The 72,089-nt window shown below is 39.3% G+C and overlaps 1 protein-coding gene across 3 annotated transcripts; it reads right to left on the bottom strand.

Annotated features, from left to right (window-relative positions):
- Nucleotides 1–17,474: 17,474 nt before the first annotated feature.
- CUL2 (cullin 2) lies at nt 17,475–69,265 on the bottom strand. 3 transcript variants are annotated; one of them, XM_069859343.1, is made up of 22 exons: nt 69,243–69,265; nt 65,923–66,061; nt 61,243–61,345; nt 59,395–59,489; nt 55,147–55,252; nt 50,456–50,538; nt 47,643–47,729; nt 44,559–44,655; nt 44,361–44,471; nt 42,958–43,120; nt 41,695–41,819; nt 40,007–40,114; nt 37,795–37,854; nt 37,257–37,385; nt 37,066–37,152; nt 36,415–36,567; nt 33,460–33,537; nt 30,016–30,082; nt 28,585–28,787; nt 25,930–26,031; nt 25,100–25,216; nt 17,475–18,079 (listed from the first exon to the last, which is right to left on the bottom strand). In XM_069859343.1, the coding sequence occupies exons 2-22, from the start codon at nt 66,039–66,041 to the stop codon at nt 17,948–17,950; spliced, it is 2,325 nt and encodes a 774-aa protein (XP_069715444.1). In that variant the 5' UTR covers nt 66,042–66,061; nt 69,243–69,265; the 3' UTR covers nt 17,475–17,947. The 3 variants fall into 3 exon arrangements, with proteins under 3 accessions (XP_069715444.1, XP_069715443.1, XP_069715445.1); XM_069859342.1 differs by lacking the exon at nt 69,243–69,265 and adding an exon at nt 69,030–69,149; XM_069859344.1 differs by lacking the exons at nt 47,643–47,729; nt 69,243–69,265 and adding an exon at nt 69,030–69,149.
- Nucleotides 69,266–72,089: the final 2,824 nt, after the last annotated feature.

Genomic DNA, 72,089 nt, shown 5'->3' with positions numbered 1-72,089 from the left:
TGATAGGATGAGAGGGAATGGCTATAAACAGGAGAGGGGAAGATTTAGACTAGACATAGGAAAGAATTTCTTCACCATAAGAGTGGTGAAGCAGTGAAACAGGTTGCCGAGGGAAGTTGTGGATGCCCCATCCCTGGAGGTGTTCAAGGCCAGGTTGGATGGGCCTTGTGCAGCCTGATCTAGTGGGAAGTGTCCCTGCCCATGGCAGGGGGGTTGGAACTGGATGACTTTTAGGGTCCCTTTCAACCCAAACCATTCTATTATTCTAAGATTCTATATTCAGCCTTCAAATACATTTAAATCTTGAAACCAGCACACACTCAAAGAGTTCACCTGCAGTCCTACAGCTCTTCTATCAAGTTGCTTTGGGCTCTTACATTATTGCAGCTGACAGTCACCACAGCAGAGCCAGGTTGTACCTCGGGAGAGGAGCAATTGCCAAACATGCCACACAACTGGGAGGAAATCCTACCACAGCTAAGCCAGGGAAAGAGCTCTGGCTCGCATTAGTGTTATGTTACCAGTAATTCCAAAAACAGGATGGGTTCAGCTACCACCATAGATTCTTCATCTGCAGCAAGAACTAACATACTTGTTTCCTGGGCTTTTTTTGCATGCTGGCAAGTGATACTTAGAGGCCAAGTCTGACTCACTGTCACCATCACAGCTTTTTTTCTGCAAATGGAAACACCTTGAGGAGTAAAGACACTCGGGAACTGCTCCAAGCCACCAGCAGGTACCCAGCAGAACAAGGTCATTCCTATTGCAGGATCTGGTAGATTTTCCTTATTAAATCTTTGTGATTTGCCTAATAAGTATTTGCATTGAAGCCTGTAGGCTAAATTCTCTCATCTACTTATGTGCTTCCTTTTGTGAAAGAGAATGCATATGGGCCTGGCCTGGAAAGTCTGATGGAATTCATTCTGCTATTCAGCTTCATTCTCTCTATTTTCCCTTTAGCTCCTCTCACATAAGTTTTCATTTTCTCATGCAATTTTATGTATGTTTATTTCATTATGTCTTCTGAGAATAATCACTGGCCTCAGCTCCATGAACTAGATGCAATTTACTCATAATTAAAGTAATTTCTTACCTGCAAGGGTCCTTACACAGCAGTGGAAAGGAGATGAGCATTCATTGGATCAGCCCGAAACGTAAGTTATGCTGCCCCACCACATGTTCTCAGACAGCTTCCTATCACTTCAACGATCTAGTCTCTTACTGGGGAACCTACTGTTATTGATGTTATCATTAATAATTATGATGGGCATTCTTCAAGAAGGAAGCGTTAAAGCACAGGAGGAAGCCGTCCCCATGTGCTGAAAGAGAAGCTGGCAGGGGAGAAGTCCAGCCTGGCTGAACAGGGAGCTTTGTCTGGAACTGAGGAAAAAAAGAATTTATGACTTTTGGAAGAAGGGACAGGCAACTCGGGAGGACTACAAAGATGTTGTGAGGTTATGCAGGGAGAAAGTTAGAAGGCCTAAAGCCCAGCTAGAACTTAATGCGGCTCCTGGAGTAAAGGACAACTAAAAAAATGTTTCTATAAATTATATATACAGCAAAAGGAGGGCTGGGGAGAATCTCTAGCCTTTACTGGATGTGAGGGAAATTGTAGTGGCAAAGGGTGAGGAAAAATGCTGAGGAACTTAATGCCTGCTTCACCTTAGTCCTTAATAGTAAGTCTAGTTTTACTCTGGGTACCCAGCCCCCTGAGCTGGAAGACAGGGAGCAGAACGGAGCCCCCATAACCCAAGAGAAAATGGTTAGCAACCTGTTACTCCACCTAGAGACACCCACATTTATGGGGCTGGATGAGATCCACCCAAAACCAATGAAGGAACTGGTGGAAGTGCTCACTGAGCCACTTTCCATCATTTATTAGCAGTCCTGGCTAACCGAGGAGCTTCCAGTTGCCTGGAGATTAGAAAATGCGATGCCCATGTACAAGAAGGGCTTGAAGGAGGATCTGGGAACTACAGGCCTGTCAGCCTGACCTAGGTGCCAGGGAAGGTTATGGAGCAGATCACCTTGAGCTCCATCACCCAGCACTTACAGGACAACCAGGTGATCAGGCCCAGCCAGCACAGACTTATGAAAGGCAGGTCCTGCTTAACTAACCTGATCTACTTTATGACAAGGTGACCTGCTTAGTGGATGAGGGAAAAGCTGTGGATATTGTCTACCTAGACTTTAGTAAAACCTTTGACACAGTTTCCTACAGCATTCTCCTGGAAAAACTGTCTGCTGGGACAGGCATACACTTCACTGAGTAAAAAACTGCCTGGATGGTTAGGCCTAAAGAGCTGTAGTGAAAAGACTTAAATCCAGTTGGTGGTCAGTCACAAGCAATGTTACCCAGGGCTCAGTGTTGGGGGTGGTTCTGTTTAATATCTTTATCAATGATCTGGACGAGGGGATTGAGCGCTCCCTCATAGAGTTTGGAAAAACATCATGTATGAGGGCAGGGGAGAGTGTTGATCTGCTCAAGGGTAGGAAGGCTTTGCACAGAGATCTGGACAGGCTGGATCAACGGGCAGAGGCCAATTGTAGTGTCCAAAGGCAGGTGTCAGGTCCTGTGCTTGGGCCACAACAACCCCAGGCAGTGCTAAAGGCTTCTAGAAGCGTGGCTGGAAACCCAGCTGGTAGAGAGGGATCTAGGGGTGCTGGTTGACAGCCATCTGAATACGAGCCAGCAGTGTGCCCAGGTAGCCAAGAAGGCCAGTGCACTTTGGCCTTTATCAGGAACACAGTGGCCAGCAGGACCAGGGAAGTCACCCTTCCCCCATCCTCAGCACCAGTGAGGCTGCACCTCGAACATTGTTTTTAGTTTTGGGCCCCTTGCTACAAGAAAGCCATTGAGCTGCTGGAGCGTGTCCTGAGAAGGGCAACGAAGCTGATGAAGGGGCTGGAGCACAATTCTCATGAGAAGCAGCTGAGTGAACTAGGGCTGTTTAGTCTGGAGAAAAGTAGTCTGAGCGGAGACCTTGTCACTGTCTACAACTGCTTGAAAGGGTGTTATAGCGAGGTGTGTGGGGGGGTCTCTTCCAAGTTACAGGACAAGAGGAAATGGCCTGAAGTGACACCAGGGGCAGTTAAAATTGGATATTAGGAAAAACTATTTCACAAAGAGGTTGCCAAGCACTGGAACAGGCTGTCCAGGGAAGTGGTTGAGTCACCATCCCTGGAGATATTTAGAAGACATGTAGACGTGGTGCCTCAGGACAGGGTTTAGTGGTGGACTTGGCAGTTTTACATTAAGGCTTGAACTCAATGATCTTGAAGGTCTTTTCCAAACAAAATGGTTCTATTCTTGCTGGAAAGGGATGCAGGTACCACTGAATAACTACCGAAGACAAGTCAGAAAGTCAGGTTACACTCCTTAATTTTCTTTTTTTTGTATTTCTATTAATAAAGTTTGTGTTAATGCTAGCACAGACTAGACTGCAGTGAAGATGAACATACAATTGCCTCTTGGTAATGCTAAGTGCATGCACACACAGGCCAGTGCAAGCAAACAAGATGCATGAGAATAAGCTAATGCAAGGAAACGTGTAGCACAGACATTTGTGCAATTGCAGATGAAAAGGTGCATTTGGGTGAAAAAACCTGAGAAGTACAGGGGAAGAGGGTTGGGAAGAAGAGACAAGCATGAAGTTTAAGAACCTGAAGAGAGGAAAGTGAGAATATGTGACTAGAGAGGGGCAGTGCAAGGAGTTGCCAAGTAGCTGGGATCAGTGGGGCTATGGGAAGGAGGAAGCAGTCAAAGCACCCGTGGTCAGCTCACACACACAGACCAACAAAGACTCTTGAAATATTTGCTTTGTTACAGCTTCCAACTAATATCAAAGCATCCAGCTAGAACAGGCTGTTCTCTTGCTAGTTCCCTGTGCCACACCAGTCTAAGACACTGCTGGTTTCAAATGTGTGTGTTTTTGTTTCAATAATCATATAAGAGGATTTCAGATATTTTTCCACTGGTGCTTTCCATCTATTTAGCACTGTCAAAATCTCCTCCGCTTTGTAGTTTAGCTCTGCCTAGAGTTGGTATTTTGCACACTCTGATTGAATGAGGGCACTAATCCAACCGTGGTGTTGCCTAAGAAAATTTGTTCAACGCTTTTGCTGCATGTTATGAAGAAAAAAAATCCAAACAACCCAACTCTGCTTCACGCAGAGATAGGGATTGACTTTATTAAAGTTTATTCAAAATTAAAATACTGTGCCAAATCATCAAGCTATATTCAACAGTGACAAAAATTGTGATCCTGAATGTTCACACACAGCGGCACCTCACTGTTTTTTTATTTTCAGGTGTTCCAGCCAGGTGCTGTCTCACCTCTGTGCGTGCCCAGAACTGCCTCGGTCTCAACAGGGCTGAACAGCTCAGTGCTGCAGCCTGAGCAAACTCCAGAATCTGCTCAAGTCCCCTAAGGGGCTCAATCTGAAGGGCGTTTTTGGAGCACACAACAAAATCAGGCACCCTACGATGTGCACTAATGGCAGATACTTCCTTTTAAAACAGAGCCAAAGGAAGCCAGCAACCTTCTCACCTACCCCCTTTACTTACTAGCCTGGTGGTTAGAACATACACCCAGAGAGGAGAAGACCCAGGCTCAGCTCTCTACACTGACCCAAGGCAATTCAGACCAGCATCATAGAGGCACACTCCAATCACCTAAAGGTTAATCTGGGAATGAGTCCTCTCATGCTACTGGAGCCGTGCTTCCAAGCACAGAGGGATTCAGGACCCCAAAAGGCCAAACAGAAACCACACTTCCATTTCTTGCTGACCATTTCTTCTTCCATTTCTGCATGACCAGCAGGTCCAGGGAGGTTATTCTCCCTCTGTACTCGGCACTGGTGAGACCGCTCCTCGAATACTGTGTTCAGTTCTGGGCCCCTCACCACAACAAGGATGTTGAGGCTCTGGAACGACTCCAGAGAAGAGCAACAAAGCTGGTGAGGGGGCTGGAGAACAGGTCTTATGAGGAGCGGTTGAGAGAGCTGGGGTTGTTTAGCCTGGAGAAGAGGAGGCTGAGGGGAGACCTCATTGCTCTCTACAACTACCTGAAAGGAGGTTGTAGAGAGGAGGGTGCTGGCCTCTTCTCCCAAGTGACAGGGGACAGGACAAGAGGGAATGGCCTCAAGCTCCTCCAGGGGAGATTTAGGCTGGACATTAGGAAAAAATTCTTCACAGAAAGGGTCATTGGGCACTGGCACAGGCTGCCCAGGGAGGTGGTTGATTCACCTTCCCTGGAGGTGTTTAAGGCATGGGTGGATGAGGTGCTGAGGGGCATGGTTTAGTGTTTGATAGGAATGGTTGGACTCGATGATCCGGTGGGTCTCTTCCAACCTGGTTATTCTATGATTCTATGATTCTTGACAACCACATTTCTCCAGACCCACAGCACTACCCACTATGGGGTGTACCCAGAACTGCTTTGTTCCACAACACATTCCTGGATTTCTTCAAGAATTGTTTCAAGTGGACGAAAAGACAACACCTTGGAGGCAAAGCTCGCATACACGCCTCTGCACTTCTAAATGACCAACCAGCCCACCACACCATTGTCCGTTCTTCGTTCTCCTCTACTCACGTATCTTAAATTCTCATCAGCACAGTACACTAGCTCCCACAGGATGGATATAAAGTATTTCCTATTAAGTTTACCACATCATGCTGACAGCACTTTACTGGGAAGTACTGAGCACCCATATAAATATTCTTTTCAAAAACTACTTTTCAGGAAAAACAAATTAACATCTGTGGTTTTGACCTCACTCAATCAGAACACGGACCCCAGACTTTACATCTCATTCATGCACAATAATGGTAAATACAGCACAAAATCCATATACAAGTAAGTAAAGTTTAAATAGAAGGGCAATCCCAGTCAAAAACTATAACTAATAATTGTTCTGACACATTAATCATTGCTACAAAAGAAAAAAAAAAGGATAATTAACTGGCCACAGGCAACTCCAGAGCTTCTCAGCAATATCTGAACTTTACTGTAGCTGGACTACGCTCTTCAATGTTTTGAAGAAACAGAGATAGGGATTTTTATTAAGTTTGAAAAACAAGCATCTTGACTAAATGGATTTTATATTTAATTAATTTCAAAAGTTGTAACTTTTATTTTCTACTTCAGATCTCAAAGATTAATGTTCTATGAAGTCAGATAATATTAGACAGAATTAAAGTCCTATTTCCTCTCCTTAGGAAAAGCAAAACAAAAGAGATTTGCAAAATATATAGCTGATATTCTACCTGCATGTTGAATTATTTGCCCTTGAGTTTACAAACAAAAGGCTCACGATGCCACTGAAGAGGTGCATTGCCTAAGCAGTCTCCTTCACACAAGCAGAAACCTTGTAGCTAAGTTGATTTTGTGTAGATATTGGCAAAAACGCACTACCAGATGAAAGCTGTGTCAGAGTGTGCTGAAAATGCACATGAACCTAGGAAAGCAAGTATTCTGTAACATAAATGGTTAAAATCTTTATCTTCTCTCACCACAAATTCATCCTGTGTATTCCAACCAGATCACAAGATCCAGGCATCTAAAAATTATTTATTAATATTTGCTTCTGCTGCAAAAATGGGGGAAAAAAGAAAGAAACAAGCCCATAAGGAAACAAAAGAAAAAGCAAATAAATTTCAGACAGAAAACCTCAAAGCAAAAAGGAGGCATTAAGCAGTGCAGCACTAGCCTTCTAACGACAGGATTAATTGTATCTATTTTCTACTGTCACATCTTCCTCCTCCCATGACAATTCATTATAGCCTGTTTCCAATGGTAAGACAGGTACAGATTCCCTGGCTCCATTCCTGGTCTGTTCCTCCGCTTCAGGGCTTCTCCTGTTCTCTCCTGCACTGCTAACCCATTTCAAGAAGCTTGGAAAGGAAGTTTGGTATTTGCACCTGGAGCTCTTGTTTCTTTCACTATTCCTAGCTTCATCTCCAAATCTGGTTTAGAGCCCACATTTCACTCGCTCACACCATCCTCAACCGAGAAGTCTGTTACTTTCAACAAGGCTTTAAAATCTCATACCATCTCCACTCAGTATTCAAAAGGAGGTTTGGGAGGAAGTTATGGGGGCATCAAACATGAAGTTCCTCATCCCTTGCTTGTACTGGTGTGTGCAAACTGCCTGACTGAAGAACGGGAGGTTAGGGTTTTCTCCAACCCTTGGAAAGGTGGATGCACCACACATCAAAACACAGCAATTATTTCTGTACTGCCAGCTCCACATCTGTCTATGTTTCTATTTTATATACCCTTAAATCCCTAAACTGTACCTTTTCCCACCTCTCTAGAGCTCTTCTCCTGTAACAGTGATTTGGTTTCAGTGAACAGCTTCACATCCACCTTGTTTCCCAGCACTTCTCTCTCTCCTCGTCTTCAAGAGGGCAATCAACACATTTTAGAAGCTGCAGTGCTCCTCAAGCCTCCTGTTCCCCAGAGAAGAAAGGCTGCCTTCAACCAGAAGAATTCTAGTAGAGAAACAGGGTACATTTTTCTGCAATCTGTGCTACCCTTGCTTAGAGAAGGCATTTGATTGGGATGCAAAGCACCTTCCCCTTCTTACCTTCCACCCAAAATTGCTGAAAGGCTGCAGCTGTCTCAGCAGACAAACGTATGCCAGCAGGGTCCTAACTTTCAATCCCACCCCCAAAATCATAACAGCATGGCACCAATTGGAAGCTCTCTTCCCAGCTCCCAGGTGTGTGTTCACAAGTTTCATTCTATTTTTTATGATTCCTGCCTTCTAGGCTCTCTTGTTCTCCTTGCCAGATCCCATAGGCAGCCCACCTCGATAACGCATCTCCTAAATCTGACTCCACAGTGGAGAGTATTTTCTCCTTTAGAACATATTGTTAAGAAGAAGAGATCGCTGCTGCTGTAGAAAACTGGCTTTGGGACCAGCTCAACCCCAGCAGCCAGGAGCAAGGAACAGAGGAGCTGGTGAGGGCAGGAGGAAGGCTCCCTGCCCACACCAGCTGCGGCAGCTACCTCTGCTGTTAAGAGCAGGCTCCTGCACCCTAAATACCTTCATACTAACCAAGGAGAAACTATGCATTTTAATTTGTCTTCACACTATTTGACTTCTCCAATGGAATGTATTGTCACAATGCTCTCGCCACAGACAGTTGGGATGGAAAGTCTCGAGTAAAAACAGATTTAACAATACATTTTAAGGAAAGTGCCCATGTTTCCACACAGCTGCAATTAAATCAGAGAGCAAAGCTGCTGCAAACCTAGCAGGGGAATCACACTACATCAGTGGCTTCAGAAAGCATAAGAACAGGTGGCCAACAGTCCAGAGCAGGTTTGACAGCTTTCTGCCACCTTCACGCATTTTCCCAATCAACCAACAATTCCAGTGAGTGAAAAAATTAATAATCCCATTATCTGAAACCAACATCATGGAAGGACCTCTCCTAGAAATGGTGATTTCAGACCAGTTGTTATTGAACATTAATACTGTAATTCTTTGTAGCCTCAGCAGAGGATATAGAATTACAGAATCACTAGGTTGGACAAGACCCACAGGATCATCGAGTCCAACCATTTCTATCAAGCACTAAACCATGCCCCTCAGCACCTCATCCACCCGTCTTTTAAACACCTCCAGGGAAGGTGACTCAACCACCTCCCTGGGCAGCCTGTGCCAGTGCCCAATGACCCTTTCTGTGAAGAATTTTTTCCTAATGTCCAGCCTAAACCTCCCCTGGCGGAGCTTGAGGCCATTCCCTCTTGTCCTGTCCCCTGTCACTTGGGAGAAGAGGCCAGCACCCTCCTCTCTACAACCTCCTTTCCGGTAGTTATAGAGAGCAATAAGGTCTCCCCTCAGTATCAAGACATGCCGTCAGGGCTGCTTCTTCCATCTCCAGAGGTGATGGTTTGATAAGGAGTTTAATGCAAGCTACATTGTCCACACTTTAGCTAGTATGCAGCTAAGTGCCAGCTTTCACACGCATTTTAATGGATCACATTTTACAGACACAAAAATGAACAAAATCACCCCCAAAGGATTTCCACGAGCAACAAAAAGTTTCAAAATATTACCCTAGCATGTGAAGCACTACTTGGTGGTTAGCAGCGCTCTGTAGGAGTCGTACTAGAAACTCTGGTTTGCATAGGCAGGATTTGATGTTATTGTTTTCAGTTTTATAATTGACATTCAAAACAGCCACTGATCACAAATGGCAAATGCCTGAAGAAAACCTCGTTTCAGTATCCCAGAACTCTTGTGAGCATGCTAATAATGAAAACACGTTGTAAGGAAGGCTAGGCCTAACTGCTTGTTACAGAGGCAGACACAGGAGTAGAAACTTGAGAAACATCTTCATAAGCAGGGATTTAACAAAACAAAGCAAAAGAAAAAAAAAAAAAGGTGGAGGTGAGTTAAGGCACAAGGTGTAATTGCTACATACAAACTGAGAACTAAACAAAGCCTAAAAGGGTATGGCAAGAAAGAAGAGCTGCATGCCGTGAGAAGGGCAAGAACAGCCCCAGCAAAGAGAAACAACAAGAGTCTGGAGCTCAGCCACCCAACCACTGCTACAGATGTGGAAAAGCACCACAGCCATGTTAGACATCATGGAAGAAAACTCTGGAAGATGCAAAGCCCAGAGTCTGTGTCAGCAGGATGTGTGAATTAAACATCCCACAACAACAACTTTCAAACTAAACTTCTTGAAGATATAGTTTTCCAAAGTCTGTATTCTATTTTATAACAGGACTTATAAATCAACCAAAAAGGGAAAAGCATACCTGTGAGTAAAGCCCCAATTCTACCTGCCATATTTTCACCTTTGTCATTGCTCATGACCCACACAACCTACAGCTTTCCAAGCCACCTCAGGTCATACGCTGGGAGGAGCTGAAACCCGTGCTTCTTGGCATTTTGATACATAGTTTATCATCTTTGTCCCTATATTAGAACGAAGTAAACACAGACCATGTCCTCCTTTGTCCCCCATGAACCCCAGTCACCCTGGATGCTGCCTCTAGCAGGGTGCCTGCCGCCCATCTCTCTCCCAGCACTTCCTCCCCTGTGAGCAGGGCGACAGCGCTACCTTTCCCTAGGAACCAGGTGGCAAAGCAAAGCTTGTCCGGACACGTAGCCCTTAACACTCACAGAAGCTGCACCAGGAAGGGAAGGAGCAGATATTCAAGCTCTGCCTGTCAGGTCTGCATTTCAAAGGTTGTGCCTGGGTGTGGGAAAGCATAAGGAGGGTCTGTCAGTTCACATGCAAAACCCCACACTCTTTTGCCCCAACCGCCAGACTGTCGATGAGGACCAGAACACGCGTCCCCACTCTCTCCTTACCATTAGGTTAATACCAGTCTTAGTCGGTGACACAAGACAAATTAACTACCCAGTGCTCTGGAAGAGGGAGGGCATCCCAAACAGGTAACGCTACTGCCTTGAGGAAAGAGGACTGATGAGCAGCTCCTCTACTTTCTCCGTTACTTTACTCAAAAATGGATGGCAGGTATTAATTTTTAGGGTCTTCTCAGCGGATAGGGAGCCTACTTGCACAGATAGGTTTCCTTGGCTCAAGGAAGAGCAACCAAGCTGGTGAGGGGGCTGGAGAGCAGGCCTTATGAGGAACAGCTGAGAGAGCTGGGGTTGTTTAGCCTGGAGAAGAGGAGGCTGAGGGGAGACCTCATTGCTCTCTACAACTACCTGAGGTTGTAGAGAGGAGGGTGCTGGCCTCTTCTCCCAAGTGACAGGGGACAGGACAAGAGGGAATGGCCTCAAGCTCCGCCAGGGGAGGTTTAGGCTGGACATTAGGAAAAAATTCTTCACAGAAAGGGTCATTGGGCACTGGCACAGGGAGGTGGTTGATTCACCTTCCCTGGAGGTGTTTAAGGCACGGGTGGATGAGGTGCTAAGGGGCATGGTTTAGTGTTTGATAGGAACGGTTGGACTCGATGATCGGGTGAGTCTCTTCCAACCTGGTTATTCTATGATTCTATGAAAACCAGACCACTGCTGTTCTCAATAGGAATGTTACATCTCTCCCAAATCTCTTTCACCAGCTGCAACAGGCACATCTCTGATTCACAGCCATGACTCAGATTTAAGCAGTGCATGTTTTGTGGGTGTACCTCTATTCCCTTCCATTTGTGGCTACAGCAAGGCTCAGATATCCTATTACCAGTACACTAAAACATGTGGCAGCAGACACTCGGGAGAAGGGAGAGAATTTTACCTGGAATCACTGCAAAGAGGGTACAGGTGAGATTCACGACTCATTTTCACAGCTTCGGATGAGTTAGGCAGAACAAACATGCAAATCCAAACAAAGTAGTTCTGAAAGCCTAATTTCCAAGTCTTTGAGTCCTCAGATGAGACGGCCCCTGAACTTCTACGTTCACATACTCATTCATTACTGGTAACTAGATTACTAGCTATAACTAGTAATCAGTAGAGGATGAAGTTTGCACACAGAATTCCGACCATTGCCGCTTCTCTTCTGTGCTGAGAAGCAGATGGCTCATCTTCAGTGTACCAACTCACTGACTGCAACCCATACCCACAGCCAAACCTTCACGACTAAGTTTACCAATCTCCTGTCCCAATTACTGGGTTTTAGTTCCTTGAATAGCGCAATGAAAAATACACAAAAATACTTGGGAATCAGGTAAAGGTTCATCCCTTTTGGCTGACCTACTGTCAAGCCAATTTTAAGTTTGTACACGTCCAAGAGAGATAACAGACCTTGCTTAACTTACTGGTTCAGAGTAGGGCATTCTCCTGGTAAAGCAAAGAATGAAAAAAGGCTCAAGAAGGCCAGGCAGTGCTTATGCCCTCTCTTTAAAACAGAACAAATCCTGAGGAAAACAGGTGATGTACTAGGTCCTGTGTACAGAGACATACTGGATCAGCTTCTGAAACCTAAGAATCAGTAACTGTTCATAGCCTTCCACTGACTGTTTCCTCTTGATTAGCTCTAGGCAGCACCTCACTCCATGTGGGTCTCCATTCTGAAAGAGCCAAATGCCTGGCTTTGCTCAAAACCAATTTCATAAAAAATTCTGAACTGGCTTTGTAGCCATACAGATAACTCAAATAATGAGTTTCAGATGTATTTTATTTTATTCTCTCAAACTCAAGTTTTGACAACGTTGAATTCTATGAGGCTGGTGGCTGGAAAGAAGAAAGGAAAAAGGACCCATGCACAGAGTTCATAAGAAAACAGTCTGCAAGTACAGCTTATGAAAATTAACCAAAACTGTTCCACATAGTGTGAAAAACCATCCAACTAGTATTACACTTTTTATCATATACACCTAGTAACTTACAGATCATATAATAGTTTGGGTTGGAAGAGACCTTAAAGATCATCCAGTTCCAGTCCCCCTACCATGGGCAGGGACACCACCCACTAGATCAGGCTGCTCAAAGTCCCATCCAACCTGGCCTTGAACACCTCCAGGGATGGAGCATCCACAACTCCCCTGGGCAACCTGTGCCGGTGCCTCACCTCTCATGGTGAAGAAATTCTTCCTAACGTCTAGTCTAAATCTACCCCTCTCCAGTCTATACCCGTTCCCACTCGCTCTATCACCACAAGACTTTGTGAACAGTCCCTCCCCAGCTTTCATGTGGGACCCTTTCAGGTACTGGAAGGTCGCTATAAGGTCTTCTCGAAGCCTTCTCTTCTCCAGGCTGAACCCCTCTCAGCCGGTCCTTTTATGGGAAGTGTTCCAGTCCTCTGATCATCTCTGATCATCCTCTCATCCCATTCCAACAGTTTCATATGCTTCTTATGCTGAGGATTCCAGAACTGGACACAATACTCCAGGTGGGGTCTCACAAGAGAAGAATAGAGGGGCAGAATCACCTCCCTTGTCCTGCTGGCCACACTCCCTTTGATGCAGCCCAGGATCCAGTTGGCTTTCTGAGCTGCCGGTGCACACTGCCTGCTCATGCTGAGCTTCTCAATGATAGATGATATAACTAACACTAAAACACAGGCAACAACAACCCACCAAGCTTCAAAACTATCCTCAAACCATCCCTCTTTAATAACTCTTGGCAGCTACACTGCTACTGTTGACAGCTTCTAGAAAAAAAAAAAAGTAGTCTGGCATATATCAGAACCAGCAGCTTCCACCAAGAAGATGACAATTTGTGTTTACCATACAATGATTATGCTAAGAACAAGGCCTCTTCAGATGAAAACACACCAAACAGTCTTATTGATCCATTATCCCTGTAAACATGAATAAATTAAACATTTGGTTGGGTAAGTAAGAATTGATGCCTTGGCTACACAGACATTGGGAAATGCTACATCCCACTTTACATTCTGTAGTCCCAGAATACGTGACTTTCTGTTCCTAGTACATAACACTAAATTAGAGAAGATTAGGGGAGCAATATTTATAGAAGCATCAGTGTATGATTTTATTTATCAGTGGAAGGAAGGACAAATAAAGTTAGTATAGCCCTCACTGTGAAATACCAAAGACTTCTGGCTAGTCCAAAATCTCTAGAAAGGATTCATACACAGCAAGTTTACCAGTGATTTAAGTGTGAAGTTTTTACTTGATAATGTCATAGGCTGGTAATGCACACACTCATTACTTTTCCCAGCTCTGCAGGAAGAATTTATTATGGTGTTAATGCAAGCTGTTTGTTACTCCAATTGAAGCAATCAAACAGGTAAGGATTTCAGTTTTGCTTAAATCACCATCGATAGCTTTTAGTCACAAGGGTCATAAAGAGGGTGTAAAAATGAACAGTGGCAAAATTCCCTAAACTACTAACACTGTTTTAGAAGAGACATACAGTACCTTTTGACTTGCTTCATACTGCTTCTCAGGCTTAAAGCAGTCCTTTCCTTCTCTGATGCACATGCAAGGCTGGACTTACTGGGGAGACTACTTAAGCTTTCAAGCCTTGTGCTGCATGCTCCTGGGCCAGTTGATGGCACCAGCATCAACACACAGCTATGCCAAATGCATTGCTTCTTTGACTACTCTAGCACACTCTTTCCTCAAACATGTGACAAGTAATCATCAATACAGAACTAAACAGAAATCTTGTTAATTAACACATGCACGGTTAAACTATTCAAAGATAAAGAACACAAAACAAACTCCAGTACTTCTAAAAGGGAGGTCAACTAGTCTGCCTCCACATCTACCTCCTTCCTTCTGTTGGCTGTTATTTTATTCCCTTATTTATGCAATTGTAAATTCCACAGAATGGAGGCAATAAGAAATGCACACCCAAGCTACAGGTATTTGGTTACTTTTACTATCATTATTTGTCCACCCTCCTTCTTTAAAACTACACACACATATACTTGAGTTTAGCAAAGTCTTGCATTCTTTTTAAATTATTATACCCAGATGATGTTTTGATCCTTTCTCTCCTCTTGCCTGACATCTTGCAAAACACTGTTTTATTATCAGCTAGAAAGTACTGTACAACTTACCATAAGCAAAAAAATTCACATTTGTAATAAAAGAAAATACTCAGTGCAAGAACAATTGCTTCTGGAGAACATGTTTTCATAAATCATAACACCTTAATTAATTCTAGGTACTTACTTTATCTGTAAAGCATGGATGGTCCTAACATTCTGTCCTAGGGTACAAAGAATTTATTCTGCTCAAGAACCAAGACTATGTTCTAAGACTTGCTTTTAAAATTATCTTTTTTAAGGATAAGAAACAACGTTATAAGCATGGCTAAAAGATATCAGCTTACAAAATGCATTTCTACTTCAACCAATTTCCATACTCTGCTCCTTACTTAGAACGTACTTACTAAAAGGTTTCTTAAAAAGTAATTATACTCTCATTTTGAAAACTGTTTCTCATGTTATGGTGACTTAAGAACCCTTCATAGCTCCAACTTTAGTGTATGTCTGAACACACTGAAGGACAGACATGCATTTTTCTTTCCTGGAATAAGATAATCAATCTGAAGACAAATTAAAGCACCACAGAAATACATTTTCAGTCAGCAACAGAATTACCAACAACACTCAATAGTAGAGTTAAAATGCATTTTGATGTTAGAAATGTATGAGATGTATGAAATCATTATGGTTCCAAATAAACCAGCAGGCCATACACGTTACCAGGCTTAAGACAAAAAAAACCCAAATCTGTACAATCATATCAATTTCTTCTAGTGAAAAATGCATGGCATTTTTGTATGTCCTGTCTTCTCTTCTCATGATTTGCCTCTCCTGTTAACAGCCATTAGCACTTTGTATTTTGAAATGACACTTGCCAGCTGTGTTGAGTTGCCAGGTTATAGCACTACACTATAAGCAGCATCACTGTGTGCCAGCAATGACTTCAGTGCGCTCAGCCAGCTACAGAGGGCTGAATCCTTGCTGTATTTTTTTCCTTAGTTGAGTTAAAGTAGAACTCAAAAATGTTTCCCAGCTATAGCCATGTTTCCCAAGAGGCACTGAAAAGATTAAGTTTATGTATAATTATGAAAGACATTGTCTGGGGATGCCAACTGTGCTGAAATATATGTATGTTTTTAACACACTAAACATGTCTCAACTCAGCATCATGCTTATCTAAAAAACAAAATGTTACTTTTGATGTTATGGGTATGCAAAAATTCAGAGATAAGGTAATGCTAAAACCGTACACGTTTGGGCTAGAGGAGTAAAGGTTTTGTTTTGACTATGAAGTGATTCTGAAAATAAATTTGTTAAAAGTTTTTTCAAACTCAGTCTTAAAATTTTGCTACTCCAATCTATATTTAAATAAAGCTTTTATTAACCCTTTTATGAAGAAACAAGCTCAAAATCTGTTGATTCATACACAATTTACAAGATAAAACACATTTGTTACCAGAAGCTTTGGTGTCACTGTTAGTTTGTTTTCTGGAGAAAGGATCTGATCATTCAGTCAGGCAATCTTTTTTCTGTTGTATCACAGAATATTCCCTCTATTCTATTTTTTATTGTAAGAAGAAATTACTTACTTTTTATAAAGCACAGAAACGCTTCATATTGAAATAGATTAAAAGTTACTCCACACTAATGTATCTCCTATTTACTACACTTAGGGACTCCACGAGCATGCGTGCTGTCTCCCAACATACATATACAGCTTTGAACTACCACTTGAGACAAAGACTTACTGCACCGTATTACAATCAGTTAAAAAACCCACTTCTTTAAGACATAAATCCATTTTTAAAAATCTAGATCTTAGTGCAGTGGGATAAAATACCATAAATATATAAGTGTTTAGTGCCCTTCATTGTTTATTGCCCTTTATTCACCCTTAGTAAAATCCACATAAGGAAAACATATTACAGCTTCTTGATGCATTTCCTAGCTAGCTATACAATGTTTACTACACCCTCCAGATGACATCTGAATGCAATGTCACTTAAGAAAGAAGAAACAACAAAAATAAGTGTCAGAGAGAAGCCTTCCATACAGTGGAGAACTAGAAAAAGAAAAAAGGAAAAAGCTCTCCTCAAAAAGGTTTCTTTCCTTTAAAATCAATTCTCCATCTGCAGACTTTCAGTAGGTGATGAAACATCACACAACCTAAAAAAATACTGCAAATAATATATATCTACATAGATATTTTTATATGCACACAAATAAACTTTGGCAAAATAGAACTTTTAAAGTTAATTAATATTTAGCCTGTTGATAACTGCAGATGTAGCCGTGACAAAGCTCTTTTCTGCAGCAGGCATTCAGTGTGCTCATACGCTTAATGCTCTTAAAACTGCAAATTTCCAGTGGTGAAGTTAGTAGCTTTTAAAACTAGGCTTACGTGAGAGTGAATAGTCACCATGCCATCCCTGACGAACAAGGCAGGACATGAAATAGCCCATGGATTTCTTGTCCTGCCCAAATAGCTAGAAATCTAATTGTGGCAGAGGAAAACAAAATACTATAAATACAACCATATGAGTTAGGAGGGGAAACAAGAAAAATACCCACTCTAGATTTATGCAGAAACAAACATAGGCACACATCCAAGTAGTGCTTCTACCTAATGCATGAGAGAAAACATTTTTCAATTACCAGTCTGCTATATTCTTTCCCATTAATAGGGTGGTTTCACAAGTCACTCAATTATATCTTTGATGTTCATAATAATCATTACTAAGTATGAACTACACTGGTTAAATCCCCTCAAGTATCTGTTTATTTTCTCTTGTAAGATATTCCTACAGCGTGAGATGAAGAGAGACAGAGTAGGCCTTGAGGCACTAAGAATGTAAGTTAGCCTAATCTCAAAAAAACAAAATGCGCACCTCACCATAAATATTTTTTTGTAATCACATCAAACATAACATACCTGCTATTCAGCTTTATATAAATTAGTTCTTACGTCAGATCTGTTCCTGAGGTTATCCAAAACCCAAACACACAACATAATTTTTACTCTTCCAGGTCTGAATAATATTTGCAAACGTTAATGCTATATCCATTTGTACAATCATTCAAGACACATTATATAACTTTATTTTTTTATTTGACAAGCAGCAGTATCATGATCATTATTTTTTTTTTTACATTTCAATGTAGATACAATTATTAGGTTATCTGTCATATTACAATATTTAGGCTTTTTTTTTTACTTTGTCTTAAGATACATTAAAAAACATCAACTGCAAACGTGAAAGGGGAGGGAAAAATAAAAGCATGGTACCCAACCAATTTTCCACATTTCAGCAATACTTCACTCATTCTTTTAGTAAAGTTTTAAGAAATGTCATAATGACATGAGCTTGAAATATCTATAGGCATTTTCATTAACGCTCATGACATGGCACTGGTGATGTTGTAAACAGCAGAAAAACAGGGGCTGCCAAGTGACCAATTATGGAGGCACAGGCCTGCCTCTTCCCACAGGAACACACCAAACAGTGACAGCAATGATCTCCTTACAATCATACCTGCAGGATAGCAACATCATGCTACGTAACTGTATTCGTCTGCAGAGGCTTGGCTTCGCTCTATGTACTGTTTGTCTATCAGGACTTCAATACACTTCTTAATCATGCTGATACTTGGGTTAAACCTAGCTCTTGATTGGCTAATTACCTGCAAAAGACCAAAATGTTTTTTGTGTTATTTTTATTTACAACATTTATAAATGCTATAGAAACATTCACTAAAGCCTTTAAGACAAATTCAGTATATTTTTCTTTCCAAGACAGGACTAAATAAACCTGGAATGTATATAACTACCAACAGAGCATCTACACATTAGTGTCAGGACACTTAAACTGACTGCTCAGCTCATTGTTTAGTCTCCCTGCATACAAACCAGATGTCTCAGTCTTTTTGCTTGCTTTATTTGTCATAGTATAGATGAAGATTAATATTCAGGTTAAAAATTAATTTAATATTAACACATTTCTTCACTTGATTATCACCACAATTTAAGCAAACTGAAAATTTTGTAAAATTGCCTTTCTATGTGCCATGTGTAAAATGTGCCTTTCCATGCTGGCTCTGCCAATTGACTTCTCTTCCTGGACGAGGTTCCTTTTACTTCTGTTTATGTACTTTCATTGTTCTGGAATATTTATTTTATGGACTCCCAAAATTTGGTTGAGTTACTTCAGTCTTACTTGATAATTAAACACCTGAAAAATGTGTTAATCTTAATTTTCATAATAGTTTATACAATTATGAATGTTTAAATTTCACTTGACAGTATTTTTCAAAAGTACCTCTAAAGCTGAACGCAATTTCTTCTCACCCATCACCACTTTTGTTATCATAAAAAGACAGAGAAGACATTTTCATTGACAAGGGGATTAAGTGCATCCTCAGTAAATTTGCAGATTACACCAAGCTGCGTGGGAGTGGTGATCTGCTTGTAGAAAGTAAGGCTCTACAGAGGGATCTGGACAGACTGGACTGACAAGCCCAGGCCAACTGTATGAGCTTCAACAAGGCCAAGTGCTGGGTCCAGTGCTTGGGTCACAACATACCCAAGCAAAGCTATAGGCTTGAGGATGAATGGTTGCAAAGCCGCCTAGAAGAAAAGGCTGTTGATCGACAGCTGGGTGAACATGAGCCAGCAGCGTGCCCAAGCAGCCAAGAAGGCCAGCAGCATCCTGGTTTGCATCAAAAACAGTGTGGCTAGCACAGCTTAGAGAAGTGATCATCCCCTTCTACTCAGCACCGGTGAGGCCACACCTTGAATACTGTGTTGTTTTGGGCCCTTCACTACAAGAAAGACATTGAGCTGCTGGAGCCTGTTTAGACAAGGGCAACGACACTGTTCAAGGCTCTGGAGCACAAGTCTTATGAGGAGAAGCCTAGGGAAATGGGGCTGTTCTGCTGGGGACGAGGAGAAGGGGAGACTTTATCACCCTCTACAACTACCCCAAAGAAGGTTGTAGCAAAGTGGGTTTTGGTCTCTTTTCCCAGGCAACGTGCAATAGGAAAAGAGAAAATGGCCTCAGGAAGTGCCAGGGGAGCCTTAGACCGGATATTAGGAAAAATAACTTCACTGAAAGGGTTATCAAGCATTGGAACAGGCTGCCCAGGAAGTGGCTGAGTCCCTGGAGGTATGTAAAATACATGCAGATGTGATGCTTAGGGGCATGGTTTAGTGGTGGACTTGGCAGTGTTAAGTTAGGTTGGACTTTATAATCTTAAATGTCTTTTCCAAGCTAAACAATTCCGTGATTCTATGATTTAATAAAGATTTGTGTTTTCTTTATGACATTAAAAGGACATGTTTAGAAGACACGTGAACAGGCACATAGCAAATAAAAAAAAAACTAACTATAAAGACGACCTTATTAATTCTTTAATAGCCATTTAAATACATAAAAAACACAACCTATCCTTAGAGATGCTACTGCAATAAACACTCACATTCTCAACACCACTTTTTCAGGAAAATTGCTGAAAAGCCCTTGATGACACTTTTCATCACTAAAGACACAGCCCAATTAGTAATTCTTTAGTATAATTACGCTACTTGATTGCTGTTGCAGCCGCCAAGATATGAAATGTGAGCTGGATTTGTTTTGTTTTGTCTAAGTTCCAGCCCATGTAGTGCTATTTACCTGGTCCTGGCAGAAGCTCCAACTACTCAGCTGCCTGGAAGGTGTAAATGAGTCCACCTACAACTCACCACCTTTCCTATACAACTTGAGACAATCAGGACGAACCTCTCTTCAGTCACTGAAGACAGCCCTACGACACGGCAAGTTCCATCTGGCTATGCTTGAACTTTTTAATACACACAGTAAAAATTGTTTGTTGCAAAGACAAATCTATATATGCATTGTTGAAGAAGCTGCAGCTGCAGGCAAGACTTCAGAAGTCTCTTAATAGCTCTCAGTTTTGCCCATTCTCTTGTAAAGAGGAAATGGTACGTAGTAACAGAACATGCATATCTATTAACCTGGAAAATTTTTTCTATTTTACTCATGGCCAACCTGTAGCAAAGAAAATTACTATTACTTTCTCCTGTCTACTTTCTAGCAATGGTAAGTGAGGTCAACAATTTTTCCCATAGCTTCTCATTTGTTCTGTACAGAAACTGGTTTTTATTTCAGCTGGATTCCCATTTTCTTTACAGCTTTTCATGGCTGGCTTTGTCCCAGCTCTAGAGCTTGCTGGAGCCCTCTGTGAGCCAACAGAACTCACACCAGGTAGAACTCACTCAGCAAAGCAAACAAAAAGCTTCAAAGAGTGAGTTTTGTTAGGCTAGCAGCCAAGGGTCTGCTACATTGCACAACAGTACAAAAGAGAAGAAACTTGCTGCTAACAAGCTAACAAATCTGCTCAGATTTCAACTAAACTTCAGCCCTAGGCTCCAACTGATAGTCATCATCCTACTTCAAGTATTGGTAGGGTTTTTTGTTTTGTTTTACCAAAGGTAATACAAATAAGAGACATACCAGATGGTCAGAATAAAGCCTTTTCTAGGAAAAACTGCACTGACTTTTTCCCCTTGACTGCTCCCACTGACCTTATTCAGTTTAAGCATAAAGCTAACTCGTCCTGCAAGTGACTGCAACATGCAGCTAAAAGTAAAACTATCAGGGCACGTCTAACACAATTAACAATTGAGCAAAGACCACTTGCAGAAATACATGGGCCTTGAGTATTTTCTTGGACGCCTCTCCCTAAATGAAACATACAGTGCTGCAGTTAACCATTAGAATCAGAGCTAACTATATTAAGGCTAGGAGTCTTTCAATCATACGTATAATCCCTGCTCTTATAGCTCAGAAAAAAATATTAAAGAGGTGAGAAAATATTAACCATTCACAGTAAACAAATTTCCTTTCAAAAGATTCATTCTTACTCCTCAAGAAGTTAGGCTAGAAATATTATGAATAAGAACTAAGCATATATATCACCATAATTAGCAACAATATCACAAATTAATGTTTTGAGAAATAAAAAAAGCTCTTGACAGTATAATAAGTCTTAGTACAAGGTTAGCAGGGGAAAAAAGGAAGCTGGACAGTTAAGAATTTAGTTATGCATACCCCACAGGCCTAAAAGAAGGAATGGTTATTAATTTTTTAATACAGGTCAGTCTAGAGAGAAAGCTGTTCAACTTGGAACCCCTGGGCAGTTTGGTCTTAATCATAAAATGTGAAGGAAAACAAGTTACTGAGCTCAATGCAGACATAACTAGGTACAATTTCTACTTAACATCAGTTTTTCATCTTTACGTTTAAGCATTAAGTATACAATAATCTGTCTCCTCACAATTTGCTCTAAAACCTGGCAATAATTTCTGAAATGCTGAAAAGCACATCTATATCATAGATTGTAGAGAAGACACCTAAGATTATCAATCATCTGGCTCAGGTCCCAGCAAGAGTTTGGCTGAGACAGCATGGAGATCAGCACAAATTAATTCAGAGTGCAAAGAAGAAGAGAAAATTAACCCTAATGGATTTTTGTACTGCTTCACCTTATTGCTTAAGAAGGTCCCCACAATGTAAGGCAGCATAGATATTCACTATTTAGAAGCCTAACTTTCAGTTGTAATTGCTCTAATCCACCCAGGTCATAAGTAGTATTCAAAATGGACACCTACAGAATAAATGATAAAGGATATGATTTTCAAAAATGTCATAAATTTAGATAAAAACTAAGGTAAAAAAAAACATTACTGTGGCTGGTGATAGATAAATGGAGCACCAACTTTACTCTCTACTTAGTAGAGTAACAATCAAAATAGCCACCATACTTGCAAAATGTGAAAATGCCACTGATGTTAACACACTGTACTATAAGAGCAAAGCACAGCAGAGGCATGTCAGATGCCTCCTGAGTTAAACAAAGGAAGACATAACCAGAAAGGAAATTTGTTTCCAAAACATAAAAATTTTTCATCTATTCCATCCTTATAAACTAGTCTCAAGAAAAGTACATTTCAAAAATTTTTTTCTAAGAATTTGAGAGTAGGGAGCAAAAAGTATTTTCAGAGATGAAGTGGGGCTCACCTACCATTTTCTAGTTTCAAGTGTAAATTCTTACAGTATTTCATCATAATTGCATCGATGACTTAACAGGAAATAAAACAGCCAAAGATTTTGAGAACAATCACAACCTACACTACCTCATCTTTTAGACATTCAAAGCCAAATTTCTTAAATTAAGCTTGCTTTTAGAGTATTTGTGTACAAGCACTACTTCAGTATCCGAAACCTCTAAGACATCTCACATTGCAAGTTCTCGGTTTACACACTCTCTGTAGCTGCTTATTTTTTTAAGGATAAAAAAATTAAGTGGTTGAGTGTGGTAAACTGTATACTCCCATACACGGCACCAGGCACACAGCAGATCTCAAAATGACTGAATGGATCTCCACCCCCATGCTCAAAATGGTCAAATAAAGCAGGAATCTTTATTTCCTCTCCCACTAGTCTGCTGTGAGGCTATCCAGCAAGTCTCAGATAACAGACGAATGAATTAGCCTAATGAATGAATGCCTTGGAAGACTGAGAGAACTAAAACTGGGAACCGGTTGGTAGGAGAAAAGGTTAGGTCGGAGTAAGAAATACAGTTATAGGAAGGCAGCTAGTACAGATGTGAAAGTGGGAGAAAGAAATCGCACTTCCACCCAACCAGTCTTTGACAGTTCACAGATGATTAATCTAGAGACTAAAAAGCCTATACAGCTGTACTGCTTAATGGGGCAGGGAGCTTAAGAACTGCACGTCTGCATACTTGAACAACTTTTAAAATTCAAGCCATGAATTAGAATAAAATCATGCTTAGAGCTCAAAATTGGGTAGGTGCTTCTGTGGAAATTCCATACCTAGGAAATCCACACTCAGCTTTACAACTGAACCTATAGCTCTGACAATGAATCTTACAGGATACAACATCCGTCAGCCTAGAACCAGACAACAGGAAGGAGCAAGCACAAAGGCACTTAATGAATCATAGAATCATAGAATCACCAGGTTGGAAGAGACCCACCAGATCATCGAGTCCAACCATTCCTATCAAACACTAAACCATGCCCCTCGGCACCTCATCCACCCATGCCTTAAACACCTCCAGGGAAGGTGAATCAACCACCTCCCTGGGCAGCCTGTGCCAGTGCCCAATGACCCCTTCTGTGAAAAATTTTTTCCTAATGTCCAGCCTAAACCTCCCCTGGCGGAGCTTGAGGCCATTCCCTCTTGTCCTGTCCCCTGTCACTTGGGAGAAGAGGCCAGCACCCTCCTCTCTACAACCTCCTTTCGGGTAGTTACAGAGAGCAATGAGGTCTCCCCTCAGCCTCCTCTTCTCCAGGCTAAACAATCCCAGCTCTCTCAACCGCTCCTCATAAGACCTGTTCTCCAGCCCCTTCACCAGCTTTGTTGCTCTTCTCTGGACTCGCTCCAGAGCCTCAACATACTTCTTGTGGTGAGGGGCCCAGAACTGAACACAGGATTCGAGGAGCGGTCTCACCAGTGCCGAGTACAGAGGGAGAATAACCTCCCTGGACCTGCTGGTCACGCCGTTTCTGATACAAGCCAAGATGCCATTGGCCTTCTTGGCCACCTGGGCACACTGCTGGCTCATATTCAGTCGGCTGTCAACCAACACCCCCAGGTCCTTCTCCTCCAGGCAGCTTTCTAGACAGACTTCTCCTAGTCTGTAGCACTGCACAGGGTTGTTGTGCCCCAAGTGCAGGACCTGGCATTTGGCCTTGTTAAACCTCATGCCATTGGACTCAGCCCAGCGGTCCAGCCTGTTCAGATCCCTTTGCAGAGCCTCCCTACCCTCCAGCAGATCAACACTTCCACCCAGCTTAGGGTCGTCCGCAAACCTGCTAAGGGTGCACTCGATGCCTTCATCCAAGTCATTGATGAAGGCATTGAACCAGGCTGGACCCAGCACTGAGCCCTGGGGAACCCCACTTGTCACTGGCCTCCAGCTGGATTTCACACCATTTCCCACCACTCTCTGGGCCCGGCCAGCCAACCAGTTTTCCACCCAGGAGAGTGTGCGCCTGTCCAGGCCAGAGGCTGACAGTTTCTCAAGCAGAATGCTGTGAGAAACTGTGTCAAAGGCTTTACTGAAGTCCAGGAAGACCACATCCACAGCCTTTCCCTCATCCAGCAGCCGAGTCACTTTGTCATAGAAGGCAATCAGGTTAGTTTGGCAAGACCTGCCTTTTGTGAACCCCTGTTGACTGGGCCTGATCACCCAGTTCTCTTGCATGTGCTTCACGATAGCACTCAAGATCACCTGCTCCATGACTTTCCCTGGCACTGAGGTCAGACTGACAGGCTTGTAGTTCCCTGGATCCTCCCTGTGACCCTTCTTGTAGATGGGCACAACATCAGCCAGCCTCCAGTCCAGTGGGACTTCCCCAGTCTTCCAGGACTGTTGGAAGATGATGGAAAGGGGTTTGGCCAGCACATCCGCCAGCTGCTTTAATGCTTAGACACATGAACATGACTGAGGAACCAAGTGCTCCAAAACCACAGTTCAAAGTAGATTCCAATGAAATTGTCCCTAATTTCACTGAGGTATTAGTTTTGATACGGCAGAGTTTCACAGTAGGATGTTTTACCCAACTACGCTTAAGATCTTCATCAAATCATGCTTCAGGAGACAATTTTAACTTACCTCCTGAATAAGAGCATTATGTCGCAACACTTTACGTGCTTTCATGATACGGACTATAGCAGCTTGAAGATACATTTTTCTGTCTTCATCTACAGCACTTCTGGTCTGTTCCATCTCCTGCGGAAGAACAGTAATGCTTAAAATACTGTAAGATCAATAATCACTTCATAAAAGTACCTTGAATCTGTACTTATATTTTATTAAATGTTATCAATTAATAACATAAATCTAGGTGAAGTTCAATTCCAGGCAAAGTACTTCCATAAATGAAGAATACCAGGTTTCAGGAAAGTCAGCAAGAAGGTAGAAGAGACACATCCAAACTCAGCACTTTTGCTAAAGAGACAGGCAGGCAGAATTTACTATACTGTATTGAGTTTGGCAGCACATGCGTACAGAACCCTGTGTCTTACGAGGTACAGAAGGAACACGGATTATCAATATTGGAGTTAATTTTAGTTGCCAAAAGACACAAAACTATAGGAAAACAGTTAATTGGTTTTGCTGTTCCTGGAATAAGTTGCTTTCATAAACACCACCAACAGAAGTCTCATTAGGTAAGAAAAGCTAAATGTCAATCCTATTTGGTACAAAAGGAATAGTTCTTCTTTTAGCTTTTTCTTCTACTTTCTTATTCCCTATTCGACTTTCTCCTGCCTATATGTTAAGAAACATACAGTTCTCAAGCTTTAAACTTAGACAATCCCTTTACAGTGATGTAAATCTTAAACAGGAACTCTAATATCCGCTTACACCAAAACACAATAAATTTGATATAGAAAAATAACCTTCTTAACCTGATAAATTTAGAAACATCAAAGAGTACTTGCCTGTGGTGTGTCTTTCTGCATTGATGTAGTAATTTTAAATTTTGTTCGTTTACTGCTGAAGCTCATATTTAATGAAAAAGTAGACTCTGCCTCTATATCTTCCTGCAATAAATAATTTTTAAAAAAAATCAGAAATGGAACCAAAAAATGATAGCAATTGATTTTGAAAAATCACAGTTAGGGGCTTGCATACATAGAAACATTTCAGATTTGTAGTTGGAAATTCTAAAATGTCACATGAACCGGGTCAATTTTTCAAGCCACAGTTAAACTAACCTAGAAATCGAGTCCCTTATAGAAAACACTATAAAGAACTCTGACAGGCATGAATTTTGTTAACTAGTCAATGCAATTAAAGCAATTTCTGTTTCAATAGTTCCAAAGTTTATTTTTGTTTTAAACACTCTCCATTTATATTTATTTTCACCCTGCAAAGAAAGTAGTATTTGCATTTATTTATGGCAGAATCTCAAGAGAGCGAGCCACTGCTTCCACAACCATTACTAACATTGCCTTCCAGAACCTAAAAGCAGGCATCTAATAATTTTCATGTTATAGCAGAAACAGCTGACAAATTGCAGCATCTACAGTTCCATGGCTCTCTGCACGTTTCTAATTTTTTCCTCTCAGCAGCTCAATTCTCTCCCACGTGTAAAAGATCGTTTCCTTCAATAAACGGTAACTACTCCCTGCAGTCCAAACACCTTTACGTTCAACTAATACGATAACCTGACTGATCTTTGCAGTTTCCAAGCAAGAGCCTGTAAAAGTATTATCAATTTCCAGCAGAATAAAGTTACTGGGCTTCTTAGACTTCGGAATCGTGCCAAACCATGGATGCCTCCAGCGCAAATAGTTCAGTAAACACAACCAATACTTACCTAAATATTTACTCAAAACAATATTAATTCTAGTTTTATATTCAGCAACAAATATTCTTTATTAGGATATATTTATTAGAATATGTATAAGGATATATTTTATAACATCCAGACATAGTATACAAAATTTAACGTGAAACGGCAAAGATCAACAGCTTTAGAAATATAAGCTGATGTTAAATGTTAGTATTATTCTGTTTACATGGTTGAGTATAAACCACAACAGTGAACTGAACTGAACCAATTAAAATTTTGCCAAGTTTCTTCATTATTTTTTTTCTCCTCTTTCAAAAAAGAACAAACACACAAGAGCAATCTACAACCTTGTGATCTCACTTTCATTTTCTAATATTTTCCTGGTTAAAAAAAACAGTTATCAAAGCAGCTTTCCAGTTCTTCTCATAAGTGAAATGAACAGCTTATCTCAGTTTCTTCTACCTGATACTGTCTGAATAACAGGCTCCCTCAGCTGGCTGGAAGTACATGCTGAAGTTGGTAGGATATGCACAGGTACTTCTGCACTGTTTCTGACATAGCAGACTTCTGCGTCCTTCACAGTATGGGATAAAAAACCAACTGGTTTCATATAGGTGATATAGACACATGACGAAGATTTGGAAGCAGAACCTATGCCAGCCATTGCTTTAACCAGAGAGAGAGCTCAGATATTACTGGAATTCCATAAAACTCATGGGACAATAAGAGTTTTGCAAATTGTAACAAAAATCCTCTAATACAAGTCCTGCTTGCTCCCTTTCCTCCTCTTGCAATCCATCAGCAAGGAAGAACATGATTGCTGTTACTTTCAGTCTCATAATCCCACAAATGTTTTGGGGAGATCTCTGTAAGAGAGTTTACCAGTCAGGCTCCTTTCCACGATTCAGTACATCTTTGAAAGTGGTGTTTTTATTTAAAGAATATTCCCCTCCAGCAGCATTGAGTCTAAAGCAGAAACAATAAAGAGTCTTAGCATTATTACCCATTCAGCATACCATGCTGTTACAAGCACAGGGAGTCTGACAGAGATAGCCTACTTCTTCCTGCCTCTTTCCTTATAAATCATAGAATCATATTATACTTTGGATTGGAAGACACCTTAAAGATCATCCAGTTCCAGCCCCCTGCCATGGGAAGGGACACGTCCCACTAGATCAGGCTGCTCAAGGTTCCATCCAACCTGGCCTTGAACACTTCCAAGGATGGAGCATCCACAACTTCCCTGGGCAACCTGTGCCAGTGCCTCACCACTTTCAGTACAAAGAAAGTCCTCCTTATGTCTAGTCTAAATCTGCCCCTCTCCAGTTTATACCCATTGCCCCTAATCCTATCAACACAAGCCTTTGTGAACAGTCCTTCCCCAGCTTTCTTGCAGGACCCTTTCAGGTACTGGAAGGTCGCTATAAGGTTTCCTCAGAGCCTTCTCTTCTCCAGGCTGAACAAACCCAACTCTCTCAACCGGTCCTTGTATGGGAAGTGTTCCAGTCCTCTGACCATCTTTGTAGCCCTCCTCTCGTCCCATTCCAACAGCTCCATATCCTTCTTATGCTGAGGATTCCAGAACTTGACACAATACTCCAGGTGGGGTCTCACAAGAGAGGAATAGAGGGGCAGAATCACCTCCCTTGACCTGCTGGCCACGCTTCTTTTGATGCAGCCCAGGATACGGTTGGCCTGCTGGGCTGTGAGCACAGTGGATTCCTTTATATTAAAAAAGCCATCAACTATTAGATTCACAAGGCTGAAGACGTGAAACATTGATATCGCGACAGCATACCTTGTCTGAGTCATGGTTGATCATTTTGACATCAAGTAAGGATTTGATGGTTTTGGTCAGTTCCTTCTCATTCATTTGTGTACTATCCTGAAGCTCCTTGTAACTGACAGTTTCACTGTTGTTGAAGGCAAGCAGCACTGCCATTTGGTACGTTGTGACCATGGCTACATAAGGTTTGCACAAATAATTCATTTTTACTTCACCTGTAATGACAGAAGTAGTATTTTATGAACTGATGGAATGTGCTGAAAAGTCATCTGATGCCTGACAACTAGGGCTCTTTGTACCTTTTCAGACATTCAAGTCACATCTAAGTATGCATTTAACACTAGAAATGGATAAGTGGAAGATGATAGCTCATGTTGTGAACTTAACGCATTCAGAATGTAGCTTGCAACAAAAATAACTCTGATAAAGTATGAACACTAAAACAGTAGTGTTTTAAAGAAAAAAGGAAACATGCAGTGCAGAATTTAAATAATACAATATAATTTACAGTAAAAAAAAAAGGAAATTCCAAATCTCCCCAAAACATAGCAATGCATAAACTTCAATTAACACGGAATCACAGAAGAGTGATTACAGAAAAGTTATTCCAAGGGAAGATTTTAAACCAAAATACTTCTCCTATAAAGTTTTTCTAAATATTCTTATATTCTTTAAATTCCCTGAAATTAAAAAAAAAAGGGGGGGGGGTGCAAAAAGAGGAAAAGCAGGGGCAAAAAAAAAGCACTGAAGAAATCTGCCTGAAAGCAGATTTGGATTTTCTGTGTGAAAGTGACTGTGAGTAAACAGCAGACTTCTACTACCAGAACTAAATTCTCGTTAAATTATATTTCATGCTACTCTGGTTTTCACTTCCATGTAATACGTTGTGATGCTCAGCTGTTAAAACCTGGTACTGAAAGCACTTGAAATAAAATACAATTGACTGATACCTACTAAACTAAGCAACAATTTTATATATTTCTTCTAAGACATATTTTAACAAATACTTCTATATATACAAACATAAGTGTGTGTGCATGTATATATATATGTATGGATGTATTTACTTAGATACCTACATACCTGACTAAAACAGTATAATATTTATTCTTAATATTTAATATTCAGCTAAGGAACATCTGATACTAGAGAAATAATTCCAGAGCAACTGTTAATAACTCATCAGTTCTACAGTGCCATTTTGTTGTTAAGAACATACAACTCTATTTTAATAAACCACAGGTAACATATGCAAGTTTACAAAACAAATTTTGGAGATACTAAACAGCAAATATTAAATTAATTTATAATGCAAAATAAGTTACTTGACTTCATATGCATCATAATGTTCCAATTCCAAAATCTGTTGTCATTTAAAAAGGACTTATAACAAGTAATTGCCAATAGTATAGAATGAAAGTTTAGCAAGGCATTTAGTTTTACCTGTACAAAGATAATGCAACCAAGTAAGCTTCCTCCCACTAAAATGCTGACTGTAAAATAATTCAAACTGCAAAACAAAATGAACTTCTATTAGCCACACATGTAACTACTTAAAATAGTTTATTATCACAATATCACCCCAGCAAAGAAATACTGGTTTTATGTTCACCATGTTGGATGCAAATATCACAGATCGATTCACGACAGCATTTTCCCTTGCAATATGGGTGACGGAGTGAACACCAGTCATTTACTAAACTACTTGAACATATTAACTTACCACTCAATGACTAAACCAAAAAGATTGTTGACACATTTATACTCTCAAAGCATAAAATACTGAAGTTAAACAGTGTTCCAAAGAAGTATCAACTCTACTGAATTTAAAAGAATTCCTAGGAGGTTTTAGCAATCAATCTTATTAGGTTTCATTTTTCTGGGGAATTCAAGAAGAGCAAGCCTGAAAGTGGGCACAGTTTTTGCCACCTTTCAACATGGGTTTCAGGTCAGACACAACTACACAGTTTGCAAACATCTCAGAATGAAGAAGGGACCACAGATCCTTGGATTTCTAGTGAGACCTTCTGAAACCGATTTTCACAAAGCAGCACACATTTATGAAGCAGTAATTAACACTTCAGTGTTGTGCTGACACCCAAAAATTTAAGCATCGTCTCAAAATTGGTGTTCAAAAATAATCAAAATTAGCATTAGTAGTAATACTAATTTCTTTCTTCTTTTTTTTTAAATTTTTAAACTGATTTCTTGTCACATGAAGTGCTACATCAGTTATTTTGGAAAATGTTTTTTCCTGATATTTAAATTACACATACACCAATATAAAGCAGAACAGGAATATGGGAAAAAAACCCAAAAAGGCCTTAAAAACAACTTTAAAATTCCTCTCTCCAAGAAATTAATTAATGTTGTGCAAGTGAAAATTAGCTATGCAGTTTGAAATCAGGCACTAACAGGCACAAATCCGGCTACTGAGAGACCATGTTCCATTAGACATTAGGAATGCAATTCCTAGAAGGTTCTTTCAAAGCTATGCTTATGAACATTTAAATGTCATTTTCATGAGAGAATAAGAGATGGAAGGGCACACAAGACCGGCAGACTGTGATAAGAAAAAAGACATTTACAGAGAAGCACCAAAATCATCTTTTTCTCATATTACATGCAATCCATCAATCCTGCCATTCCTGGAAACTACCAAGCAGTGGGGAGAGAATAAGAAAAGCCCTTGGCAATACAATGAAGCATTGGGTTTTGAAAAACAACTAAAGATACTCCAGAATGTTCTTAAAAAGAAAAATCTTTTGAGGACATCGTTTTCATCTTATTTATTCTCCAGGCTAAATTGATGGAGAAAAGTTACTCTGACATGAAGGAAAAGAAGAATTTCTTCAAAGACTAAAGTGGAAGTTCATAGCAAGACTTATAAAAATCAGATTTTATTTTACATTTTAACGTAATGGAAGAGTCTGATCACTTTGCTTCTAAGGAGAAATATAAAAAAGGGGCTTTTTTAGTGGCATTTTTAGTAGTTATGGCATTATCTTTTATGCCCTCTGAAAATTACTTATATTTGGCTGAAAATGCAACAGAAAAATTAAAATACTAATTTGACCATAATCCTACATATTATCCCTATAGCCACGAGGAAAAAAAATCAGACTGCATATATTGGCAAGCGCCTGATAAACCTCAGTTTTAAGACAACTTTTTTTTTTTTTTAAGAAAAAAAATCAGAAATTTTGCTCTCATACTTGCCATCTGAAAGAAACAAGAAAGTTTGGCTTGCAGACTAATCCTAATTTAAGGTCTGCCTAGGTATGGGCAATGAGAAAAACTTAAAAAAAAGAACCTTTCCTTAAAACTGGATCAAACCTCCCTGTGCCCCACATAGCCAGCACTGCGTACACATCAACTTAGGTTACTCTGATTTGATCTGGCAACTCTGACTGATGTCAAAGGAAAATACAAAAAGGGGAACTTTTGACCTCTCTAAGAACCAAGTGGTTTTCCACCCACCAGCTTACATAGGATGAAAACAGTATTTGTAAAACATTCAAATGCATACATATTTATAGGAAGCTCCAGCAGTCTCTGAGCCTGGAAAAGCTGCTAAACAGTTTGCCTAGTTACAGTTCCCATACTTTAGAGGGCAACTGCAAAATGTTTTTTTCTTTCTAAATCCCAACCAGAATCCTATCTTCATGGGTCAAATGATCAAATTTGACAGTGAAGACAGAAACCATCAATTTTTCAAAGACTCTCTGAGGTTATGTTCTGTTTCCTCAGAAAATTATCAATGTAATTCTGAGCATTCCTAGCTAGATGGCACATGAATAAGTTAGCCAGTAAACTGGCAAAACAGTGAAGTTAGGCAAGCAACCAAGGCTCTGAGCTGCTTCCGATACCCAAGTCAGTAACAACTTTCCAACTAAAAAACTCTTATTTTAAACCCACAAAATAAACAGCAAATTGTCATCAGTCACCTTCTCTGGAGACCACAGAATGGGTTTAAAACTATTACATTGCTAAATCAAAGCATGACTTGGCAGAAGTAAAAGCAGAATAAATAGTTCTAGTATGTAGCAGTAAAGCATTAAAAAGTTTCGTCACCAAAGAAATAGATATTTGCCATTATAATTTAGATCAGATAACAATTCAAGTTATACAAACTGCTTAAAAGATCTGTTATGTCCAATAATACAAAATTTGTATTGTCTAAAATGTACTTCACTATTAAACACATTTTAACAAAATCTATTTAGGCATATTTATTGCCTAGAAAATACTTAACCACTAAATACACTGCAGCAAAGATCAACACACATATTCTGCATTTTAACAGAACCATTGGACAGATAACAGTTAGAACACAATAATGTAATCAAAAGTAATAAAATATTCCACCTCTATGAAGCAGAAATAATCACATAAAAAGAGAATATTTACCAAATATTCTTTGAAAACTCACAAAATTAGCTTTAAAGAAGTTTCCATGAAGATTGATTTTGAATTGCTTCTACAAAATATGGAACAAGAAACCTGTACCTGCATTTTAATCTGCTATGAAATCTGTCCAGAATAATTCAGAAACAATAAATATCAGAAATAGGCTTTAAAGCTAAGAATCAATCCAGTTCTTCTGATTGTATTTATTAGTACCTCCCTCATCCACCAGGAAGTGTAGAAGAGAGATGTGAAAAATAAACAAAAGCTATGCATATATTCATATGTTAAACTAAACACACACAAATTCAGTATGCCATTTGGGCAACCTTCCAAATTTCCTATCAATTTGAAACAGGATAGCCATAATAAACAAACAAAATGAAGCAGCTCAGGTTTTTCTCTGTTAGAGTAATCATCTTTTATTTGGAGTTACTGTACGTTTTCCATATGTTTATAAGGAGCCTCCTACTAACCTACCATCTGTACACTTTTTTCCAGTTCCTGAGGAATTGCAAATGTAGAAGAAGGAGCCTGAGTCAGAGGCCATGCACCAGCCTAAAAGTATCAGGAAAAACATAAGCTTTATCATTTTCATACACATAAAAAAAAATAACAGTATTAAACAGATATATAGTGTATAGTATGCCATAAGACATTCAATTTAGATCAGGAGTTTTACCGCTCATTTTTCACTACTTATTATGCATGCCCCACTGAAGTATTAATTCAAGACAAGAGCACAAGGCATTTTATATCACCATTGTTTATGTGCTGGCAGGTTAATTTTAAAAATAAAAGCTATAAAAAGAAATTATTCCACAATCACAGAATCCTAGAATAGTTTGGGTTGGGAGGGACCTTAGAGATCATCTAGTTCCAATTAATCACCTCCCCAACCTCCATGCATATGACTTCTGGGAGGATCTGTTCCATGATCTTCCCAGGCACAGAGGTGAGGCTGACCAGGGTAGTTCCCAGGGTCGTCTTTTCTACCTTTTTGTAAAATGGGCACAACGTTAACCTTCTTCCAGTCACCAGAGACTTCTGATGGCCATGACTTTTCAGATAACATGGAGAGTGGCTTGGCAACCACATTGACCAACTCCCTTAGGACTCTGGGATGCATCCCATCAGGTCCCACAGACTTATAAATGTTCAGGTTTCCCAGGTGGTCATGAAACTGATCCTCCTCTATTGTGGGAGGGGGGTTACACCCCTGGTCACCATCTTGCTGTCCCATGACCCAGGAGAGGTTGTCAGTGAAGACTGAGGCAAAAAAAGTTAAGTACCTCAGCCTTCTCCTCATCTGTTAATACGAGGTCACCATTTTCAACCATCAGTGGAGGTACATTCTCTTTAACCTTCCTCTTCTGATTGATGTACCTGTAGAAGCCCTTCTTGTTTACTTCCCTTGCCAAGTTCAGTTCCAGCTGCACCTTGGCCTTCTTGACCTCATTCCTACACAACCAGGCAGTGTCCCTATACACTTCCCAGGTTCCCTGTCCCTGCTTGCACTGCCTGTGCAGTTCTCTCTTCTTCTTGAGTTTGACCAGCAGGTCTCAACTCAGTCACACCAGTCTCCTCCCTTTCCTGCCTGATTTCCTACACACGGGGACCGAGTGCTCTTGTGCTTTACGGAAAGCAACCTTAAGTATTTCCCAGCTCTGTTCTGCTCCCTTGTCCTCGAGGACCATGTCCCAGGGGGTTCTACCAAGTAACTCCTTGAAGAGCTCTAAGTCTGCTTTCCTAAATTTAGGGTCCTGACTATACGCCTCACCTGTCCCATATCCCTCTGGACCTTGAACCCCACCAGTGCGTTATCACTGCAGCCCAGGCTGCCTCCGATCCTAATGTCACTGATGAGTTTGCTTGTATTAGTGACTACTAGGTCCAGTATTGCATACCCTCAGGTGGGGATCTCTTATCAGCTGGACTAAGAAATTATCTTGAATGCACTCCAGGAGCCTCCTGGACTGCCTACAGCTTGCCGTGCTATTTTTCCAGCATATGTTGGGGTGGTTGAAGTCCCCAAGTAAGATGAGAGCTTGCAAGTGTGAGGCCTCCTGTAGCTGGAGGAAGAAGACTTCATTACTTGGCTCTCCGTGATCGGGTGGCCTGTAGTATACACCAACCACAGGGTTCCCATTGGTTCCTGTCTTTTATTATGACCCACAAACTTTCAACTGATTCGTGGCTACTCTTCAACAACAGCTCTTCACATTCTATCCCTTTCCTGACATAGGCAGCAACGCCTCCACCTCTTCTTCACAGTCTGTCCCTTCTGAACAGCTTGTAGCCATCAATAGCCAAACTCCAGTCATGAGATTCATCCCACCAAACTTCCGTGACAGCAACTATAACCCAGCTTCCAGCTCCTCTTGCTTGTTACCCAAGCTTCGTGCGTTTGTATAGAGGCACTTCAGCTGAGCTGCTGGTTGCATCGCCTTCTTAGTGGACCCTTTATTACCTATAAGGTGTTTTGGAGAAGTTCCCTCCCTGACATCTACTACCTCATGAACCTCCCACTCATCTCCACAGGACTTCAGCCACATTGCGACATCCCCAGCATGCCCCTGAAGAGTAGGTAGAGGGCCCATACCAGCACCGCATCCCTCCAGCCATTGTCTGTCCTCCCATTGTCATAGGCAAGCCTTATCCACCTCCCACTTGACATTTAGTTTAAAGCCCTATCTATGAGCCCTGCAAGCTCCTGGGCAAAGACCCTCCTCCTCCTTTGAGAAAGGTGGTTCCCATCTGATACTTGTAGTCCTAGTGCCATGCAGGCCGTCTCATGTCAAAAAACCCAAAGTTGTTGCACTGACACCAGCCATGGAGCCATGTATGGCTGACTGGACCCACCTGAGCCTTACAATATCACCACCCGTAACTGTAATGCGGAAAGAAAAAAATCACTTGGGCCCCAGATTCCCTCACTAGTCATCCCAAGGCCCTAAAATCTCTTTTAATCCCCCCTTGGACTACATACTGCGGCTTCATTCCTTCCCACATGGAGCAGTAGCAATGGGTAGTAGTCTGTAGGCCTCACCAGGTTGGGAAGTTTCCTGGCAATATCCCTTTACCTGGGCACCTGGGAGGCAGCAGACTTCCCTGTGAGTGGGGTCTGCTCAATATAGCGGACCCTCTGTCCCCCTCAGTAGAGGGCCTCCGACAACTATGACTCTTCTTTCCATTCTCATGGTAGTTGTGATAATACAGCGTGTGTGCCGTTGCAGTCACAGCCCTTGTTCTTATGTAAGTGCATCATCCTCCACTTTTTCCTCCAGTCCATCCTCCATATTAAGAGCTTCAATGCTCACAAAGTGTCAGTTTCCATATGTGAAGTATTTGTAGTTAGAAAAAAATTGTTCACTTGTTATCAAAACATAAAAATCAAGTACAAATAACTCAATAGTAAGAAATATGTATTAGTACCTGTAGAACATATATCTGAAAACTAATTCCCAAATCTATAATAGTGTCTTGGTTTTTGATGAAGTTGTTGAATTTATTGTTGAGATCAGCACTAACACTCATGTCTGTATACATTCGATGGAGCTTGCTGGTAAATTCATATCCACAGGCTTGCTGTGAAGAAATATTGTAACAGGTTTCACAGTGAAAACATTTCTACTTAAATAAATTATGCATATTCACTACTAAAATATGAAAATCTAGCCAGCAGAAGTGCTGTTACATTTACAGAGAACACTAACTACAACAGAAAACAAACATTATAGACAAAAATAATGATTTATCTTAGTTTCATTTTCTATACATTGATTTATATGAACAGTTTTATTTTATAAAATTGAAAGATAGAGGTAGTTTATCAAAGTCCTTGGTTCTTTTATAATGTTTTGAACACACTGAACAAAACTACCCAAAATCTCACAAAAATCTCAAATGCCTAAGTGATATTTGCCCATATATCTTTCAAAGACTACAAAAAAACAGTTTTTCCTTTCAGCTACCGGAAACAGGTTCTACTGATTGCCAAGTTATCTCTGGCACCCTCTGCTGCTCCCTCTTAACACTACATACTGCTACATTCAATTATTCTGCATTAGAAGAATATCACATTACCTTTAGTTTATTAATCATGGCTTCTTCAGAATCCATAGACATAGACAAACCATGAATTAATCTCTTTGCCAACATTCTGGCATAGAACTGTGTTAAAAAAAACAGATATGGGTATTTTTAAAAGCGTAACCACATTCTTCAAATATACTTTTAATGTAACATTTTAACATTTATTGAATATCAAAAGTTACCTTTTGGAATACATCTTTGTCATCAATGTATTTGAAAACAGTAATAAAACTTGTAAGTTTGTCTTCTACTTCATTCTCTGTCATTCCTTTTGCTGATTTCTTCAGTAAGTTGTCACAGTACTTGGCCAGCTCAAGTTAAAAAAAGAAAAAACAAACCCAAACCTACTTGTCAAGCTTGAGAACAAGTGTACATCAAGGTAGTCAAAACTTCTACACAAAAGTTAAAGCATAAAATATGTCACAACCCGTAGTCTCATCTTTTGTTACAAGGGCTGTATTCATAGGTAAAGAATACATACTACATCCACAGAAAATACAAATTCCATTTCAAAAGTTGCAACTACACTAATTTTGCACGACAACAAAATGTGTGTGCAGGTTAAGTTATTTACTACTACTGAAATATACACGTGATGCTGACTCAGTATGAGAAACGGATATTCATGTGATGGACCCTATGACAATTGATTTGATAGTTATCAAAACAAAAAAAAAAAGATATTTTTACTTTCTACAATAAGATCTATATATCACTTACCAACTCAGGTGCTTTGCAGATCGACTTGGGCTCCCTATAGTTTACTACTGATGTTAAAGCCTACATCAGAATATAGAGCAAAGAAAAAACATAAATTACTTAAAACTGTTTCTTTCATGAAATTGGAAGTAATCAACAAAACGTTCAGGGCAAAGATCATCTGAGAACCTACAAAACTGAACTACACAAAAGAGGATCAAAAAAAGAAACAGTGAATGAAACTGTTCAAATTACTGCTGTGTGAGAATCTGTGTTGAACATTTTTAAGTTGGGATTTAAGTAAAAGTGGAAAGAGTAGAAGAACAGAAGTTAATTGGAGAAAGAAGGAGAACAAGTGAATTTCTGACTACAAACTTAAAGAATTTGGTATACAGCCATACGTATGATCCAAAAGTATGGATGGAAAGAAATCGAGGAATAATTGCAGATAAAAGAGATTTGAGCAGTAGCCCATTAACAGCAGCTTACATCAACAGCATGTATCTTGAGCTGAAAGACATACAGGGTATGCTCACAACAGTAAGAAAGGACAGATCTTTTGGTTGTTGTATTTTTCTGATACACTGAAGAGGAAAAAAAAATATTGTTCAAAGTGGAAATCCAAAGCAGAACAGTACAAAGAATATGGTAGCTGAAGAAAATCTGAGTATGAGGCAAAAGAAAAGGAAGGACATAATGACAGCTTAGAATTGGAAGTAGTAAACAAAGATACCGGAACTATCAAGACAAGACATATCACATTTAAACTAACTTTTTTAACTAATAAGGAATCAAAAATATTGTATGACCAAAGTCCCTAGGAATTACAGTTCCTTCTACAGAAGGAAAATATATTATTGTCATTAGTACAAAGAACTGACAAGTAATTCCTGTACAATGCCTCGACATTCCGATACTTGCTAACAGCTCCCTAGAATCTCTGTGAGAAAGGAATGCACAACTTGACGAGGAATATGAAACTCTTTGAAGCTTAAAGCAGTCTCTTTTAATAATACTGGAACCAACAACAGTAGTTTTGATCTCCATCAAGAAAAAATGACGGCACATCAAGCTTTTAGAATTTTATTGCAATAGAGCTCACTGAAGTTAAGAATTGATGTATTTAAGAAAAAAGTACATTTCCTATGTGCCAGCAATTGTAGTTGCCAAACTCTTATTACTCCACCATCTGGTACATGACATTAATGGCAATGGAGACAGAAACATATTAAGGTTCTGAAGTGCTTGTTTTAAAATACTAAATGATTACTTTCTCAATATCACAAATACAGATGTATAGCTGCTATGACATTATCACTGCTATTTTCATCACTGTGCCATTTCCAGACTAACCTTGGCTGAAAACTATCAAAGCTTTGACTATGACCCTTACTACAAAGTGCAACTACTGTAAACACTACAAAAAAGCAATGAAATGTATCTGTGCATCCTGTGACAGGAAGTTACAGTAGGAAAGCAGAAAGTGCATTCTCTAGGAAAAAGATAAAAGGATATATGGGAAATTAACAAAAAGATTAGATAAAACGTACTTTGAGGAGGAACCACTCAGTCCCTCAAAAGCCCATGCTTGTTTTTCAGAAATTAGTGATAATAATAGTATTAATTATTACAGATAGAACTGTTATCTTACATACCTTCATGGTTATACTTTTCAAACACAAAGAGTAGCAAGCCTCTTTCCCTAAACAGGCTTATTTAACTTCAAGTGCACAACTTCCCTGGAAAGAGTTAGCTATTGTGACAGTGATTGAACTAGTGTAACTTTCCAGATACATTTTGTCGTTAACTTGGAAAAATTCTAAACAAAGCTTCTATGTAAGCAATGCTATCAACACTCAGAATTCAAACATTATGGCAGCAAACAAATGCAAGTTCAAATGCATGAAACAGTTACCAAACTTCTGCAAATCACAACCTGTCTATGTATTATCTTACTTAAATTTACGTTAAATGGGTCAGCTCCATTGTTCTGTTTTGAATTATGATGACAAGAAAGTTCTTTCTTTCCATGGGAAAAAAAAAAATATTAGAGTGGTTTCCTTTGTCCACATCTTTTCCCCTAATACTGGACTGTCTTTGGTCTGTTACATTTCTAAACTAGGAAAACTGTCTAAGAACTCTATCTTTAAAAATGTGTTGATGTGGTGAGTCTGAAACAGGGTCCCATATTTTGTTTTCTAGTGCTTTTTTTCATTATGTAAGTAAGAATTACCTTGTCAAGAGCACTCATAAAGTGTTGATCGCCATTCAAAACAGTGTTGATGAGTTGAACAAATTTACTATGTACTTCCAAAACTGATTCCACAAACTGAGTTGGCATCTAAAAAAGGAAGATAAAACAGAAAGCAAGTTATTGCGTAAAGTACTATTATCTACACACAAACATATTTACGTGAGTTGTACATTTTTTCCTAATTATCCTTTTTGATGGAAGTCAAAATCATAGTGATTAAGTCTTTGAGAGGACTTATTCTGAACTGTTGTACTCTAATGCTACAATTCTTGAGCATGTTTTGCAAATAAAGTCTATTTACAGTCCCACAATCAAATAGATTTGAATCTATAACTGCTCTTGTGCTGTCTAATCTTTTCTATCATACCCTAAAATCCTTTATTAGTGCTTTCAAAAATCATTAATGTTAACACATAAATACAGCAATCAAGTCAAAGCTACTGAAATAAGTAAATTGCTGCTTCCTGTACACCCAGACTTGAGAGACAGCAAATCCAGATGAACCTTTTGCATTTTCCTATGTAGGACAGTTACCAACCAAATTTAGTGTGTTACATTGCAGCACAACACTTTGTATGGAAATAACTCATATCAATTAGAGGAGTCCCTATGCAGACATGCTGGCAGGCAGCAGAGCAAGAGTATGCAATGCACTAGCAGCATCACACAACTCCCCTAGTACATTCTCAGGCCACACATTAAAAACGCTTCCATGACAAAGTACTTAAACCACACAGTGGGGCAAGTATTCCATGTTTTGAGTTTATCTACATAAGGCTGTGAATTTTCATCATCCTCTGCATTCACTTCCCTGCGTAGACACTATTAGTTCAACAGAAAAAGGTCAATAAACTTACAAATAATTTGAAAGCAAACTATACTACTAAAGACTTTGGCCCATTTTCAGTATGCACATAGGAGTCACAGAAGAGTAAGCACTCCTGTGCAGGCAATAAAAAAATGAATTTACAACAGTTCGTATTAATGTATTATTATAGCCAGAAAACTGGATGGCTAAAGTCTACAGTAAGCACAGCTCTGGACATCAAGATGCGTACATGTATGAATATAAAGCCAAATGAAAGCCTGTTTGCTTGTTTCTAAACAGAAATGCAAGAGGAACAAGAATGGAATCGAATAATTTAAACACATATGAACTGAAAAAAATTTAACGCAATTTAGTAAAATAATTAAGCTAAGGAATTTTCAGAAATTACATAAAAATATGAGATTGCGAAGCTATCAGTGAAAAACACCACACTGAAATCAGGATAGAACGTCAGGTCTTTACAAATAACATGTAAGTAAATTAAATGGAATCATCCGTTCCTAACGTACCAGAACAGCAAAAGCCACTGACTTAAGAGAAATTCAGGAAAAAAATACATACATGGAACAAAGAACCTACTTGCCATGACAGCATTAAACGAGCAACAATGAGAAATAACTAGCTGTAGTTGTTTGTGGTTAGATCACAACAATCAACTCTCAGGATAGATATGTGTCGCACAACTAAGGGTGCTGATCAGAAGTTACAATTTATTCATTATGTTCCAAACCAATTTCATATAGACAAAATTAAACAGAATAGACTAAAAAGAAAAGGGTACACATTTCATCAGGAATGTTAATCAAATAGGTAATTTCAGCTGCCTGAGGGAACTCACATTTTCCTGAGAAAGATTGCTGGTTGCTCTAAGGCCCTCATCATGGATATGGTTTTGTAGTTCCTGAATCATATGAGGTAAACCACTTGACACAGCACGAAGTAGAGTATACATATTTGCCATGTCTGTAACAGAGATACATTTTTATAGAATATGCTTAGAAACACTAGAAATCAACACTTATTATAGTACTAAAATTTCACACAGAACTTAAAGACTGTAACAAGACCAACTGTATTGAAAAAAAAATTAACACACACTGGATCACTGACAAAAGAAAAAAAAGGAAACAGAGTAAGGCTAATATCTCTATTTACTGAGCAGTGCCATTGTGACTACCTCACTCTTCCGACACTGCTTATTTAGAAGAGACATCAAGAGGAGAGGTGGGCTAGTATGGAAAAGTATTGTGTCACTTCATTTTAGTACTTGGCCTCTCTAAATCTCCCTTAGCAGCAGCTGACTAAAATCAGTTTAGATATCTTCTTAATCTGACTTTTTGTTTTTCTCCAGTGGTGCCTTGAAATTTTTCTCTGGTTAGGAAAGCTGGAAATAAGCTGCAACTTCTTTTATTTTGCTCAGAAAAGGGGCCCAATCTCTGTTCAAATGTGCAAAACTCCCTAGAAATGGAGCTTGACTGTGAAAAATAATTTGTTTCACATTATTCTTGCATCTTCCATGCAAGAATGAGCATTCTTTCAAGAATAAGATGTTTCTAGTCATCAGGAAGCAACCTTTTTTTTTTTTACTCAGGCAGGGAACATACTATGAGAGCATCTGCTTCTGTAAAAAAGGATTTGGGAAAAGAGGTCACAAAAGATTCAGGACAATAAAAAGTGGCTATGAAAGGAAGCCTAAACATTTTATAATCCTGACCTGTCAAATGATGATGAAGAAATGTGTAAAGACATAGCCATTGGTTTACAAATGAAATCACAGGCATAAAATATGATCAATTCTACAGGACACAGGACTTCAGTGTGTTTTTAAGCCAACTAAGACAAGGAAAGAGAAAGAGTATTGGCTGAAAGAAGGGTTGTTAAAAGTAAAAGGAAGGTCTTGACTATACATTTGGAAGAATGAAAATTAATTACATAGTAAAAGAAAAACGCTGTTCAGGGTTTAATTGGGCTTTCTAGATAAGGAACACATCAGTTGAAAATGCCTAAAGAAATAAAAGTCATTGAATAAATACAGTAAATTGCAATGCTAAATGAATAAAACAAAAAGCACTTCATGCTTTTTGTGACCATTGAGACTTACCATTTCTTTTCTCTTGTCTGATAATATTGTGACATTCTGCATGTAGAAACTGCAAGTGATCAGCTACCATTCTCTGTTGGCATTCATGAATCACTTTTACATATGAGCTGGGATGTAAGTATTTCCGACACCGCATTTCTTCATCTTTTAATCTACCTAAAACCTACAGACAAGTTTTTAAACTGAGAGCTGATGAAATACTGACAACCATAAATACACAAGAGTACACATATGTATACATATGTAGAATGAGACACACAAATAAGTAACAAAGAACTTGCCTAGGATGCTGAAAAATCAAATTTGCTTTTTTGAATCAGGCTGTTGCTGAATTAATGTAACCTTCTGCTCTGAATACTGACTAGCCTCAGTCCTTGCCACATACCTAAAAGCACCCATCGATTCTCCAAATTTCTTCTTCCCTTCAACTTTGTGCTAGTCTTCCCCAGTATCTCCTACCAACTTCATATTCCTTCTGAGAGTTTTACCACAACACGTGATTTTATAATTATAAGAATCACTTTAATGTTCCAAATCCATCTGCTTGTAGGTAAACATCTGCTCAAAAGGTATAGGAGTACATCTGAGCTATTAGTAAAAACTCTCCTTATAACTTCAATGAAGGAAATAGGGATTATCATAAAATAAATCCTACAAATACTGACATAAAAGTACATACATCCAGTAAATACGAGGGAAGCCTAGGGACAGTAGCGCAGCTGCAGACTGCTAATGATAGGCAAAATGAATCTTCATCTCTTTTGGTTTAATTGAAGTCTCAGCCTGACCCTGAATTTCACCTCAGCTGTGCAACAATTAACATATGCTCCTTTTGGTTAAAAACAATCTCATAGCCTTCTCCTTAACTCTTCTATCTTGTTAGTGTGGACAGTATAGCACTGAGGAGTGATTCTCTTGGTCTTGTATTAAACATTGCTTTCTGAACCAAGACATAAGTATTACAAGTAATTTGACCACAACGTGACTTCATACACCTCAAAGCAAAACAAAATAAAATCTACCCCAGAGCATGTAATTTAACAATGTCCTGTTACTCTACCATATAGTCTCCTCTAACCACTGTATTGCTGAAACTCTCATCTTAGGCTACTACAAACAGAAGGAAAGTAAGAAAGTGAGGAAGCAGTACTGATCAACCCAATTCGTGGTTTTAGTTTTTCTCTTTTTTTTTTTTTATTACAACATATTTTGGAGCTGAAAGTCCATCCATAGGCAAGTTTTGTAGTTTATATTGAGATTAATCATGCCACCAAAAAGCCTAGTTTAAACTACATGAAACCATACAACAAAGAACAACTATAGGAATGGTACAGGGAAATACGGATCATCACTAAACTGATATCAGATTTACGTTATTGCATGTGTACAGAAGAATCTCTTACCTTCTCCATGTATTGTGAGCAATTTGACTCTTGCAATAAATTTGAAGCTTCTTGTTTATAATACTCCCCTGTTTCATTCAGAAAAGGACACTCAAAAATTTCCTGATAAAACTAAAAGGGAGAGGTTTTTTTAAAAGACAAATAATACACTAGATGAACATTCCAAATTAAAAACATAAATCAGAAATACATATCTACCTTTAGGGGGAATTTTTTCTTATACTGTTCAACATGAACAAAGGAGTTAATGACCCCATGGATTACTTTCTGGTTTGGGTCTTCTCCACAGCGATCACTGAAATAGGCAAAGCAAACATTCATGAGAACATGGATATCTAGCGTAACTCATCTGACAGCCAAATGAAATAAAATTGGATGAAAACTTTTTCCAGTAAATTCTTGTGCTTAAATTGGCAAAATCGAAGATTAATCTTAAAATAAAAAATGTACTCTTTTCTCTCCTATTTATTTAAATTGTTGAGATAGTAGTTTGTAAACTATCCAAAAGCATTTGCAGGTCATGATATTTCCAAGTATTTGCTAAGGATAAGTATTTCAAATTACATACTTTAAGCAAGTACTTTAAAAGTTACAGTAAGTTCCGTCACGCATTTGTAGCCTTTATTCAACAGGCTACCTTCACACTCCTGCCCCTGCCAACAAAAATAATTTTTGCCAGCATCACACCGAGCAGCATGCTATTTCCTTTTCTGAATATCTACTATTCAACATGCAGATGTCAAGGGGAACAAATAATATACTTGGTGCATTATCACAATTTTTAATCATGCTCTGGAAAAGGAAAACCTCATGTTTCCCAGTCAATTTCTTAGCTTCAAATGATTAAGTTCATGTGAAGAAAATATTATCTTTGGTCTCATTCAGCTGAAAACAGAAGTAGTTGAAACAAGCGTTGTGCATGCCTTTGCAAAGACTGGAAATAACAGACCAAACTCAGAGCAGCAGAGACTTTTTTAAAACATTAACTGTTCTAAAAAAGACTGCCTTTCACATATACTTTACAAAGAAGTAAAAAATATTCCTTAACTCCTAAGGTGTAAAATAGGACTAAAATATGATTTACAGAAGTATCTTTACACTTAAGCATCAGTAGTTGTAATTTCAAAAGTTTTCCTTCTTTTAAATATGTATGTATACACATATACACTTATACAGAACTTTTACTTTATCCAGACTGCACTGAAAAGACAAAATGAGTTCTGTTAGAAACTCATGTTGGCATAGGACAATCATTTACACAAGTGATTTTTTAAAATTTAAAAGGAAAACAAAAGAGCTAGAAAAAAATGCTTCAAACCCAAACATTACCACATACACATCTAGGCTGGGATAGAATAGGGGAGAAATAATTTTGCTAATTTCATTCATTGGTTTGGAATGGATAAAAACTCCAGAGGATATCCATGAGCTTGGGAGGTTTATCAGGACAGGCACACTATCAATCATCGTATCACACACACCAGACCATACTTATATGTTCAGAGCACTGTTAGTTGTATGTATTGCTTTTGAATTCTACTGTGTCCTAAGATCTGAAAACTTAAGCACATGATGGGTGGAAAGGACTAGCTCTCTAACAGACCATGAGCAGTCACTGTACAGCTCACCTAGCTAAGCCCCTTGTTACAAATAGACTGACTAATGCCTAACTGCTCCAGTAGGGATGGTCTCTCTTTTTTTTAACCTCAGGGAACAGGAAGGTTTCCTTCAGTTCTGGTAGCTGAATCAATGGTCAATGGAATAAACCTGGGTTTGTGTACATGTAATCACCCCCTGCATTCTTGCCAAGGGCCCTCTGCTGGGTCTGGTTATATGTTGGCAGAGGCAGCAGCATGTCACTGAAGGGAAGAAGCGTAGCACCAGAGCAGGACCTGAACCCAGCTCCACGCTGGAACACCTCAAGAGCATTTTAAGTTGCAGGATACACACAGCCCTGTGTACACAGCACCCTATCACAGAGTGCAGGAAGCTACATAACTAGAAGTTAAGCATATTACAAAGCAGGGGTCTGTCAAGATACAGTCCAGTCTGCCTCTAGCCTGTGGGGTTCTGGACCTGGAAAGATACCGACGACACAAACAGAAGGAGCATTACTCCAATTACAGATGGAGGCCCAGCTTCCCTCTGCTTGGTTAACAGGCCACTTCACAAACCTTAAGTCCACACAGATGGGGAAGGAGAAGGGACAGAAGCAAAGGTCAGGCCTAGGGCATTTGAAAGTCAAGAAAATCTGTAAGAGCACAGGAGGCAAGTGCTCCATGGAAAAGCTGCAAAGGAGGAGACAGGCTTTCAAAGAAGAGGGCAGATGGTGTGAAGACAGTGGGCAAAAAGGAACACAGCACAGATATGGTCTTGTCTGCTCTGGCAACATCTTCAGGCTTTTATTTACACTAACAGCTCCCAAGAATTTGCAATGCAAATGGCTAGTTTCAACAACATTTGACCGAAGTTTCAAGGATGGTTTTTACAAAAGCTGTAGTAGTGAGAGCATCCGCCAAACTGATGAGAGAAACTGGTGACCCCACTAGGGTGGAAGTCTATTAAGTGCGTATTTTCCTTCTTGGCAGTCATCAGCAAGTAATACGCATGTATACAGCTACAGAGCAGCTACCACACAGGTCGAAGAAGGACTGTCACAGGACATCTTGGGAGAGTAGAAGGGAATTGGTGGGGAATCTGGACAGAAAGATCAAGTGCTATAAACACAGTTTCCACTAATTTGGATGACAAGGAGTTTCTTTTTTCAAAAGAAATGGAGAAAGCTACAAAATACAAGCTCAAGGGAACTGCGCTGGCTTATATTAACTCTATCTTGTACCCAACCTTGGACCAAAGCCAACAGTGGACTTTTAGCATGTATTGTACAGTGTACTACTGTAGCCTCATACAATGTATTTAAAGTTTAAGGTACAATAATAAATGCTGTATTATTTAAAAGAAGATTCCATCATTCAAAGTAAGTGCTCTGCTGTGTCAGACCAATGGCCTATCCAGACCAAACAACTACAGAACTCACTGTGAACTAGAAGAGCCCAAACACTTTCGAAGAAGTTAACAACTTTCAATAGCCTTCCCTTCAAACAAATGGTATAAATAATTTATCAGTTTATCTAGGAACAGGTACAGTTAGAAAGTGTTAGTTATCTTTAGCAGAGAAGCCTCTCCTGGTTAGTCTGTACTAATCACACTGTCATTTGAGATAGCACCTGAATAAATTCCAAATAACTTCTGTTTAAGAATTTCATAGATTAATTTTCTCACAATTTGAGATCTTGTCGGCATCCTGTTGTGTTGAAACAAAAATGCGTAAGTTGAGATTCAGCTTGCCTTGTAGGAGGAGTGCTTGGGCTAGAGGGAGGGGGAAGAAAGTGTGTTATATTCAGAACTCTATATTGAGAGGAGTGCAGTCAGACAAAACAGGCTTAAGAGATTTAATAATTCTCTGCAGTTCAAGGGGGCTAATCCTGCTCCCTTCTGCTCAGTCACAGGTCTCTGTATCGCTCTTGCATTGCTTTGGCACTCATCCAATTCTTTTCTGAACCAACTCATCAAGACTATCTGGAAAAATATTAGCCAAGATGGTTTTCTGTCATGTTAGCAATTGAACTGGTTCACTAAGGGACTAGATGAGCATCAAATTCAGCACAAGAAAGGTAGTAGAGCACAGCCTGCTTCTTTTTGGCATCAGCAAACTTAGATCAGTTTAGCCATCTTGTTCAGCTGAACCACAAGTCACTACTTGTATTTTTTTTATTTTCATGTATCAAAAATGTTTATTGTTAGGTTTAACGTATAGTGTAGCGCACATATTTATAACTTCCAACAAGTCAATGTGCTCAAGATATTAGTCAGAAGTCTTAAAATTCCAGTTAAATATATTGATAAAATAAAATCTGAAAGTAAAATTTATAACTCTGCTCCCCCTACCTTTTCCAGTACAGTAATAAACATACTTCTAAACACAACTAGATGACTATAATGTTGGTTATCAATTCCACATATCATTGTATACTATGCAAAATCTTCTGGTTATAACAGTTTCAACTGTCCCATCTATTTAATTTTTTTGTAAAACATTTCAAGAAATTGAACTGTGCACACACATAAGTACTACATTTAAGAAGGCATCTAATCAAGACATTTCTAATTATATACATGTATTAGTAGTTTGATTAGAATTTTTAGGCAACGATCTTCCCATGCATATTTTTGCATCTCTGATAGATGTAACTTAATGATATCTATTTCTTCAAAGACCTGAATTGCTGAACCTGATGCTAAAAGACAGTTAACAGCTGTTTGCAAAGTCTTTAAAATTGCCTCTTACAAACTATGCTGATCACTGGAATCGTACCAAAGAACGGCAACAAGCCCGCAGTCATGTGCAAAGGCCATACTCGAAATACCCACAGCAAGCCCTACATTTCATGATACCATCAAGAATACCTATAACAACTTCTCCATTCTACAGTTCATTACATGATATGCAGATCGCAAAGTGGCTAGAACAAAAAGTAATACAAATTGTTAGATGTATATTTTGAGAAACAGTTGAATGTTCTTCTTTGAGATCACACCGAAGAAACCTTAATAATGTTGGGGAAAAAAAATCCAGACCCAACCATTACATGACCCAAGTTCTATTTAAAAATTTACATATAGTTTAATAACAAGAAACATCAACTTATTACAGCCTCAAGATCTAACAACCCGCTGAGGCCGTGACAGTCTTGATCTAAATGCCCTCGTGAAGTCTGCAGTCACCCTCAACGTAAATACATACCATTACTTTTAAGAGGCATCAGATGTCTGCTGAAAGAAGTTTTAACACAGATCACCACTCCCACCAGCCAATGAAATACACAGATTGTCTAAAATGAGTCTTCAATGTCACTGCACTTGATGTAACAGAGCAGAATTTTCTTCACCATGAATTATTTACTTAGTAAAAGTAAGTTGTTATAGTAAACTTATGGATAAAGCACTATTAGCACTGGTTACAAAAGGAAGCATAGTTCAACAACTAAAAGCAAACAAACGCTTCCTGGTTCCCAAAATATCATCTGAGAGGGACATCATGTCAGTTACTCAGCTGTCAAAAATCTAATTCAGGAAGGAAAAGTGAAATTATAATATTAAAATCAGGTTTTTAATGCCTTATAAATAAAGCTTTTTTCTGAACCTCAATCAGCCAAATCACCTCACACTCTCAGTTTACCTACAGTAGCCTAGTCACCTGAGTTAGGCACGTAATCACTTAAAAAAAAAAAAAAAGCCCAGTCATCAGGCAGCTCCAGAGCTAACCTAAACAGCAGTAAAAGCATAGAAAGTAAAGGAACTGAGATCTACACAATAGGTCTGTAGTATATTTCAAAATTTCTGTTTATTCATAAATAAATAAAAAGATCCTTTATGAGTTAATAGTGTAAACCTTTTAAATCAAAACTTTAAAAAGCCCCAAGCCCTGTCACTACAAGGGTCTCTGTTTAAAAGAAAATAGGTATTCAGAAATAAAACAGTAAATCCCCTTAAAGTGAAAAAAAAAAATTATTTCCATTTCATTCAAGTACATTAGCAAAGTCAGTCATCTGAACAACAGAAACCCAGAAGCTTGGTCTTCCTGGAAGATAAGCAAGAATCATTTTGGGTCCCATGCAAAGCAACATAGCTTTTCTGGCTTCGGCAAATCTCTGCATAAGACCTGGTCCTTAAGTTTACTGACAGCACAGAAGCCATAAGCAGTCGGCATCCAGTGAAGAAAAAGGCAAAAGGCAACCTATGGGACCTGAAGATTACTTTAGCTACTCCCCAATCCCATTGACAATAAGGGTTGCCTAAAAGCTGACTGTAGTCTGAGAGTAGTGATTTAACTATTTTCTCTTCAAAGGCTTTTTACTCATACAAGCCACAAATATATAGCTACAATGGAAAAAAAACCCGATAGAACATCATCAGGTAAGAAGCTACCTTCAAAATATCCAGAAGAGAATCTGGTCAAAGTCCCCAGACTTTTGAAAGTAAAAAAGTGCAATATCCCCACATTGTGTAAAAGCAACAAATAATCAAGCACTCACTTTTTTATTTCTCGGAGGAGCATCCGAATAAGGATGGCCTGCAGTGGCTCAATCATTAATTTTCTCCACATATCAAGAGCTAGCTGTCAGGAAACAACACAAGTTTTCATCAATAAAAAAATACAAAAAACCCTCAACCTCTAAAACAATACCAAAGTCTATGCTATTCCCCATGCAGGATTTTGAAAAGTAAATTGTTAGATACCTTCTTCCTCCTTTTTCAATTCCTTCATTTGCATGTGCCCCCTCCCCCTCAATTTGTCAATATATTAATACTTTAGTGTTTTTCTTGTAGGACATCTGACTACATTTGAATGAAGATCACACTGATCTGTATGCTAGCAGTGTCAGATACAGAATTTCTAGTCAGGTAGAGGCTGAGCACATGCTTCCCAGTCTGCATTCTTCCTACATATCTAATAGGATCGTTTTATTCCTCGGTTCCACTCTATCAAGGATTCTCAAATGCATGTAAAGACCCTAAGCAAGTTGGTAATAACCGCACATTTTGAGTGCACATTTAAACAAAACACCTGCACAATAATAGGCAAGTAACATACCTTTCTACCCAAAGTGTTTGAACATGTGCAGACATCAGTATTACTAAAAATAGCCACCAAAATAGCCTCAGCTGGCAAAAGGGCACCTCTCTAGATCAGTTTGTCAGAGGTCACAGTAAAAAATACAAAACTCTCATTTCCAGCACACAGAGATTCTGCAAGGTATGCTGCACACTGCTTAAACCAAGTCACTAGCCAGCTAATGTTTCACTTAAACAGCATTCAAATAATGTTCATATTAGGGATAGGTCAACCTATTCCTCTTTTATCACTAGAGGGATCAGTCAAACACACTCAAATATCTCACACTCTTGCAGGTGAAGTAATTGCTCCCAACACGTATTGTTTTTAAAAACACAACTGCAATTGTTCAAAGGAGTTTTCAAATACAAGTCAAAATCAGATTTAAAGCTCAAAGGGAATGTCATCCCTGATATGTGGGGAATACCATTCCCACATCTGAGACCTCTAGAAACATCTATCAGCGAGTAGTAGACTGGGAAAAATTAAACTACCAAAATCAGTGAGAAGAGAGGAAATATTGCCGCTAAGAAAGCTGTAACAGCTAACAAGTAACAGGTCCTTAGTTGTAAAAATTAAAATACTGATTAGGTATGTCTTAAGTGAAAGCCGCCATCTAGCTCTCAACTAGATCTCCAATCTGTTCCATTTTGTGAAATAAATCATCTTGCGCTGTCGCAGCTATCCATCGTCCATGCTGTAACATAGGATACAGAAGTCTGCGAAGCAAAGCTGACCCAGCTGCAACAAAAGCAGGCTCAAAGAAGAGGTAAAGGTTTGCTTTGATTTTCACTGCCTTGCCTTGTAGAGCAGTAGAACAGGTAGAGGAAAACAGTTTCCCTAAGACATCAATAAAAAAAAAAAGGGACTGACATTTTTTGTAACTATGAGGCAAAGGGGAGGACCTCAAGCAACTCTATCCTGCAAAATGATCTCTGAAACACTGTCTCCAGCATGGCCCCACTCACATACCAATCTGAAACAGCCTCAAGTTGCTGCTGAAATTTTTTTGTCAAGTGAACTACAGACAGGTCAACCCAGCAACTTGATGCATTCATTCAAGAGACTCTCTTCTCCTTCGAGAGAGGGACTGATCTTCTCCACTTAAATTTACAAAATATAACATGGCAGTTTCTCCCATTTTCCAGAATCCGTTGCTCCATGATGGGGAAAAAACAGAAAGCACACCTTAACTATCTAGCTCAGGGGTTCCACAGAGTCACTGAAAACTCAGACAAGTCTGAAACTGGAGATAGGAACTCAACCCAGAAAAGCAGCATCCTTTACCATGGATTCATAACCCATGGACAGAAAAAAAATAATCTCTTGCAAGCACTGACAGACTACTTTCATCAACTGATCTCATCCTGTATTTTTCCTAGTACAATTACTCAATGTCTGGCATGCTTATTGGGATGATAAACTGTTTGAAGCCATGCCTATACACATCACATATGCATCTCTGGTCTCATACGTACCTATTGTTTCACACCCCAGAAGAACTAAGCAAGCACATACTCATTTAACATTACTGAAAAGCTCCCAAAGTTTCATTAGCACACAGGAGTGACACTGAGACAGACACTTCGGTATATATAGTTCTGCTTCTACAAATACTGGGCATTGTTTCAGTAACTTCACGCTGAGACTAAAGAGAACTATACGTAAAATAACCATGTTTGCTCAAGTGTGGATAAAGGACAGATCATCTCAGTCATCTAAAAAGGGATAAATTATAATTCCTTACATTCTAGATCAATGAACAACTGAAATAAAGACTTCTGTCAAAGCCCCTAGTACAATCCAATGAATAAAAGATAGAATCCTAAACAGGAACCATAACCAATGTAAAAATGCCTTAAAAAGAAGGACTTTATAAACTTGGTGAGTGTCTTGTAGGTCAAGAAATGTGAACTACTTTTGTTACTGGGGCAATGAATTCACCTAAAATGCTGCAATTTTAATACATTAAACTCCTTAAGAGTAGGACTCAAGCCCCCATTCCTTTTCAGGGCAAAGTATTAACTGCCATAAATCTAATCCTACACCAGTAATGAACAGAGAATAACTCTACTGTCTTCAAGATTCAAAATTTACCTCCCACTACTACAGATTACAAAGACAACATTCAGTAAAGAGAAACGGAAGGAATCTTGGGGAGTGAGATAATAAAAGCCTCATTAGTAAAAATCCAGATATAATCATCTGAACATCTTCAACAAAACCAAAAGGCTGTCAGCTACAGTTTAAGAATCTCGACCCACCCCATAACCTGCCCAAATGATGAGCTAGGAACATATCATCCTAGGAACAAGTTCCGAGAAGCATGACGAAATACGTAGTCATTGTCTTTCCACCCCACTTATGATTCAATAAGCACAAGGAAAAGAGAATACTCAAAAAGAGAATTTTCAGATCTTCTGTTTGTTCTTCTTCGGTAAACATCCTAAGGCAGAAAGCTATGGACAAAAGTTGCTACTACCATCCTCCAGGTGATACCCCTGAATGGAGGAGCACGTCGAAATGGGGAGACTTCATTAACACATCTGCATCACTCAGACCCAAGAACAAGCCCAGACCTATTTCCAGCCCCCAAAGCAGCTGAACTAACAGTCGTTCTCACAGAGTTAAAGACTGCCTCCAACAGTTGTGGGAACAGTCTCTGCTAAATCTCAGTCTGAGGAAATAAGGAATAACATTTAAGCCATTTTGAAGATACCACAAACAGTGCAGCAATATACACTTCCAAGCTCTGACATGCCTTTACAGATGCCACAGATTAGCAAGCCTTGGAGACAGCAAGTAGAGAAGAATTTCCTTTTCTGAATTGCCTTGACTCTAAGTATACCATATTTCTGGTTTCTTTTCAGCCCACTCCCAACCTGTCACAGGATTAGCAACTTCAACTGGCAGTGCAGTCTTCATCAGCTGGGTCAGAAGCACAGAAGATGCTTCTTCATGCATCACAAATTTTCCGTACTCTTAAAGCAGCAGAAACCTACTTAAAACAATGAAATCCAAGAGCTCAAACAGTAACCACTGACAGGCCAGGTTCTGACATTAAGGAAAAAAAAAAGGTTTTTGTCTAGTTTTCCAAACCAAGAGACGCGTTTACCTCCCTTGTATAGAAACAGATAAAGTAGAAAGGAAAAGAACCAATACACCACTGCAGATAATGAGAGAATAAAATTAATTATCCATTTAGCAATGTGTACACATACTGACAAAACAAACATACACAGACAAGTATTCAAAAGAAAAGTTCTTCCCAACTGTATTCAGGATTGTGCGTTTGCTGTGATCCAACCGAAAAGGTGTTTTCAAAGTTTTCTTAGAGACATACTGAAACACTTTGTTTTGAAAAATCTGAAAGAATTTAACTGTGAAATTGTCTTTTCATTTTACTTTCTTGTATTTCATGGTAACAACAGCCATGTTGATAACTTTACTTCAGCATAACTGAAGTACACAAGGCATATCTCAATGTCCTAAACCTGACTTTTCTTTTTTTCATTTTATAGGTATTTAAAAATTGCTCTCAGCCTCTCCAACTTACATTAGTAATTGTGTCAACACCCTCATGCTTGCCTCAACTTTTTTTTAAATACAAGCCCTCCCTACATGATAATTTTATCCACAGAATGTCTTTTCTTCATTCAAAAACTCTATCCAAGTTGCCACAATATAAGTGCAAAAGAGTCCATACTAGAAAATACGATGTAAAGTATCACAGAAGACTATTCTCAAACTGTTACACTTGGTGACATATAGAAATAGAAGCCTAAAAGTAACATTTCAAATGTTTCCAAAACCAGAAGTACTGCTTCTTCAAATTTTTTTCTAGACAGCAGTGATCGCTTTTCAAAGGTATTTTGCTAAGTGTCGCATCCTAAACTGAGGTTCTTCAAAAGTTTTCACATTTGCTCCCTTCGTCACTGTATTTTTCTACATCAAAACTATCTCATTTTACAAACAGTTCAGAGCTTACATCATCTACTATATTTAACTATTCATATTCTGTGACACAGAAGAGTCAAAAAAAGGACAGAGCTGAACTTGTAGCACTCCTAAATACACTTTATATCCACTCCCACAGTCAGAAATACCTACCTCTCCTATTTCCATCAATGGTTCATTCATATCCACCCCTCCATACCCATACTGAAGATCAGCTTCAGTCAATTTGTTCTTCTTAATAAACTGTGTGTTGAGGTACCTATAGAAATAAAGATATTCTGATCAAAAACAGGCAAAAGTTAAACTACTTCTTTAAATAGACTTGAAAGTTGGTAATTGAGATATCAAACAGTAGCCTGACACATCACTGTCAGCATTTTCTTGGTGCACACTATACTTGTGTAAGAATCCAACCTTTAAACATACTCTGCTGTATTACTCATACATGTACATATAAAATAACCACTAAATTCTAAGCGGTTGACCAGTATGAGAGTGATGGTAAATTTTTTATTTTTAACAATACAAAAATGTTTCCAAGTATTAGGTACTTTTAAAGAAAAGGTATTTTCTTCTGCCTATACTGTTTATAATTTTACATTTCTCTGACTAAACCACAACGTCAGTTTTTACAGGGCAAATTCTTGTCAGTTATGATCTGTTACTCAGGTCATGATAACCAGCAAACTTCTTTATTACAAATTTTAAAGATTAGAAGAATTTGCACTTATAAAGAAAAAATGTCTAAATGCTTTGGGCAAAAGGCAAATGACAAGGAAAGAAGAAAAGGAGAAACACACTATAGAAATGTGTGAACTTCAAAGAATTTAGGATACCACAGAATCCAAAGAAGGAAGACTAGTGATAGCGCAGTGGTGACAAACTGCAGTACAGTGGCCTAACCTACTTTCAGACCCCAGAGTCTTACAGAGTGCTGTGAACTGCTCTGCCACCATCAATAACCACCATAAATTGCAAATGCAAGTCTATGTAGAATGCTACAGACCTGCCATTTCACATGAAACTTGTTCCAGCCATTCTGGATGTTCACAAACAAGCCGTAAGCAGACACGCTTCTTGATATTTCCCACCCTTCCACGGGAACAAAGCCAGCTGCTCTCATGCTGCTTTTTCCTGTTAAGCCTGCTAAAAAGGAAAGCCCTGAGTTCTCCTCATTCATACTGTCTCTTCCATCAGAGTACATGCCTTCTCAACAAATACAGATCAGGCAACTCATCCATCTGAAAACTGAAGTAGCCACAAGTAAATTAGACAAGTTCAACCTAAATCAAGTACTCCTGCAAAGAGCTATCCTATTCAAGCAAAAACAAGGTGACAAGAAGTGGGAAGGCAGAACCACTTGTGGCAAAAGCTTCACCCCACTCTGCCTCAAATCCAAGACCAAATTCGCCTGCATTTTCTCTCCCCTTCCCGTGCTTTTACCATTAACCAGAACCGAGTGACAGCACAAGCAAATAACTGTAATGGATGTGCAAACAGTATAACCTCAAATCCAATTCTCCACTGAAGTACAACCATTTTTCACCTTGAATAACTACTTCAAACACTTCATCTGTATTTCATACTTTTAGAAGACAATCCATAAGGCCCATCTCTAACTTACAGTAGAGACAAGGATTGGGCGTGAATCGATAATAACAGAAATTACCCACAGACTCCTGCTTCACTTGGAAGTTTTATCTCAAGAGTAAGTTTTAAATACCTAATCACACAGCTCTGGCCCAATTACTTGAGAATGCCCCTGTTCAGGATTACAGTTTACTGCCTGACGAGGAAAATGGCAAATAAGATGAGAAAATTGAGGTTTCCTTCCTTTCATGGTATTAGCAAAGCAATACGCCTTTTGGCACCCAAACCTCAACACACACACCAAGCTTCTACTCCAGAAGGAGATTAAAAAGTTCGCAACTGATCGGAGTGCTACAAGATAGACTCAAAACCAATACCTACTTTCCAGCGGAATACTGAAAGACTGTTTCATCTATAATAAATTAACAATATCGGGAAGGTGTAGAGTACATGAATATTTTTGTGGGCATTTTTTTCAGATATAAAGGATTTGGTAATTCAGCAAAGGATAAGTTATGTTACAAGGAATTTAGGGAAAAATAACCTGCAAGAACTAATTTAAAATTCAAAGGGTAGCTAATTATTGGGACTGGTTACCTGATAACTTTCATGTATTTGTTAGATCAACCAAGAACAATACTCTAGTCACAGATTACTATTCTAAACACCATATTCCCAAAGCAATATTTCCACATCTCAGGAAATCCACATCATCATCATGTCCTTACAGGGGCAGACGGTTGGGTGAAAAAAAACAAAACCAAAGCCAGCAACAAGGTAAAAAAAAAAAAAAGCTTTGACTGTAGTGTCAGTCCAACAATTGGTCTTACATTTTGTACATTTTGCTCAGATATAGTGTCTCACATTTTAGTAGTATTTTAAATATTACCTATCAGGATAGAAGGATTAAGAAGCAGAGATGTGAGCCTATTTAAATTGTAAAGAAACCTGTTTTAAAAAAACAAAGATTACTAGCTGTAGATTAATCAATTTTCACTGCTGGAAGAATTATACAAGTTAGATCCTGGGATTCAACAGATTCAACTAATTATGGTGCATGTTTGAAAGCAGGCGTGCAAGTAAAAGAACTTCAACTCCTTTATAAAAAGCAGAATAACTTCTTATGGTCTTCAAAAGTACATGCACCAGAAAACACTCACTGAAAAACAAAAAGTGTAACCTAACACGTAACAAAGTGTTTCCAACGCATCAAAATAATTATGACTCTACTAAACAAGCACTGAATTACTTCATTGCCTCCATGTGAGAGGGTCTTTTAGTTCCCACTACAATGTATGTTTTATTATTGAACTCAAGCCCTTTAGAGACAACTTTCATGGGACAGTACATGACAAAACTCAGAATTCCAACAGGAAGACAGACAACATAACTTTGAAGCAAAATGATTTTCAACAGAACACTTCAAAACTACTTTTTCTGTAACAAAACACCATATTCAAAGCAGGAGGAAAAGTTACAATGGGCAGAGCTAGCATGAAGTAAATAACTTCAGATTTTAAGAACTCTGCTTCAATAATACATTAATACCATTCTACTGAGCTTATTTAGATGTACATGTTGATTCCTGTGCATAATAACCCATAATGCCCTAGCTTGTTTAAAAATAAAACAAAAAATCAAGTTCACATTGCTGGAGAAATTTCTTGGTTTATGACCAGAAGCACTCAAGCACTCAGAAAAACTGTTACATGAAGCAGAATCTGTGAGATTCATACATTAATAGGATGTTTTTTTCCCCTATATCAATTCTCCAGTCAAATCAGTGACATGTTATGGAACTGAAGTTTGCAAGCTCAAGATGGACTCCATCACATTTGTTCCAAATCTACTAGCAATAATTTAATAGATCCTACAAGATTTAACAAACATCTCCTAATATAAATGTCTTGAAATCCTTTGTAAATCCTCACATCATACCATCAAATAAGTACAACATTAATGACTGTCTCGTAAGTTATATTTACCTGCTCAGTATCACATGCATAATGGAGAGTAGAATGTTCCAAAGTCAGAGTAGAATTAAAATCCAAATCCTAGTAAATCCAAAGCTATCTCACTATAGTTATAACTCTAGCAACTCATGAATGAGCTGTCACTAGTACCAATGAAACACACTCATAATTCAGAGAACAGTAGAAGTTACAGGGTTTAATTGTTTTTATTTATAGACTTGGCTGTAATCTACTGAAAAAAAGTTCTGTAAAATTGATTGCCTGTATACAGTCCATTAGTTTCTGAAGAGAACTTCAGGAAAGCAGCAAGAATTTTCACTCTCTCTCCAATCCCTGCAGTTCAAACTTTCCCCTGAAAAGAAGGAACCCAAAGAGCACACAGCCTTGTCTGAAAGGCTTTTCTAGAAGGGAGAGCTGTGTTTTTGCCAAGGTACATGGCTAAGCTTCGAAACAAACCATGCTGGTTCACCCGGATGCTTCATTACAATGCCATCCTTGAAGAAAAACACCTAGGATTATGAGCTGCTTCACTGCAGGATTGATTAGCACCAACAAATTTGGCACTGCAACACCAGAAACAACACAGGCAGAATATATTAGCAAAGAAAGAATAGCAGGAATCATCTAAGATAATTACTTTAGTGGTAAGGATCAGTGCACAGAAAAAAAATGTTGAAGCATTACTCCTTTCCTCTCATGTTCTGCTACCGTAACTATTTTCTCCAAAACTGATCTGGGGCATATTCAGCTACTGCTGTCCTTCAGCAACTTTATTTGACTTAAGCTGCAGATCACTGTAATAATTTCACAAGTTTAACAACTCATTTGCAAAGCTTACCTGTATAAACAGTCCATATAGTCTGCCCCTTTGCTATACTCTTCCCAGTATCTGTGATACATAACCAGGACTTGTTCTTCAGCTTCCAGAACTCTCTGTGAAGGAAGACACACACGCACCCCGCTAAAATTAGTATGAAAATAGCATACATACATAGAAAGCTGTAACAGCATTATCATTTTGGAATAATAATCACAGATTCAAAATTACAACCACATCTAAGTTCTCTATAACATATTATTTTCTATTTGTCTTTACAGAAGTACTTGCTTAATTCATATTCTCACATCCTGCTGGCAGGATAACTTGCACAACTATTCCCTCGTTGACACAGTTCAATTTTAAATTCATGCAGCCATATGAACACTAGAGGAGTTGCCTAGCTAGACAACACTTAAAATCAGTATGCCTTACTTGTCAGACAAGCCCTTACACTTACCAAGAATCCTAGAACAAAACAAAGTATAGACATGTGCAAGCTTAAACACATCTTGAGTTCTGTAAATCTAGGCCCAAATCTTTTGGAACTTAAGCAAATTATCATGTAAGAAGTTGCTGATGTACTGAACTTCTCAAAATGTATGCATGCTTCAAAGGATTAAGTTTGACAATTTAAACAAACTAGTATGATTTGTGAAAGAGGATGAGATCCTAGGAATTCAACTATAAAATCACAAACTTTAAAGATGATTAAACTCTGGCTCAAGCAGCAAAGAAGCCTGTGCAAAAATAACAAAACAGGAAAGCCAGTAGACAAAACAGAATCAAGGGTGCTTTCCTCTGCAGGATGAATTTTGCGAAGGTTTTCCAACATTATTACAAAGACAAACAGTGGACAGCTGATTTTAAAAAATGGATGTATGCTTTCCGCTATTTCACACAGCTTCTACTGTGCTGGCAGCTGCCTGATTATCCTAAGCACGCTCACTCAGCTCACTAAATAAATGAGGAAAAACTGTTTTGGCTAAGTTGTTTGCCAGTTCAGTGAACTGATTTAGTCTACCAAAGCGCTACCAGCATCCTCTCTGCAACCAGTGGAACCACACACTAAGATGCCCAGCCCATCTTGCCCAATACATGGGTAACTAAGCCCAAACCCCAGCATTAAGCCATTTAGTAGTATTACCCAGAATATGCAATTCTTCATTTCCTATACAGACACCAAAGACAAATGGACACCTTATTTATATCTACTTCTCTTTTCTCCTCTACTTCAACAAGGAGACAGTGTCCATCCATCCTATATATTCAACACGATAAATCATGACTGTGTTGAAAACAGCTGTCTTAGCTGATGAGACAGAAATTAATTCACAGCTACATAGGTACAAAAGTATTGTTATTTTGTCAGAGTAAATAATTTGTCATTATTATCCCCCTCCCAAGCATTTCTGCTATTTCATTCCCACGTATTTCACAAGTTTTCTTTAGCAGAGTTTATACAGTCAGTTTCTAGGACACTAGAGGAGATACTTCTATGTTGTAACAGAATACTAATGAAAAACTACAACACTTGGAAAATAAAGACATTTCTGTAACTTGTTTGATTACAAGCATTAAACAGCTAAGAAAGAACTTAGTTTTCACACTAATGACCATTTAATATAAAACACAGGCTTATAAATTAACTTTTCTTTTGTGTTGCATATAGACATACATACCTGTCTATTCATACCTGTCTGGTGTTGCATATACCAGATACATACATACATACATTCTGCCTCGAACTCTGTCATCTGTGATTTACTCTCATAAAATCTGCGCACCTTCATACACAGGAAACAAACAAGCCCTCTCCCACCAGTCAAAAAAAGGACAAACAATACCAACAGGAACTGTATAGGTTACCTTGTGCAAATGGCGTACATGATTTTCCAGAAAAATTTTAGTCTCCGTATAAAGTCTCTCTCCAAGAGGTTCAGGATAGGCCACACACAAAGCATAAATGTCTCTGGGCCCAAAGTCAAGGTTTGTGTCCACTTAAGTTTTCACACTCTAACAACAACTCTAAAGATTTACAGAACCATTTTTTTCTCTCCCCCTCCCCCAAATTACGTTTTTGTCCATAGTGAAGCACAAAAGATAAGATGGCTCATTTTTTGAAATTAGTTTAAGTCCGGATTTGTGAAGAATTCAGGTTTTCATTATCAATAATAAATTTTAAGCAGTGGAAGGTGAGGGACTGTAAGAGCTAAGATCCTGGAACTTCCGGTGGCCCCACGATGACACAGCTTCTACTGCTTACTTACCATCTCTGTATAATATACAATTACCTCAACGTGAAACAGCAGCTTTCATCCAAAGTTGAAATTGAGTCTCTTCTCAGATAACAGAAAGAAGCACTGATGAGGTTAAGAATGTGATTAACTACTCACAAGCACAGGGGATGCAACTTTTTTTCTCTCCACATCCACAACTACACTACCAGAGCCTGAATAACCTAAACTGACAGATCTCTGTTACAAGAACAACTGACTTGAAGTTAGAAAAAACAGGCAGTCTTCACCACAACAGCACAATAATAATGGCAGCTTATCTGATGAAAGCAGCAAACAAGTATCTCTGAATTTCTCTAACCTCTGTGCCCTAGGAGTCCAGATGACTCAACTGTTATAAACAAGTTGCTTAGTTGTAATAAGCTTATTTAAAAATGAAAATAGTATCTGTAATCATTCATGAAAATGTACATCTTTCCTTATTCTAGAAAATAGTCAAATTTTCTTACAAGTGAAGAAAGCTGAATCTAGTATACTTCCTTGACATATGACACTCAATTTGCATACGTACTGAAACTAAACTAACAGCTTAGTCACAGAAGCACTTCCACAGGCAACCTCACACACTTTCTATATGAATCATCACTGATATTTTACTTCATAAACTTAAAGCACATTTTTACAGTGCTGCTGTCCCTTAGAAGATCAGGAAGAAGGCTTCACTGTTCAATAATTTATCTCTAATGGTGAAAGCCATCTGTCCTTCTGCACATGGTTTTGCAGGGTGAAAAAGGTCAAAAGCAGCTGAAGCCAAACTGCTGCTTAGAGGCCTTCACTCTATTGATAACAAGAATGCCAAAAGCCTTGTACGATTAATGTTCTCCAGAAACTGCTATTTGAGGGGCATTACCCAGCAAAGGGAACCCGAAGCAATTACAAACTAACAAGAGAAAGAAAAAAATTACCATGAACAAGAAAATATTGCATCCAAGGCCATAAAAGCTCACAAATATTGACACTTTTTTAACCTTTAGAACAAGTTAAGACCACATATTAAAAGAAGGTTTTGAGTATATCTTCTCTGTAAGACCAAAGTAGAGCTTTGGGAAAATGTCTGTGATTGTCAGTCTCCCTCTGTAACAGAATCAAAATTCATAGAGCATTTGAGGACTTGCAGTCAAAACCAATCATGATCACACGAACTTTATTTACTCTTCCTTCTCTTTGGGCTGGTTCTTGTGTTAAAGATACATGCTTATAAATTTTGGTTCATAGTAGGATCCTTGTAAAATGGGGGATTAGAGGAGGGAGAACAAACATGCAGAAAAATGGAAAAAAGTAGGTGGCCACGTTGCATACTTTTAAAATAATTCTGTTTGCAGTATGGCTGCCTTTCTCCCCAGGTACCATTCAACCTATTTGGTTGGTGGGAAATCCAGGAGAACAACAGAAAGATCCTGATGTTCTACCCATTCAAAAAAGTTCTGCTGCTAAAGGGCAGTTATCAAGGTACATGTGAACTACCACTCTCTAATCAAGCCTGATCAGTCTCTTAAAGCGTACTCCCAAGCCTACTGCACAGTTAGAAGTAAAGTCATGGAAGTTATACAGAGCAATCATAATAACCAAATTATTGTAAATAATATCTCAGACAGGGAGACATAACTGTCACTCATTTACCAGACAATGGAACAACTCCAGAAACATTTCTTTCTGCAGAGAACCTTAAAGGAAATCTGAAGGTCAAAGGTGGTTCAAGATGACTCACAGATTAAATAAAGTGACATATGGTCTTTCAAGTGATCTTTTCCAGAAGATTTTAACTCTTACAGAGTTGTGGTTTGCAACTCATTGTCATTCTAGCATTTCAAGTTCGAGATATAAGCTATATTTAAAGACACGCTACGTTTAACAATAAAATTACCATCAGAGTTACAAAGAATACACTGTATTCAAGGTAAATAAGTTCTGAGGAAGTAGCAACACAAAAATTAGTTCTAGAAGTGGAATATGCACAGTACAATCCTTTCAACCCTAGATTATTGCTAGTCTGCAAGCACCACTTAATCTGAGCTATCTCAAGCAACAAAAGAGAAAACAAACACTTCTTAGAATACACTGCTGTAGACTGAAATCTTGATTCTTTGCTATGCTTTTATCCTGTTCCCACATCACTGTTTTGACTACAGAGACACTACAAAGATCAAGTGATACTATAATCAATTAAATAATCTGTAAGAATTTCAAATCATGTCACTTTTCTATTGTGATTATTAAGCAGCAAGAAAGAGTTAATATCACATTTCTTTTAAAATTCCTGCAGATGTTTAGAAACAGATTACTCCCAACTAGATCAAATTTAACAGAGAATAAAATGCTTACAAAGAACAAGATGTACTTTAAAATGCTACATCTTCCTAAAATGCATCACTAAGACATAAGTTTTCTTTATATATTTAAAATCTGGAAAAAGCTTTCAAACCAGCTGTATAGAACTACCAGTTACACCAAGCTGTTGAATACTCAGTGTTAAAACACAGAACTGGTTAAAGGTAGCAGAAGCACTAAACAGTCAACATTTAAGCTGGAAGTTACAAGTCACACAAGCTCCTCAGGCCATTCAGCCATAAAAGATAAGCCAAGAGGCTATTGCCTATGTAAAACTAGGCACTAATAGTGCCACTTTCCAAGGAACATAGTTTAGAGATGATAGTAAGTAAGGTCTTCAGAATTACATGCCAAATGATTCTTCAAATACTGCTTCCCAAGACTGCTATTCATAAGCATTCCCTTTCTGATGTTCAATCAAATGGAGTAAATCCCAAAAGAGGATCAACAGCAGACTTGTGTACAAGGCCTCCACATAAGAAGTTCTAAGCAAAACAGCGTGACAAGAGGAATCAATTAAACATATCATTCAATTATTATTTCAGATTTAAGTCTATTTTAGGTGCCTTTGTTTAAATGTTTAAGCTACAGAAGTTAACCACCAGCTAAAGACTGAAATACGCAATTCTCAAAAAATTGCTTAGAAATACTACAGCACAACTTGTCAGTAAATACATGCACAGTAATTAATTCAAAAAGTCTGTAAATTTTGGAGTCATTGGACCTTGTCTTGGTGAAGTTCAAGAGTCATGCCCTCAAAAATTAATTACAAAGTTTTAAAATTAAAGAGATCCTTAAAGATTATTGCACCATAGGACAAAGACTACAAGCAACTAATTTTTTCTTACATGCATTTATACACATGCACACACTCAAGACACAGGCGAGTGGGAAAGCAATTCTGAGAAGTGGTAACATGTTCAGAAAGAGACGAGACTCTAGAGTCTAGCTCCTGCACACAGAATAAACTAATGCTGTAAAAATCTACATGTAAGAATCATCTCAGGAGCTTCTTTTTTCACCCAGAAGAATTAATAAATCAATAAGTATAAACCATCCATACTCCCCCCAGAACTAAACCAAACTCAGTCAAATTGCTGTGGAACAGCTGCAAAGCCTCCTAAAATTCTCTACTCGTTCACCACACTGCAATAGCTAACGAATGCAGAGACACAGGGCACAGCATAACTGGCTAGAACAGTTACACTTCTTTTAGAAAAAGGTTCACTGAAACTTAACTCTTGTAAAAAATTTACAAGTCCATTTTACATGTAAAATGGCACACCTTTCACTACGATATACATGCAGCTGTGACTTGAACAGCACGATTGTATGATCATAGCTAGAAAGAGTATTTTTAAACATAGCTTAACTGTGAGGAGTAAAGAGGCAATAACAGTAGAGGGAAAGGAAGAAGGCTTTTCTATAAACCCTCATTTTAGAAATGTTTAACACTGCAGCCATCAGTATACTTAGAAGCACAAAGAGACCTTTAAACAGAACAACCTCACCACCCCCTATACTCACAAATTTCAAGACGAGCATTCTCTGTCTTAGTGGCTTCTCCTGCTACACAAACACACTTAAGCATACAAGAAAAACTCATCACCAAAACAGGGGAAATTCTATGCACTTAGTTTGGGGTCAGGTGTAGCATAAGCCAAGTATTAGATATATTAAACATGAGTAAAATGGAGACCAGTTTACTTTCTATTCCTGTGGTGATTTTCACATAGGATACTTCCCAAACATGCAGAATTTCCCATCCCCTTCAACCTATGCACTGACCCACAGGCTTAATAACAAATACAACCTTACAACAAGCTTCTGATCAGGACCACTGTAACTCTCATATAACATGGGCCTACTTTGTACTAGACATATCATACAAACTTATTCAGTCTGACTTTCACTTAAAGGATACGAGAAGCGATCATTCCACGTTGCTCTTTCAACATAATCCAACATAACAACAGCTTTAATTGTTGTTAGAAGTTTGTTCCATGTTTCATCAAAGTCAACTACTCGTGGTTTCAAGGACATTGTGGGGCTTTAGTGTTAATCTGTAGTATAATTAAATATGTCAGACAACATTGCACAATCATTTAAAAAAATACATTTCCTTTGAGTTTTTCAATTTAAACTTTGTATGTTATAATACAGCAATACTAAGAACACCCACCTTCTCTTCCCCACCCCCTAAAATGAAACTCACAAGTACTTATTTTTAAGTCTTATGGAAAGGAGATTTAATGTTGCATGAACAGCCTATAACATAACACCAATCTATATCACAACACAGATTCATGAGGTTCACCATCATACCAAGCTGCCCATTTAACAGAACCATATAAAAAAAAAAACCAAAACCACCAACTTTCCTGTAAATTTTTGTTTGTTCACTGTAATACAAAGACTGTTTCAGCTGTCTCTGAAACAATTCTAAGCAGGAACACACCAAGCATATTATCAAGGTATCTGAAATTATTACTGTCAGCATGTAGCCTATGTTGACCTCAAGCTTTCATGAGACATTTTTGGTGTTATATTTAAAAAGCCACAAAACCCAAAGGCTTTGATCAGGATGACAAAAAAGAAAACCCATATAAACACAGTGCATTATGCAGAGCTTGTGCAGTGGGACAAATACTGAATTCCTTCAAATAAGACATGGCCTGAAAATACAGAAGCTGTGTTAATAATTTCGTATCAAAAATACTAGAACATACTTATTGGAAGGAAAACATTAGATTACTGAACTAAAACTAGGAAAAAGTGGTACATTAAATAAAAAGAGGTCCCGAGAGAGTCACAACTGTGAAGGCCTCTTCTTTGTTTCTGTTTCTGTCTGTCCTACGCACCTAATCTAGAAAGGACCTGATGTGTGACATGCCATGCACAAAGCAAGTCTAGTTCCTGCTCAGAAACAAACATCATCATACTAAAACAAAAAGTGGAAAGAATACCTCTATTTATATTTTAAATAGATGGACAAGTGACTCTTTTCTTCCCTAATTTTCAAGGTCAGAAGAGAAAAGAAAGCTGGTAACAAACACTTATAGCACGAGCACTACACTTGCATAAAGGGAAAGAATCAAATATCATGCTAAAACACTATTTAGCAACCAGATTACCACCTTAACTGCTAATGCTTTTAATTTTTCTCAGGCAGATTAGTTCTCTCAAATTGCAGGATATTTTCTTGTCAGTTTCAGAAAAAAAAATAAAAAAAATATGCAACTTCTACATAATATGCATACAAAATGCCACCCTGGCTAACTAACCAAGCTCCTTAACTGCTGTGAAATCAGGAACCGCATAGGATGTCTTCCTCTACCTGCAACACAACAGTTTCCGTTTAAAATTTAATCAATGTATTACCCAACCCACATTTGCTTTGATTTCATAAAAAAACTTGAGTAGCAACTAAGTAGTATCAAGGAAGTGGTACTATCCTAAGTTTTATGAACAGGAAACATTTTTAAGAAGAACTAAAGCTCTGTAAGTGGTGCATACATGTTTTCAGTTCAGCAGAAACATTTAAGTTGTTCTATTTGCAACATGGTTATTACCACTTCTGGAAATTAAAAAAAAAAAAATCTTCAATCTATGTATGTCAGTAGCAGTTTACTACACAGGAAATCAGTGAGAACTAAGAAAACAGATATCCATTACAGAAAATAAGCTGAAAAACACAAACTCATGCAAATTTCAAAGAAAGGTGAACCTCGGTAGAAGTAAAGAACAGCAGAGCTCACTTCCAGGATTAAAAAAACCCCGAACAAACAAGCACAAAAAAAGTAGTCTTCTAAAAGCTCTGATGTTATTCTTCTTCTGGAAAACACAAGAGTATTTTCAGCAGACCCCAAGAAAAAATAATCATGGTGTGCAAAACTTTTAAGAATCCCAAGAAATTTTTGTGGCAACGAAGTTATACTTTGTTGAGTGTTATGTTATGTTATAGACTGTCCTCTCTGAAAGACACCTGGTACTTCCACGGTAAATGAATCTTGCCTTCACAGATAAGCAAAGCTAAGGGGAAGAAGGAAAAGTGAAGAAAAAGTGCTCTGCACAACACATCACACAGAACCTGTAACCCTGTGTTTAGCATCATCAAAGCTTAAGAATATGAAAAGCTCTACGCATTCACATACCCGTAAAAGTATTCTGGAGTTAAATAGTCTAAGTCAGAGCTCACTATTAATTGGCATTCTCTTAGAGCTCCCACATCAATCTGAATTTAGACTTTGTGTCTAGACACATTAACAAATAGAGTGTAACTTTTCCTGTAAAACACTAGGATTTGGGGTGTCTGCTGTGCTCCAGTGTCTGCAGTGTGCAAGCTCATCAGCTCAGAGTATTAAGTGCCTTGAACTGGTGCAAGGAACCTCCATAGTGAAAACTACAGCAAAGCAGAATATCTGCCCTAGGGTTTGTGCAGTTCTGGGGGTGGGAAACCATTACCGTTTGACAAACCCTGAGGTACGCAGATAGGGGTGAAATACATTTACATATGAAGATAAAGGATGTCGCTTCTATCGCCTCGTTCTTTAGAACAAGCTACTGTCACAGAACGGTTTGGGTTGGACGAGAGCTTAAAGCCCATCCAGTTCCAACCCCCGGCCACAGGCAGGGACACCTCCCACTGGCTCAGGCTGCCCAAGGCCCATCCAGCGTGGCCCTCAACATCTCCAGGGACGGGGCAGCGCCAGCCTCCCCGAGCAGCCCATGCCAGCGTCTCACCACCCTCAGCGTGAAGAATTTCCTCCTACAGCCTAATCCGAACCTCACGCCGAACGTACTCGCTTGCACAGATAAACGCCCGGGTTGGGCCGGCGTCCAGACATTCCCCAAATTTCCCTCGTATTTAGCCGCCTCGAGCAAGGGCCCCTCAGCCGCCCCCGGCCAGACCCCCCGCCCCTGCCCGCTGCCCCCGCGGCGCGGCCCGAGCGCCGCCCGCCGCTCCCGGGGCGCCCCCGGCCGGGCCGGCTCCGCGGGGCGGGGGTCTCGGCGCCTGCGGGCGGGGTTTACCTGGCGGCAAGGGGCCCGAGTCCGCGCCGCCCGCCTGCCCGCCCGCCGGCCTCCCGCGCTGCCCGCCCCGCTCCGTGCTCACGGCGCGGCCATTACCCGAGCCGCTCGCCCCCGGCGCCCCGCCCCTCCGCCGGCGCCGCCACCGCGAGCCCGGGGCGCGCCGGGACCCCGCGCCCCCACCCCCCGCGGCCGCCGCGGCCGCCGTCGCCTCACCCGCCGCTCCCGGGCTCGCCCCGCCGCGCGCGGGACCGGCAAGGGCCCCGCGGGTCCCGGCGCGCCGTCGCCGCGCGGCCCTCGCCTCCCCCCGCCGCACGGAGCCGCTTGGTACGGCCCGTGCTACGGCAAGCGCGGGCGGCCGCGATTCCTCGGGGCGCGCCGTCCCGCGGCCTCCCGGCGCATGTTCCGGCGGGCCCCTCGCACGCGGTGCTCCGCCATTGGGCGCCCGGCGGGTCCCGGCCCCGGGCCGGGGCGTTCCCGCTTCCCCGAGGGCCGGGAGCGCTGGCGCCCCGCTGCCGAGACGCGGGGGCTGCTCAGCCTGGAGGACGTTCGAGGAGGCCTCAGAGCGGCCCCCGGAGCCTGAAGGGGCTGCACCAGCTCAGAGTGCTTTTGTCTGTGAAGCAGTTTTTAACCTCAGTTTCTCTACACAGGTCAAGGAATACAGTGTTTTAGCAGCAAACAAATGAGGATGGATGGCCCTGGAAGTTCTTAACAGCACTCACAGTGAGGATTTCTGTTATTTCCAGCGAGCAGTTCTCTTTTATAGAGAATTTCTATAGAGAACTAAAAGAAGTTGAGCAAAACAGTCTTGTCAGTATTGTCTTAGCAATTCCCCAGGATAGGTTTGATAGTGCTGTTAACCAGTTAGAGAATAACCATTAGCTATTTTTTTCAACCATGCAATTTCAATTTGTTAGGCAGATAGAAGAATGAGTAAGAACTTTTAATACTTGACTCCTGTTCTTTGTGATTCTCCAGGCTATCATGACTAATTAGGAGTCGTTCTCAATTATCACATGCACAATTCAGTAGTTATTCCAAGTTTTCACTATTAAGCAATAAGTAGAAACACATATTTTTCAGTTTCCACAGATATTTTCACATTTTTATAAAAATAATCAGCCATCTATAAAAATACATTTTTTAAAAAAAGAAATTATCCTTGAAAAAAGCAACATGGTATTTCTGTCTCCTGTTTTACCCACAATACAGTAATTACACAGAGAAAGTGAAAGACGTTAGGATTTACTATGTATATACTTTTCTTCATGAAAAATTCTAATACTGAGGAAAGTCAGGGTCAATTTTACTGGCCCAGGCCACGAGTCCCCCTTGAATATCTTTAGCTAACACAGAACTAACACAGTTTTTAGCTAATAGCAACATTGCTGTGCTTGAGCACCCACTCTGTTCACCAGGCCTGGCTCCCTGCAATTTCTATCTCTTTCCAAAGATCAAACCAGTCCTCAAAGGAGCTCATTTCTTATTGGTAGAATATGTGAAAGCAAAAACTACAGAGATCCTCAACAGCCTTTCAGAAAATGATCTGCAGGACTGCTTTGAACACTGGCAGTATGCAGCTCTGAGTCAACTCGGAAGGGAACTATTTTGAAGGCGATCGTAGTTGATTTTCTTAATTTGTTAAAAGTTACAGCCACAGGCTAGGTTGGATTTTGGTTTTGGTTTTGTTTTTTTCTTGTCAGACCTCATATTTTCTAAAGCTGTCACCAGTTTTCATGGAAGACTGACAGACAAGAGAAGTTCTAATGTGAACTATGTCAGAAAACATATAAAGAAATAAGAAGTTAGGTGCAAAAGTGTAACTTTTTAATCAATTTATCATGGCTCTGCGAGCTCTTTGTAATTTCTAAGAGCAGGAGAAAGTACTCTTGTTCCTGAGCCCCGTTTGTCCTCCCTCTCTTTAAGTGAGCTGTGGGTTAGTTTAACATGCAACCCTACAGAAACTCATGCTTGAATTTTCTAGTGGCAGTTTCTTGCATCTTCCCTCTGGAGAACTGTTTTTCACCTTATAGTGCTCCTGATCCATGCTTACATATTCAAACAACTTAAAGTATTTTCCTTTTAGTACTTGTATCCCCTCTGTGGGTAAAGATTGGTCTTAAGAGATCTTTCAACAGGCAATGACTAGATTACAACAGAATAAGTAGTATCTCCTTGGGCTCTTACATACCAAGTGGATATCAAGTCCTTAGCACCAACTGTTCTTTTCTATGGACGGGTCGTATCACTTTTGTGAATGTAGATACAGCCAAAGAGCATCAAAAAGCCCCAAATTTGTTTATACTGTGATAACCACTGGGAATGGTGTCTGGAAATCTCCTTTCCATCTATTCATTGCAGAAGCTTTTCAGGACACTTGTCTTCAAGTAATGAGCAATATTACAGTGGCTTTTTTAAAAAAAGATTCTACAATAGGCTAATTCTGCAGCTACAAAGTAGGTTTCTGGAGCTGAGCTAGTCATCTGAGATTCCCCTTTTATACTGAGAGAAGTGGTCAAGCTATTTTCCTGATTTTAGATTTCTACATTAGGATGGGATTAATAGCATCCACAGCTCCAGTATAAAGGAAATCTCGTGAGACTGGTTCAGAAAAACTGCAAGCGTATTGTTTTAAAACATGTGTAATATCAACCTTGAATATGACAACAGATTGCTGCTGTGAATGTATTTCTTAATACTGGCCAGGCATGAGTCCTCCCTAGTACCTGCTGCTAAATATAGCTATTCCACCTTTGTTCCTGTCAAAGTGGAATAGTATCTTATGTTTCAACTCCAAAAATGTAAATTCCAAATGTAAAAAGTATTTGGGGCAGGTTTTCTAGAAATGCCTAAGTGACATGGGAAAACTAACCAGGGCAAATGGAATTTCAAGGATACAGATGCTTCTACAGAATTTTACTAGAAAATGAAAAGCATGTTAATATGAAAGGTGTTACATAAAACCTGTGCACGTTAAGGATGTTCTCCAGAAATGTCTCTGCATCAATACTTACGTTTTATTAAAACTAGAAAACTGATATATTTGGAGTATACAACATCAGT

The sequence above is a fragment of the Phaenicophaeus curvirostris genome, chromosome 6 (genome assembly GCF_032191515.1).
Source record: "Phaenicophaeus curvirostris isolate KB17595 chromosome 6, BPBGC_Pcur_1.0, whole genome shotgun sequence".
NCBI lineage: Eukaryota > Metazoa > Chordata > Aves > Cuculiformes > Cuculidae > Phaenicophaeus > Phaenicophaeus curvirostris.
The sequence above is the reverse complement of the archived record's forward strand: the minus strand, read 5'-3'. Positions and strand labels throughout refer to the sequence as shown.

Bases quoted from the DNA above. Each gene is read 5' to 3' on its own strand.
- CUL2 (XM_069859343.1), bottom strand. From the start codon at position 66,041: ATGTCCTTGAAACCACGAGTAGTTGACTTTGATGAAACATGGAACAAA. The intron at 55,253-59,394 runs GTAAGCTTTGCA...TTATTTCTATAG, and splicing joins TATATGGACTGTTTATACAG to GTACCTCAACACACAGTTTA. The intron at 37,153-37,256 runs GTAACTTTTGAT...TTTTTAACACAG, and splicing joins ACAAAGATGTATTCCAAAAG to TTCTATGCCAGAATGTTGGC.